The sequence below is a fragment of the Leucopleurus acutus genome, assembly GCF_964270905.1.
Source record: "Leucopleurus acutus genome assembly, chromosome: 17".
NCBI lineage: Eukaryota > Metazoa > Chordata > Mammalia > Artiodactyla > Delphinidae > Leucopleurus > Leucopleurus acutus.
The window spans coordinates 18872527-18944615 of NC_139159.1; the positions used below are offsets into that span (position 1 = coordinate 18872527).

Consider the following 72089-nt stretch of genomic DNA (forward strand, 5'->3'; position numbering starts at 1 on the left):
AGAGTTCGGCACCACCAAACCAGCTTTACAACTAAGGCTAAAGGAACTTTTCTAGCCAAGAAACAAAAGAGAAGGAAAAGACCTACAATAACAAACCCAACACAGTTAAGAAAATGGGAATAGGAACATACATATTGATAATTACCTTAAGTGTAAATGGATTAAATGCTCCCACCAAAAGACACAGACTGGCTGAATGGATACAAAAACAAGACCCATATATACGCTGTCTACAAGAGACCCACTTCAGACCTAGGAACACTTACAGGCTGAAAGTGAGGGGATGGAAAAAGATATTCCATGCAAATGGAAATCAAAAGAAAGCTGGAGTAGCAATTCTCCTATCAGACAAGATAGACTTTAAAATAAAGACTATAAGAGACAAAGAAGGACACTACATAATGATCAAGGGATAGATCCAAGAAGACGATATAACAATTGTAAATATTTATGCACCTAACATAGGAGCACCTCAATACATAAGGCAAATACTAACAGCCATAAAAGGGGAAATCGACAGTAACACAATCATAGTAGAGGACTTTAACACCTCACTTTCACCAATGGACAGATCATCCAAACTGAAAATAAATAAGGAAACACAAGCTTTAAATGATACATTAAACAAGATGGACTTAATTGATATTTATAGGACATTCCATCCAAAAACAACAAAATACACATTTTTCTCAAGTGCTCATGGAACATTCCCCAGCATAGATCATATCTTGGGTCACAAATCAAGCCTTGGTAAATTTAAGAAAATTGAAATCATATGAAGTACCTTTTCCGACCACAACGCTATGAGACTAGACATCAATTACAGGAAAAGATCTGTAAAAAATACAAACACATGGAGGCTAAACAATACAATACTTAGTACCGAAGTGATCACTGAAGAAATCAAAGAGGAAATCAAAAAATACCTAGAAACAAATGACAATGGAGACACGATGAACCAAAACCTATGAGATTCAGGAAAAGAAGTTCTAAGAGGGAAGTTTATAGCATTACAATCCTACCTTAAGAAACAGGAAACATCTCAAATAAACAACCGAACATTGCACCTAAAGAAATTAGAGAAACAAGAACAAAAAAAGCCTAAAGTTAGCAGAAGGAAAGAAATCATAAAGATCAAATCAGAAATAAATGAAAAAGAAATGAAGGAAATGATAGCAAAGATCAATAAAACTAAAAGCTGGTTCTTTCAGAGATCAACTAAATTGATAAACCATTAGCCAGACTCATCAAGAAAAAAAGGGAGAAGACTCAAATCAATAGAATGAGAAATGAAAAAGCAGAAGTAACAACTGACACTGCAGAAATACAAAGGATCATGAGAGATTACTACAAGCAACTCTATGCCAATAAAATGGACAGCCTGGAAGAAATGGACAAATTCTTAGAAATGCACAACCTTCCGAGACTGAACCAGGAAGAAATACAAAATATGAACAGACCAATCACAAGTACTGAAATTGAAACTGTGATTAAAAATCTTCCAACAAACAAAAGCCCAGGACCAGATGGCTTCACAGGTAAATTCTATCAAACATTTAGAGAAGAGCTAACACCTATCCTTCTCAAACTCTTCCAAAATATAGCAGAGGGAGGAACACTCCCAAACTCGTTCTACGAACCCACCATCACCCTGATACCAAAACCAGACAAGGATGTCATAAAGAAAGAAAACTACAGGCCAATATCACTGATGAACATAGATGCAAAAATCCTCAACAAAATACTAGCAAACAGAATCCAACAGCACATTAAAAGGGTCATACACCATGATCAAGTGGGGTTTATTCCATGAATGCAAGTATTCTTCAATATATGCAGATCAATCAACGTGATACACCATATTAACAAATTGAAGGAGAAAAACCATATGGTCATCTCAATAGATGCAGAGAAAGCTTTCAACAAAATTCAACACCTGTTTATGATAAAAACCCTCCAGAAAGTAGGTATAGAGGGAACTTACCTCAACATAATAAAGGCCATATATGACAAGCCCACAGCCAACATCGTCCTCAATGGTGAAAAACTGAAACCATTTCCACTAAGATCAGGAAGAAGACAAGGTTGCCCACTCTCACTACTCTTATTCAACATACTTTTGGACCATTTAGCCACAGCAATCAGAGAAGAAAAAGGAATCCAAATCAGAAAAGAAGAAGTAAAGCTGTCACTGTTTGCAGATGACATGATACTATACATAGAGAATCCTAAACATGCTACCAGAAAACTACTAGAGCTAATCAGTGAATTTGGTAAAGTAGCAGGATACAAAATTAATGCACAGAAATCTCTGGCATTCTTATACACTAATGGTAAAAATTCTGAAATTGAAATTCAGAAATCAATCCCATTTACCAATGCAACAAAAAGAATAAAATATCTAGGAATAAACCTACCTAAGGAGACAAAAGACCTGTATGCAGAAAATTATAAGACACTGATGAAAGAAGTTAAAAATGATACAAATAGATGGGGAGATATACCATGTTCTTGGATTGGAAGAATCAATATTGTGAAAATGACTCTACTACCCAAAGCAATCTACAGATTCAATGCAATCCCTATCAAAATACCACTGGCATTTTTCACAGAACTAGAACAAAAAATTTCACAATTTGTATGGTAACACAAAATACCACGAATAGCCAAAGCAACCTTGAGAAAGAAAAATGGAGCTGGAGGAATCAGGCTCCCTGACTTCAGACTGCAGTAGTCAAGACAGGATCGAACTGGCACAAAAACAGAAATATAGATCAATGGAACAGGATAGAAAGCCCAGAGATAAACCCATGCACATATGGTCACCTTATCTTTGATAAAGGAGACAAGAATATACAGTGGAGAAAAGACAGCCTCTCCAATAAGTGGTGCTGGGAAAACTGGACACGTAAATGTAAAAGTGTGAAATTCGAACACTCCCTAACACCATACACAAAAATAAACTCAAAATGGACTAAAGACCTAAATGTAAGGCCAGACACTATCAAACTCTTAGAGGAAAACATAGGCAGAGCACTCTATGACATAAATCACAGCAAGATCCTTTTTGATCCACCTGCTAGAGAAATGGAAATAAAAACAAAAGTAAACAAATGGGACCTAATGAAACTTAAAAGCTTTTGCACAGCAAAGGAAACCATAAACAAGACCAAAAGACAATCCTCAGAATGGGAGAAAATATTTGCAAATGAAGCAAATGACAAAGGATTAATCTCCAAAATTTACAAGCAGCTCATGCAGCTCAATAACAAAAAACAAACAACCCAATCTAAAAATGGGCAGAAGACCTAAATAGACATTTCTCCAAAGAAGATATACAGATTGCCAGCAAACACATGAAAGAATGCTCAACATCATTAATCATTAGAGAAATGCAAATCAAAACTACAATGAGATATCATCTCACACCAGTCAGAATGGCCATCATCAAAAAATCTAGAAACAATAAATGCTGGAGAGGGTGTGAAGAAAAGGGATCCCTCTTGCACTGTTGGTGGGAATGTAAATTGATACAGCCACTATGGAGAACAGTATGGAGGTTCCTTAAAAACTAAAAATAGAACTACCATATGACCCAGCAATCCCACTACTGGGCATATACCCTGAGAAAACCATAATTCAAAAAGAGTCATGTACCAAAATGTTCATTGCAGCTCTATTTACAATAGCCAGGACATGGAAGCAACCTAAGTGTCCATCAACAGAAGAATGGATAAAGAAGGTGTGGCACATATATACAATGGAGTATTACTCAGCCATAAAAAGAAACAAAATTGAGTTATTTGTAGTGAGGTGGATGCACTTAGAGTCTGTCATACAGAGTGGAGTAAGTCAGAAAGAGAAAAACAAATACCGTATGGTAACACATATATATGGAATCTAAGGAAAAAAAAAAAAGGTCATGAAGTACCTAGGGGTAAGACGGGAATAAAGACACAGACCTACTAGAGCATGGACTTGAGGATATGCGGAGGGAGAAGGGTAAGCTGTGAAAAAGTGAGAGAGTTACATGGACATATATACACTACCAAACGTAAAATAGATAGCTAGTGGGAAGCAGCCGCATAGCACAGGGAGATCAGCTAGGTGGTTTGTGACCAACTAGAGGGGTGGGATATGGAGGGTGGGAGGGAGGGAGATGCAAGAGGGAAGAGATATGGGAACATATGTATATGTATAACGGATTCACTTTGTTATAAAGCAGAAACTAACACGCCTTTGTAAAGCAATTATAATCCAATAAAGATGTAAAAAAAAAAAAAAAGATGAACCCTGGTAATTTCCTCCCCCCAACAGCATATACAAGCAAAAAGAAGTCAGCTGCCCTTTATAGTTATCATTGCTGACAGATTTCCTCTGGTTGCATTTCCAGATGTGCATAACCATAAACCCAACTCCATTTGGCTAAAATGTTATTAGAGGGCACTTCTGACATGATACCTAACCTCAGCCAAAAGAACTGATTTGGGATACTTCCAGGGATTATCATGTTCTTTGAATATTGAGGAAGGAGAAGCTGGGTGACCCAAGACTCTGGAACTTCTTACTATCCTAGAGCTCATGATTTCAGAGCTTTTGGCTCAGAACCTCTGCCAGAGTGAGGTTGTGGTTCTCTGAAAGATGGGGTCATTGTTATTATTCTTCCAGTCTCCAAGGCAAAATACATTGTGTGACCAGCCATGTAGGTAATGCCAAAAACCACCTGGAAAAGACCCATAGTTGTCACAAGTCCACGTTGAAATGTGAATCACTGAAAGTGCTGACCACTACAAAACCATGACAATTTTGTTTTTTACCCTTTGCCAGATGATGGTTAAATAAAAGGACCAAAGAGAAGGCATTTAGAGATAGAATTCAACTTGCTGAAAGTGACATTTATTTTCTTCTGACTTACCATGGCCCACATGATGTTATTCTAACTGACTTATTTAGAAACATTTAAGAGTAATATAACAAGCAGTTGGTGGAGGATTGGCAATTTTCTTAAGCTGGTTCATGCGTCACTCTGCTTTTGTTTGTCCAGCTGCCAGTATAAATTATGATCTGTTGAAGTGGATCTTGCTTGGCACCCTCTAAAGTTGGCCTAAACATTTGGACAGTCACATGTATCTCTTTCTGAACAAGTGCATCATTCAATGGACTCATGTAGCTCAGATGATGCACAGATATTTTGTAAGCACAGAGGCAATCACTATGGTGGGAAAATGGAACAAGGGGAAAATCTGAAAGACATTTGAGTCCTGTTCTAGATGTTACTCAATGTACTAAGACAGTGTGACATCAAGACTTCACTGGTGTGTTCAGTCATCCAGGCTTTTCCCACACATTATAATGAATTGCATCACTGCCTGTTACTACCCCTGTGTCCTACACATCCCTGCTTACTTTATCTCTATTAGTTCCATCTTCACCTTTCCCATCTCAACCTTCTTCAAGATTTGGCACATGCTTCTATGGCAGCTGGTCTGAACACCTCACTCTGAGGCTGAGAATGGCGCTTCTGAACAGCTGTGGGAGATTGCATCCCTCAGTTATTGTTTCCTTTTAACCTTCTTTCTTCTCTCTTTCATTGCATTAAAATCATACTTTATATCTGCACACATTAAATTCAAATTCTAATTCTATTACTCTCTTTATGATTGTCTTCTCAACTCCATACCATTTGAAGAAAATTCAAAAATTGTAAGAAATGATTCCTTTTTCCTTTTATCAACAATTTGGGTATTCTCTTTCCTTTTCTCCCTTGCCTTCTTCACACACACACCCCTGCCCCTAACTCCCACAGTTTTTACCCTCTTCTCAGGGTCTTTGGGCAGAAGCAGAAATGCCCTAAATGTCCTATATAATATATGTATATGTATGTGTATAAAATTGTCTGTTAAATGCTTTCCGTAGGTTTCTTTTCTTAATTCTCACAACAACCCTGTGAGGTACATTATTATCCCTCCTTTAAGGAGAAAAAAGTCTAGTCTTAGGAAAGATTAGGTAATTGGCTGACAATCCTAGAGGTGGGGAGTCGTGGAGCAAGATGTATGTTGGAGTGTGGCTGTGTATTTTCAGAGTACATGCTCGCAGCTGCCCTGCCATATTGTCTCATTTTTCTTCTCACAATATATGGAAAACTTGTGGTAAACGTGAGCCTTGTACTTGTACAAGCGTGAGTTTTTTAGAGCTAGAAAGAGATAAGAAGGAAGAAGCCTTACTGCATGTCTCACCGATCAATTCCCACCATTTTCTGGGAAAGTAAAATACAATTTTCTGTGTTATAGGACTTTTCAGCTTTGGGTACCACTTGTTACTTTTCAGATCTTCGAAAAGTTGGCTTGAAGATATGGCCCTGGGCCAAGAACACAAACTTGGAGGGGTTAAGAGATTACCCAGCTGACGTTAAACTGTAGTGGGAGTATGTACACATCAAAAAAAACTTTAATAAACAATAGAAAATTATAGAAAAGTGGGTATTATGGGATGATTTTCCCACCACAATGTTGGGAAATTGTTCTTTTTGCTTTAGTTACTGTTAGAGATTGCACATAGTTGTTTGTGCAAGACAATTTCAAATATTAAAGGGCAGTCACTTTAAAAAAAAAGGTACCTTTTATTTAAATTTTTAAGGGTTTATATTAATCACAGTTCAAACCTTTTTATATAGTTCTTTCCCACTCATATTATGATCTGTACTTTTCATTAAGGTAAGATATGTTCTTCTTGACTTTTATTTGTCTAAACAGTTCAACACCCAAAAAGTATTTGTTGAATCCATATTAAGTACAAATTATTTTTCTAGGTACTGTGGGGCTACAGATGATATAGTCCTTGTCCACAAGGAAGTTATGATTGTGTGGTAGCTAGAAGACTAATGTACATTAGACACATAAGGAATAATAAAAGATATAATCTAATACAGAATAAAAATGGCATCAGTTATAGGTGAGGTAAGTGTTGGTTTGCACTTCTTCATCTTGTCTCCAAAAGGATTTGAGACAATTTGTTGAAGTATTCTAGAAAGCCTGTAGATAGGATTTGCAGAAGTAATGAGGGAGTGAGTTTATGCCACTGGGGACACATTCTGAGCAAAGCTGCAATGAGCATAGGCATCATCTCATGTGGAGGCAACTGGCTTGACTAGCCTAATACTAATGGTAAATAGGAATAGACAGTATGATGGAGAAAGAAGGATTTACATTTCTGCAGTAAGAGACTTTTGCAATTTTAAATAGGGGAATAATAAGACAGGGGTGTTTATGAAATTAATAATAAAAAATAAGGATGTTTATAAAGTTCTGGTAAATAATGGGTTAGTTATATAAGCATTAGGGAAAACTGAAGTCTAGTAGTTAGTTAAGCATTTATTTGAGCATCCATTTCATGAATGCCTAAGATGGAGTAATCAAAGTTCAAATGGAAAGGTGAATCCGTCTGTTCAGTCCATGTTTGTTATTGTACTGGGTAGTGTGCCAGCCCAGTGGGAGTTCAGAGATGCACCAGAGACAGTCTTCTCCTTACCTCACTACCTTGTGAGGGAAATCAATATGAAATTAACTAGCAACTCTAACTATACAAATACCTACGATCTTCTTCTAAGTCAGTGGTTCTCATGCTTCCCCAACCAGCAGGATCACTATGATCTCAGAATATATTAGAAAAGCAAAGTTTTGAGTCTACTCCAGTCCTACTAAGTCAGAGACTCTGGCCCAGCAATCTGTGGTTTAACGTGACCTCTGGATAATTCTAATAATGCTAAAATTGGAGAGCCTCTGTTCTGAGAGAATTAGGAAGATAAGGTGAATTACAAGCTGGAGTTAGGATGAGGTGGGGTTTGGGATGTGCTTGAGGCAGACCATCTATGCCTTTCAAGGGTTATATAGCAAAATCAACTCATGATATGAGTGTGCTGATTGGAAAAGAGGTAAAAAGTTGCTTTAGATATCATAAATGCATGTTATCATTGGCCTATGGACACATTCACCTTGCAGTTGTTGCCTATTTTGTTAGCAACTCTAGTTTGGGTATTCTTATCAGAGAAAGGCCAGGAGGTTACACCACAGTAGGGAGCGGGGAGATTAAGTGATAAGTAGCCTCGAAATTTCTTCAAAATATATTATAATCAGTCACTATTTGTGCATGGAAATCCAGCCCTACACAATGACATCTTCAGATTAGTCAAGACCTTTATTTTCTATCATATTAGATTGTATAGCTTATATTTACCTATTTTTGTATATTTTTCTGTTTACCATCACTACCTTAAATAGGTAGTATACTTTCAAGGATTTCACTCGGATCTAGAATTTGAAGATTATATTTATTTCTAGTATTATAAGAATATTTTTGAAGGTGTAATGCTCTTTTTTATGATCATAGTCTACTAAGTCTCATGGGACTCAGTCTTTGTTTAGTTCTGCATTCACACACTCTTATCTAACCACCCACCTATAGCTAACAACATATAATAGGGCCTCACACCAGAGACTGTATATCTTGGTTTTGCTTTTTACCCCTAGATTTGTTTCCACTTCTTCTTTTCATTTATGTAGACTTCTCAAATGTATACCTGCTTCCTTGTCTGAACTAAGAAGATATGCTAAGTTACTTATTCACATATTAACTAATTCTCTAGTGTTGACTGGTTTCTGGACAGAACCTGACCTGCAGTATATTCTATGTCCTACTCCCATCTGTCCCAGTGTCATAAATCCTGACAATTAACCAATTCCCAGTACTATGTCTCCAACTCCACAGCTTGATAGTTCCAACTGAATATCATTTCAAACTCAACACTTGCATAGTAAGCTTTTCATTTTACTCCCCAGATGGGATTTTCTTCCCAAATTCTTAGGCAAAGATATTTTCCCCAAGCTTTTAGGCTTAGAACTTTTGAGACATTTAAATTTTATTATTGATCTACTTATTAAACCCTATTCCTTGACTACATCTAATTCCTCTGTCCCACAAATGTGCTATCTTTTATTTTTGTTTCTGTACCTAATTTCTATTTTTTTTTTTATGTGGAAGTCTCTGTCTTTACCTACATCAGTTTATTCTTAGCCACCTTTATATTCAGCCTAATTTTCATCTTTTGATAAGAAATCCACAATTAATACTTGCAGATTTTCCTCCATTTAAAAATTTCCAGATGGCTTTCTTCTACTACTTAGTATATGAATATATTTATTTATAAATTATCTTCTATAAATTTAGATAATTCAATACACATGTCTTATTTCTACAACTAACATATAAGACCCTTAAGAGCATAGGGTAATTGATTTTCTGTGAGTATTTTTTTTTTTTTGGCGTTACGTGGGCCTCTCACTGCTGTGGCGTCTCCCGTTGCGGAGCACAGGCTCCGGACGCGCAGGCCCAGCAGCCATGGCTCACGGGCCCAGCCGCTCCGCGGCATGTGGGATCCTCCCGGACCGGGGCACGAACCCGTGTCCCCTGCATTGGCAGGCGGACTCTCAACCAGTGCGCCACCAGGGAAGCCCTTCTATGAGTATTTCTGTTGTTATCTTCAGTGTTCAATAGAGGATTGAAATTTGAGAAAGTTTCTAATAATTGTTTAATAATTGATAACTTTTTTTATATAAACCTCATTTTGTTCCAAAATGATGGTATACTATAGCGACTAAGAGATCACGCTTTGTCCTCAGAAAATATAGGTTTGTATCCCAGCCTCAGCATTTTCTAGCTTTGTGCTTGAGTAAATTGTCCAATCTAATTAAATCTATTTTCTTTGCAGTAAAATAGAGATGTGTGGAAACTTTCTCACAGGTCATGATTTGTAGTGAGAATTAAATCTTATCTTAGAAAAGTTCCTATCATAGGAAGTCTCAATATATCAAAACTATTATTTTTATCATTATATGTTGTCATTCAAGAATATTGAGTGACATTTGAAAATGATTCAGAACAATATTAAAGGGAAAATAATAATTTAAAATCACGGCCAGCAAAAACGCAAATAGATCAGGAACATAAAATCAGATGAATATGTAGATATGTAAACCTACAGTCTATGTTGGACGCTAAAATTGACTATCTGGGTTCTGTTAACCAAAGCAGAAAAGGAAACACAACCAATTATAAGGTTTGAAATGGTCATAAAGGAAAAACATACAAATTCTGCTAGAGAAATGAAGCTTTTCCTATTAGCTATAGGAAATAAACTTTTCATGCTGAGACTTCTGTTGGAAACACTGAATGATGTGGCTGGCAACACCCTTAACAATATCCCTGGAATTACTGAGCTAGCGCCATTTCCCTTTCCATTAGCACTTCTACATCTGAGGCATAGTACCGATGCACAAGTCAGTGAAAGCACTGTTGTAGCACTAAAAGAAATGTGCTCCAAAAGTGTGGCTCTCTGTTGACATTTAGCTTAATACAGAGATAATACCTAAGCAATCTAGATAGGTCCTCCAAACAATCCTACTTAAACATCTATAGTGTATTAGAAAGTTACACAGCACAATTCAGGATTGCTCCCAAAACATTTTAGCTCTTTTCTTTTCCTTAATCTTCCCCCAAGCCCTCACTCTGCTAGTTGGATTTGGAGGTAAACATATACTTAAATTTGCCAAAAGAGGGAATCGCAACTCAACATCTTCAGTAAATACTCGGTAATTCAGGATTTCTCCTTCATCCTCTTACTCAAGATGACACTAGAGAGTAGAGTAAATCTTGGATAATTTCCTGAGGATAGAGATTTTAAATTCTGTGTCTGTCTTTATCTCCCCTGCATGCTAATTTGCTTTAGTGTCAAAAATCTGTACTGTCTGGTAGTTGGGCATTATGTTAACATCTACTTTCGAAACTGTAGTGCTGAAACTTGAGTCTCTCACTTAGGACACTGAGAATCCAGTGGCCCTCCCTTGTAGACTTGCCCTCACTTCAGCTCTCAATGGCACTGCAGGGTTTCTGAATTTCAATCAGGTTGTTCTTCCCCACTCTTGCTTTGGGCTCTCCAGCTCCATCTGCAGCCTCAGTTAACAAAGTTACTTCACTCTTCATTACAGCCCTCTGTCCCCCAATCCTCTCCACCACTGGAGCATGCTGAAGATTGCTTTCTGTGATACCTGTGATCAGGAAGAGATTTGACATATACTACATCTGCTCTTTGCTCAAATATGCCATGCTGCCAATGCCACCACGCCATTCAGAGGTGGGAATGGCATGTTGGTATTGGGCACCCTGCAATGGTTCTCCTCCTAAAAGCCCCAATTAGATGTAAGTTCAAGCCTTCCTATTTTTGGCTCTCTGCTTTGTATACATGAAGTATCTATCCTTTGTCATCCATGCTTCATTATCCAGGACTGTCACCGAGAATGTTGAGTTACAGTTATTGCATCTATCTTCCTGTTTCTTTTCTTTCCTCTGGAACAAGAAAGGCTTTCTTTTTCTTCCTCTTCTGTCTAGAAGGGACTTGTGCTATGTGATAGCATCCTTATCCTTGAGGTGTCAGTAACCCAATCCTTTCCTTGGGGCCACAGTGGCAGTCAGCCTTTGTGGGAACATGATTAATGGGAAGCATAATAATTATTTCAGTTTATTATTTTCAGAATATTAACCCACTAAGCAAAATTTTACTCAGCAGAATTTTTCATAACTGTTGATTACCAGATGGTCTGAGGTTGCTATATAATGCCTGGAATGGTACACATTCAAGAGATTTTAATGTTCTTTCCATTCCCCTTCACAAGGGCCACATGATTGCACACCTTTAATCATGGTCATTGTGAATGACAAATGATGGACTTTGTGATATATAATCTACCCAATGACTCAAGGCATCCTAATACCACCATCTCCCATGTTCTTTTCTAAATTTTTACTGGGCAGCTAACGAGACTTTCCCACAAAGTTTATCCAGACCTTCTTCACTGTGAAAGGACCAAGCAGAATTGATGACTCTGGCCAGAATGCAGATGGCTTTTGGAGAGTGCAAGTTTTTTCTGGCTGTGTGCTAAGGTCCTGGATTAGAAAAGGGCCATACTGATATAGCATTTGTTTATTTATCAAATTTAACAAACATCTTTTGAATGCCAACTATAGGCAAAGTCTGAAATAATGCCATGAATAAGTGCATTAAAATCTCTCTGTCTACTTGGCCACAGCACAGACCTTTTGGCCTTTATTTTGATACACTCTTGGCACATGGAAAGAAATATCCTACCATTGGGTCACTGTGCTGTTCTTCTTTTCTAGAATCAACTTTATCCTAAAGATTAGGGAGAAAAAATATGTATATATAGCATAGAAGTTTAGGGTTTTTCATCTCCATAAGGTAACATACAATTTCTGGATGATCCTAATATCCAAGTCCCTTTTCCCTTCATTAAGAAACCAATACTCATACTCTAATTCCAACCAACTCCCTCTAACATATGTTTGGCTCTTTGTGTGTTTTACCAGATATAACCAATATTTCATACCAGAATTTACCACTATAACTTTATCTCTTATCTGCTAATCATGAATGTGATTTTTATACCTCCTGAAGCCAGATAATTATAAATTCAGTTACACAATCTTTCAGATGCACTAAAGTGTCTTAGTGGAAAACAATACAGCTCTCCAACTGGCTATTTTTCTTACATCAACACAAACTCATTAGCTGTTTGAAGAGTCCCTTCATGTTTGTCCTCCTTCAGGGCTGGCAAAGTCTAAATTGATGAAGTGTAGCTAAGCTATGAGATTCTTCTTGATTCACCAGACACTTTGGTCTTAAGAGTCTTGAGATTTCTGAAGGATATCTAGAGGAGGTAGAGAAAAGTATGTACTCATTTTAAGGATTAATTAGAAAAGAGAAGGTGTGCCTTCCTTTAATACTGATGCTAAAGAAACCATGACTACAGTGTTCATACACTTTGTTTTAAAGCAACAACGTTTTAAAGTCCCTTAGATCAGAGTTATGGCTACCTCCTCTTTATCCAGGACCATGAAACATCCACAACAGCAACTGCTACATATATGTTCCTTCAGGGCCTCATTTTCTCCATTGAAACACAAAAGGATGAAAGCGTAGCCTCAAACTCAGACAAGGAAGGTAGACAAAGACCTATAGGACAGTTATTCTAGGAGTGAAGCTACTGAATTATTAAGATGAAATGGTCCAGTTAGTTAGAAGCTCCTGTAACATAATCAAATCCAATGAGAGGGACCAGGCAAACTCAGCTGTGGTTTCACTTTGATCTTCATCTCCAGTTTTGTCATCTGTTTATTTGCTCAGTAGACATACATTAATCTGCACTTTTTACCAAATTAATTTGTATTAGTTGATTTTTACTTTAACTAGGTTATAAATGTATATACTTTAAAAAGTCTAATAATTCTATAAAGTTAAAATAAAAAAAATACATTAGTCTCATGTCCCTCACTTCTACTACATTTCTGCTCCCCAGAAACAGCCACTTTCACCTTTTTTATTTTTTTAATTTAATTTTTATTTTATATTGAGGTATAGTTGATTTACAATGTTGTGTTAGTTTCAGGTGTACGGCAAAATGGTTCAGTTATACCTATACATATATCCATTCTTTTTCAGATTCTTTTCCCACATAGGTTATTACAGAATATTGAGTAGAGTTTCCTGTGCTATACAGTAGATCCTTATTGGTTATCTATTTTATATATAGTAGTGTGTATATGTTAAAGCCAACCCCCTAATTTATCCCTCCTCCCCAACTTTCCCCTTTGGTTACCATGAGTTTGTTTTTGAAGTCTGTGAGTCAGTTTCTGTTTTGTAAATAAGTTCATTTGTATCATCTTTTTAGATTCTACATATAAGTGATATCATATGATATTTGCCTTTCTCTGACTTACTTCACTTAGTATGATAATCTCTAGGTCCATCCATGTTGCTAAAAATGGCATTATTTCATTATTTTCTATGGCTGAGTAATATTCCATTGTATATATGAACCACATCTTCTTTACTCATTCCTCTGTCGATGGACATTCAGATTGCTTCCCACTTTCACCTCTTTTAATAGTTTTCCTTGATAGTTTACTCCATATTTTCAACTAATGTACATATGTCTTGATTTTTTAAAAATTAGCTATTTTCCAAAAATTTCCTGTGGTAGCTAGTCTTCAAGACGACCCTCAGTAATTCTCATCTACTGTTTCATGGTATTGTACAGTCTCCTCCCTCCTTGAATAGGTCTGAGTGGCTCATGTAACCAGCAGGATATAGTGGAAATGCTGGTGTGTGAGTTCCATAGGTAGGTCGTAAAACACACTGGATCTTCTACCTTGCTCACTGTTGGATCACTGACTATGGAGGAAGCCAGCTTCAATGCTCTGAGGACACTCAAGCAGCTCTATGGAGAGGTCCATGTGGTAAGGTCCATATGTGTTTGCCTCATGCCAACAACACCAACCTTCCAGGCAAGTGAACGAGCCATCTTGGAAGTTAATCCTCCAGCCCTATTAAAGTCTCCCAGCCACATTTGACTACATTTAGTCCCAAGATTTTGACTGGAACGTTATGAGAAACCTTGAGCCAGAACACCAACTAAGCTACTCACAAATTCCTGACCCACAGAAACTGTGTGAGATAATAAATGTTTACTGTTGTTTTAATCTCTAAGCTTCAGAATAATTTGCTTTGCAGTAGTTGATGTCATATATTTACTATAACAGAAGGTGAGTGTTTCAAAGAAGCTCTCTTTCAAGCCCCCCACCTCCTTCCCTGTTAACATACAAATTCACACTTCTTTCTTCATCCTTCTGACAGAGTAATTTCATCTCTTTGGGTTACAGCACTATTCATTGTTTATATTATGCATATATAATTATTCATGGCAGAATCACATAGTATTCTGTGATTATATTTCCTTTCTCCTACATTATTTCACGAGTATATGCTCAACATGCTTAAAAGTATTATGAAATATATCAATCTCATTCTTCTCCCCTTCAGAAATACTCTATATTGGTGTTCTTTGTGCTGCTATTCCAACCTAGACTGGCTGGCCCCTAGGGTACAAGTTTTGCTTGAGAATTCCCTCCACCATTATCACAGGAATTTCCATCATTGAGGGAATCTCTTATTCTCATGTTGTGGACCTATTTCTTGAATTCCACATCTATCTTCTTCTTGACTTATTTTGTTTTGTTGCAGCAAATTCTTCAATAGCTTTTCAAAAAAAGTACATGAATGATAAGATTTTAAAAGCTTGTATGAATATAAAATAATTTTATTCTACTTTTATATTAAATATTTCATTAAACTAGCATTCTTTATTACTTTGTATTATTTGTTTATTTTAGAAACAAGCTGTGTCAGGGACTTAAAAGGCTGCTTTGGAACCATGCTTTTCAACGGTTTTCAATGAGCTTTCTCATGCTTTTCAATGAGAAAGCTCAAGTTTGGTCACACAAAAGTGTAAATTTTTATGCTTTTTTATTGAAGAATACCTAAAAGTGTTTTTGGCTTTGTTTTTATTTGAGGAAAAATAAACACACAGAAGTTGGAATAATCACACAAATATCATAATGTGATATTTAGTTCCTAATCACTTTTGTAAGAAAGAGAAAAGGAAGAGATAATGGTGAGTTAATGTACAGATACCCTGAATCTGGTTTCATAATACTAGGTAATATAATAAAAGAAATCATAATTATGTGAAGATGGTAGTTCATATGTATCTTACATAATTTCTCAAATATTTCCCCAAATGCTGTATTTTGGTATTACATATCATAAATATATATATATTATATAATGTATAAAATTTATATAAGTATATAATATATAACCTATACATATTATATATTTATATATAGTATTAATTAGACAGAGGGCTAAAATTTGAAAATATTTTGTATGTTTATTCTGCATATTTTCTGAATTCAATAAATTCACAATCCTCTACATTACAAACTGAAATACACATTAGACATCGAAACATTTTACCATTCTAGCACCTTTCATCAAACTATCCCCTATATATGTTATAGTTTGATTAGTAGTTATTAATGGCTAAATATGGGGGAAAATGTTTGCAAAGCTCATTTAAACATCTGTAGATGTTGGGCACTCTACAATGCTATGTGAGACTTGTAATTAAGAAAATAATTTATTAAACAGAGGTCAATTCACAGCTAATGCAGTGCTATCTGTTGGTTAAGCTCTTTTTATAATAACATACATAATTATCTGTCCTAATTATATTATTAAAGGCAAAAAGGCTGCCATCCTACCCAATGAATAAACACACATGGGCTTAACTTACTGAAGCCAACAGAAAAAAAGAGTGGTTAAGTGTAGTGGGGGCATAAAGTGTGGCCAGGGTACAGAAATAGAAACCATTGATTGAAGCAAATAAACCTTAAAAGGTAAATTGATTTATATTCTCAAGACCCTGCTCAGGTAGGTCAAGGCACTTGAACTTGATTCTATGGCAATGGATTTAGTAGTGGTCAGAGACTTTTTAAGATCATTGTATAAACCCTATTTGTTATTTAATACATATTAATTTATCACAAGGTGGTTAAGATATGTGACAGTGTTATTTTTAAATTTTAATATAATTTAATTTTTTATACAGCAGGTTCTTATTAGTCATCAATTTTATACACATCAGTGTATACATATCAACCCCAATCACCCAATTCAGCACACCACCCCCACTACTCCCCCCATGGCGTTCCCCCCATACGTTTGTTCTCTACATCTGTGTCTCAATTTCTGCCCAGCAAACCGGTTCATCTGTACCATTTTTCTAGGTTCCACATATATGCGTTAATATACGATATTTCTTTTTCTCTTTCTGACTTACTTCACTCTGGAAGACAGTCTCTAGATCCATCCACATCTCAACAAATGACCCAATTTCGTTCCTTTCTATGGCTGAGTAATATTCCATTGTATATATGTACCACATCTTTTTAATCCATTTGTCTGTCAATGGGCATTTAGGTTGCTTCCATGACCTGGCTATTGTAAATACTGCTGCAATGAACATTGGGATTCATGTGTTGTTTTGAATAATGGTTTTCTCTGGGTATATGCCCAGTAGTGGGATTGCTGGATTATATCGTAAATCTATTTTTAGTTTTTTAAGGAATGTCCATACTGTTCTCCATAGTGGCTGTATCAATTTACATTCTCACCAACAGTGCAAGAGGGTTCCCTTTTCTCCACACCCTCTCCAGCATTTCTTGTTTGTAGATTTTCTGATGATGCCCATTCTAACTGGTGTGAGGTGATACCTCATTGTCATTTTGATTTGCATTTCTCTAATAATTAGTGATGTTGAGCAGCTTTTCATGTGCTTCTTGGCCATCTGTATGTCTTCTTTGGAGAAGTTTCTATTTAGGTCTTCTGTGCATTTTTGGATTGGGTTGTTTGTTTTTTTAATATTGAGCTGCATGAGCTGTTTATATATATTGGAGATTAATCATTTCTCCATTGATACATTTGCAAATACTTTCTCCCATTTTTAGGGTTGTCTTTTCTTCTTGTTTATGGTTTCCTTTGCTGTGCAAAAGCTTTGAAGTTTCATTAAGTCCCATTTGTTTATTTTTGTTTTTATTTCCATTACTCTAGGAGGTGGATAAAGAAAGATCTTGCTGTGATTTATGTCAAAGAGTGTTCTTCCTGTGTTTTCCTCTAAGAGTTTTATAGTGTCCAGTCTTACATTTAGGTCTCTAATCATTTTGAGTTTGTTTTTGTGTATGGTGTTAGGGAGTGTTCTATTTTCATTCTTTTACATGTAGCTGTCCAGTTTTCCCAGCACCACTTATTGAAGAGGCTGTCTTTTCTCCATTGTATATCCTTGGCTCCTTTGTCATAGATTAGTTGACCATAGGCGTGTGGGTTTACCTCTGGGCTTTCTATCTTGTTCCATTGATCTATGTTTCTGTTTTTGTGCCAGTACCATATTGTTTTGATTACTGTAGCTTTGTAGTATAGTCTGAAGTCACGGAGTCTGATTCCTCCAGCTCCATTTTTTTCCCTCAAGACTGCTTTGGCTATTTGGGGTCTTTTTTGTCTCCATACAAATTTTAAGATGATTTGTCCTAGTTCGGTAAAAAATGCCATTGGTAATTTGATAGGGATTGCACTGAATCTGTAGATTGCTTTGGGTAGTATAGTCATTTTCACAATGTTGATTCTTCCAATGCAAGAACATGCTATATCTTTCCATCTGTTTATAACATCTTTAATTTCTTTCATCAGTGTCTTGCAGTTTTTTGCATACAGGTCTTTTGTCTCCTTAGGTAGGTTTATTCCTACGTATTGTATTCTTTTTTTTTGTTGGAATGGTAAACAGGAGTGTTTCCTTAATTTCTCTATCAGATTTTTCATCATTAGTGTATAGGAATGCAAGAGATTTCTGTGCATTAATTTTGTATCCTGCAACTTTAGCAAATTCATTGATTATCTCTAGTAGTTTTCTGGTGGCATCTTTAGGATTCTCTGTGTAAAGTATCATGTCATCTGCAAACAGTGACAGTATTACTTCTTCTTTACTAATTTGTATTCCTCTTATTTCTTTTTCTTCTCTGACTGCCATGACTAGGACTTCCAAAACTATGTTGAATAATAGTGGTGAGCGTGGATATCCTTGTCTTGTTCCTGATCTTAGAGGAAATGCTTTCAGTTTTTCACCATTGAGAATGATGTTTGCTGTGGGTTTGTCATATATGGCCTTTATTATGTTGAGGTAGGATTCCTCTATGCCTACTTTCTGGAGAGTTTTTATAATAAATGGGTGTTGAATTTTGTCAAAAGCTTTTTCTGCATCGATTGAGATGATCATATGGTTTTTCTTCTTCAATTTGTTAATATGGTGTATCACACAGATTGATTTGGGTAGATTGGACAATCCTTGCATCCCTGGGATAAGTCCCACTTGATCATGGTGTATGATCCTTTTAATGTGTTGTTGGATTCTGTTTGCTAGTATTTTGTTGAGGATTTCTGCATCTATATTCATCAGTGATATTGGTCTGTAATCTGTTTTTGTAGAATCTTTGTCTGGTTTTGGTATCAGGGTGATGGTGGCCTCATAGAACGAGTTTGGGAGTGTTCCTTCCTCTGCAGATTTCTGGAAGAATTTGAGAAGATTGGCTCTCCTCTAAATGTTTGATAGAATTCACCTGTGAAGCCACCTGGTCCTGGAATTTTGTTTGTTGGAAGATTTTTAATCACACTTTCAATTTCATTACTTGTGATTGGTCTGTTCATATTTTCTATTTCTTCCTGGTGCAGTCTTCAAAGGTTATCCCTTTCTAAGAATTTGTCTGTTTCTTCCAGGTTGTCCATTTTATTGGCATAGAGTTGCTTGTAGTAGTCTCATAGGATGCTTTGTATTTGTGGGGTTTCTGTTGTAACTTCTCCTTTTTCATTTCTAATTTTATTGATGAGTCCTCTCCCCCTTTTTCTTGATGAATCTGGCTAATGGTTTATCAATTTTGTTTATCTTCTCAAAGAACCAGCTTTTATTTTTATTGATCTTTGCTAGTGTTTTGTTTGTTTCTATTTCATTTATTTCTGCTCTGATCTTTATGCTTTCTTTCCTTCTACTATGTTTGCGTTTTGTTTGTTCTTCTTTCTCTAGTTCCTTTAGGTGTAAGGTTAGATGGTTTATTTGAGATTTTTCTCGTTTCTTGAGGTAGGCTTGTATAGCTATAAACTTCCCTTTTAGAACTGCTTTTGCTGCATCCCATAGGTTTTGGATCATCGTGTTTTCATTGTCATTTGTCTCTAGGTATTTTTTGATTTCCTCTTTGATTTCTTCAGTGATCTCTTGGTTATTTAGTAACGTATATTTTAGCCTCCGTGTGTTTTTGTTTTTTACGTTTTATTCCCTGTAATTCATTTCTAATCTCAGAGTGTTGTGGTCAGAAAAGATGCTTGGTAAGATTTCAATTTTCTTAAATTTACTGAGGCTTGACTTGTGACCCAAAATGTGATCTATCCTGAAGAATGTTCCGTGTGCACTTGAGAAGAAAGTGTAATCTGCTGGTTTTGGATGGAATGTAGTAAAAATATCAATTAAATCTATCTGGTCTATTGTGTCATTTAAAGCTTCTGTTTCCCTATTTATTTTCACTTTGGATGATCAGTCCATTGGTGTAAGTGAGGTGTTAAATTCCCCACTATTATTGTGTTACTGTCAATTTCCTCTTTTACAGCTGTTAGCAGTTGCCTTATGTATTGAGGTGCTCTATGTTGGGTGCATATATATTTATAATTGTTTTAGCCTCTTCTTGGATTATCCCTTGATCGTTATGTAGTGTCCTTCTTTGTCTCTTGTAACATTCTTTATTTTAAAGTCTATTTTATCTGATATGAGTATTGCTACTCCAGCTTTCTTTTGATTTCCATTTGCATGGAATATCTTTTTCCATCCCCTCACTTTCAGTCTGCATGTGTCCCTAGGTCTGAAGTGGGTCTCTTGTAGACAGCATATATATAGGTCTCGTTTTTGTATCCATTCAGCAAGCCTGTGTCTTTTGGTTGGAGCATTTAATCCATTCATGTTTAAGGTAATTATCAATATGTATGTTCCTATGACCATTTTATTAATTGTTTTGGGTTTGTTTCTGTAGGTCCTTTTCTTCTCTTGTGTTTACCACTTAGAGAAGTTCCTTTAGCATTTGTTGTAGAGCTGGTTTGGTGGTGCTGAATTCTCTTAGCTTTTGCTTGTCTGTAAAGCTTTTGATTTCTCCATCGAATCTGAAGGAGATCTTTGCCGGGTAGAGTAATCTTGGTTGTAGATTCTTCCTTTTCATCACTTTAAGTATATCATGCCACTCCCTTCTGGCTTGTAGAGTTTCTGCTGAGAAATCAGCTGTTAACCTTGTGGGAGTTCCCTTGTATGTTATTTGTTGTTTTTCCCTTGCTGCTTTCAATAATTTTTCTATGTCTTTAATTTTTGCCTATTTGACTACTATGTGTCTCAGCATGTTTCTCCTTTGGTTTATCCTGTATGGGACTCTCTGAGCTTCCTGGACTTCCGTGGCTATTTTCTTTCCCATGATAGGAAAGTTTTCGACTATAATCTCTTCAACTATTTTCTCGGGTCCTTTCTCTCTTCTCTTTCTGGGACCCCTATAACGTGAATGTTGTTGCATTTAATGTTGTCCCAGAGGTCTCTTAGGCTGTCTTCATTTCTTTTCATTTTTTTTCTTTATTCTGTTCCACAGCAGTGAATTCCACCACTCTGTCTTCCAGGTCACTTATCTGTTCTTCTGCCTCAGTTCTTCTGCTATTGATTTCTTCTAGTGTAGTTTTCATTTCAGTTATTGTATTGTTCATCTCTGTTTGTTTGTTCTTGAATTCTTCTAGGTCTTTGTTAAACATTTCTTGCATCTTCTTGATGTTTGCCTCCATTCTTTTTCTGAGGTCCTGGATCATCTTCACTATCATTATTCTGAATTCTTTTTTCTGGAAGGTTGCCTATCTCCACTTCATTTAGTTGTTTTTCTGGGGTTTTATCTTGTTCCTTCATCTGGTACATAGCCCTCTGCCTTTTCATCTTGTCTATCTTTCTGTGAATGTGGTTTTTGCTGAGCTCTTTGTTGGGGCCAATGGCAGACTCTGGGAGGGCTCACGCCAAGGAGTACTTCCCAGAACTTCTGCTGCCTGTGTCCTTGTCCTTACGGTGAGACACAGCCACCCCCGGCTTCTGCAGTAGACTCTCCAACACTAGCAGGTAGGTCTCTCCCATGGGGTCACTGTTCCTTCCTCTGGGTCCCAATGCACACACTACTTTGTGTGTGCCCTCCCAGAGTGGAGTCTCTGTTTCCCCCAGTCCTGTCGAAGTCCTGCAATCAAATACCACTAGGCTTCAAAGTCTGATTCTCTAGCTATTCCTCCTCCCGTTTCCAGACCCACAGGTTGGGAAGCCTGACGTGGGCTCAGAAACTTCACTCCAGTGGGTGGACTTCTGTGGTATAAGTGTTCTCCAGTTTGTGACTCACCCACACAGCAGTTAAGGGATTTGATTTTAGTGTGATTGTGCCCATCCTACCATCTCATTGTGGCTTCTCCTTTGTCTTTGGAGGTTGGGCATCTTTTTTGGTGAGTTCCAGTGTCTTCCTGTTGATGATTGTCCAGCAGATAGTTGTGATTCTGGTGTTCTCACAAGAGGGAGTGAGAGCACACCCTTCTACTCCACCATCTTGGTTCAGGTGGCTGCGTGTGTGTGACAGTGTTTTGTGTTGTGCCATATAAATAGAAATTATAACTTTCTTCTGTCATTTCCAGGACAGAAACCCAAATTATCCATTGCTTATTGTTTCTCACCTTGCTTTGTACATCCACAGCTTGGCCAAACCTGTGGATTTTTATGCCTGAAATGTCTTGCCAATTTCTCCCCCCTTTTAAACATTTTTATGACTGCTTAAAGTTAATTCCACAATCTTTTCCTAGTGTTACTCTAGTGCCTCTCCTGTCATTCATTATCAACATTGCCTTTTGTTACCTTCCTAAAAAGTGAACTGAATCATTTCACTCATTTTCGTGTAACTCTTTCTTTGTTCTCCATTGATTAGAAATGTTTTAGACTAAAACCATATGTGTATCTGTATCCACACACAAACACTCACAGTACCTTTGCTTAAGCAGTTGTGCCATTCTAGGATACATAATATATCTGATTTCAATTTTAAAATCGCAACCATTTTCTCACAGGTTTCAAGGTATACAATAGTTGCTGCCAATTGTTTATATATTTCTTCTTAGTAATATAACTGCATTTCCTTTCTGTCCATGTTGGCAAGCATTCCCCTAAATGTTTCTATACACATCAATGTTCTTTTTCAAGAAGAGATCTCATAAAGAACCACCTCATTGTTAGTTGTTCATTAGTAGTTATTTTACTGACAACTTGGATGTATGCCTCTTAATTTTGCAAGTATTTTAAAATTAAAATGACTTCCAAAGCATTTAAAATACTTCTTCTGGCAATAATGTCTGCTTGGAAGCAGAATTCCTAACTCTCCTCCCACAGGTCTTTTCTTTTATGATTCCATACCCTTGGGGGTTTTCCTAATAGTCTGAAATTCCACACTATAATTCATGTTTGTTGAAAGACATCTGAAATCATTGACATGCCTCAAGGTCTCAGGATTAAGTAACTATCATCTCTGTCCTCATGTAATTGGGCATGCTTAGGTCCATCTCAGAAATTCCTTCTTTCTCTTTTTCCGCCTCCATCCCTCCACTTTCTCATAGAGGAAATCCATTTATCGTTCAGACAAGTTTCTCGAGGGACACATTTTCATCCCTGTGGAAGTACCTCAAGTCAAACTTCAATAGATGAACAATATCTCTTTGTATACATGACAAAGAGGTAACCGTGAAAGCAATGGTTGATTTTTATGAGATTCTAAGCAAGAACTCAGCCACCCTGGAGAAAGAAAGATTCATGTCTGCTGCTTAGGCATTAAAAGTCCTTTAGTCTCCTGTATGCTAGACAGCTATAAGAGATATGTTGAAAAGTATAGGCTAATCAGTGCTGGCACTATTTCTCAAAAGGTCTTGGATCTTTGAGTTGGATGGCCCACAGAGAATATGTCATCTAATCTTCTATTCGGTTCAGGAATCTCTGACACAGCATCCTTGAGATTCATTCAATGTGCCATGAGTCCTTTCTGAAGGGGTGAGACCCTAGCTGGACAGCTCCAGTTGTTGAACATAGGCAGCTGTGAGCAGCCACGTGCATTCCCTGAAGCTGCTCTGATGTTTCATAATACTCATGCTCACCTGTGCTCCTATTAGATGTTCTTGCCTTTTCAATTTAACAGTGTTCATTAATTCCTATTTACAGCTTTCAGTATTGCACCTTGAGCTCTTCTCAAATTACTCGAAATTAGTTAGGAACTTAAGGCTCATGAAAATATAGCAAAACCTGAACTTTGGCACATGTTATCAACATCAAAGAATGCATCTCCACACTGAACTTTGAAATTCAGTGGCACTTTCAGTTTCAAACACTGTCCTGCTCTCATAAGGAATTTGATGAAGAATAGAATACACACCTTTTCCCTCCCATTTTTAGATGCACCAGTGAAGAGCTAAACTATGTGCGTCAGGCCACACATACTGCTAGAGACACGACTGGGAATATAGCCCAGGAAACTTGGCTCCCAGCCTGGTGTGCTTCTTACCACATGATCATCCTTTCTGACAAATATAAATCCACGTAGTACTCCTCCTGCTGAAACATGCAGGAGGCAACACACAATGACCAACTAGACTAGTCGGTGTACGTTACGCAAGTTTAACTGAATAATGTGTAGTTTCTAAGATTCCTGTTGCCACAGACTGGGAATATCCCACATTTTGTTAAAGTTCTCATGACACAGGGTATTTGTGAGGGTCCTTTTGTTACAAATTGCCCTAATAGTCACATTCTTGGCTCTTGTCTTGCCAGACACAGGTTTTGCTCCAATGACATCTTTCTAGGAAGGCACTTCTGACGGTTGACAGCTGCAGCTGCTGCTGTGACATTCTTCATGGCCTCGGAGCTGTGCCCTCCAATATGCTTCCTGAGAGGCTGGGCTACTCTTTGCTTAAAATTTCAACTCTATGCTTCTAAACCTGAAACAGATGTTATCTTGGCTGCTGTCATTTGTCATAAGCTTCTCTATTTGCATTCTATACAAGGCAGGTAAAAGGCAGGTAATTTGCTGCCTCTGTGTAGAGAAAGGAAAAAAAGGAGAGAGAGTGAAACAAGAGAAAGAGATAGAGAGAGACTAAATATAAAAATTAGAGGAATAAAGCCACATGGAGACAGAAAGTGCAACCACTTGAGCATCTATTATCCCAATATCATATGCTATAGTTTGACTACTACTGATTTGCTTGGCATCTCTTTTGAATCATATTTGTGGCCACCCAGATTAACTATGTGAGCTGATCTTTTGAGTTAATATCAGCTTGCTCTTTTCAGCTCCCATGTCATTTACTGTCTTAAAAAAAAAAAATGTACTGCTTGTTACTCAACCTTCTGTGTTTTCAAAAACTCACAGTCCCTTTTTTTTCTCCTTTTTTTGTATGGGAACCAGGAACTAGAAGGCATTAAATGAGGAAAATTAACCAGTCACAGAAAAGGTGGAAGCTCAGAGCAAAAGGGGTTTGTCTTTTATGGTTTGTACTTTGTAAGCTGTGGGTGTGACTCAATTTCCTCACCACCCACATAAAAAGGTTGCCACCCAATCACTGTTTTTTCTATCCAAAACCCCTCCCCTTTGATTTTGGCTAAGAGAGACCCTAAGAAAGACTGCCCTTTCTGGACGTTGCAGACTGTGACATATAAAAGCTGTTAGCTGCTCCTGTAGCCAGCAGCACTCAAACCTTGCAGAGTTTTGCTCTGAGAGTTTGTAATAAGACACACTCCTCTTACAAGAGTTCATGCTACAACCTAGCAAAGAACTTTAAATTTTTGGAAGAATACTATATTCATTTTGGCATTGTGCAGAGGTAAGCTATTTAGCTCAACAAGTTTATTTTGCATGCATTGCTTTTAAAGTAGCTCACATTTTTATTTTTTTTAGAAATGAGATTGGATTATTATAACTTTTTTTTTCTATCTGTTCTATTACTTGGTGTCCATATATGTCTGGGGGACATTATCAGCACATTCTCTGTTATTACCTGTGATGCATTTTTCCTTTTCACTCTCAAGATGAATTTCAATTCCTAAAGATTTCCCTCTGAAAATAAATATGCAGTAATGCATTCTGTGGCTCAGGCGTTTGGGGTAAATGGCTCACATTCATTTTAGGCTTAGTAGCCATGCTGTTTATTTTTCTCTAGCTATAGGAAGTTCCTCTTAGGGGACTGCTTCATAACACCAAGTAAAATGTATAGAGACCACTACAGGTTGTCTTCTAGGCTTGAGTTCAGCATTTGCTTGGATTTTTTGAAGAAAGTCAAGTCAAGCAATGATTTTGTAAATTCATACCCTCTGGCCCTATTTTTTTTTTCCTTTCATAGACCCTAACTCTACCTTTCTGCTTTAAGGCAAACTCTGTGGCCTCTCCCTCTCCACCTCTCAAAATGATAGCAGTCTCTGCCATCAGCAGTGCACTCCTGCTCTCCCTTCTCTGTGAAGCAAGTGCCGTCATCTTACTCAATTCCACTGACTCATCCCCGCCAACCAATAATTTCACTGATATTGAAGCAGCTCTAAAAGCACAACTAGATTCTGCGGACATCCCCAAAGCCAGGCGGAAGCGCTACATTTCGCAGAATGACATGATCGCCATTCTTGATTATCATAACCAAGTTCGGGGCAAAGTGTTCCCACCAGCAGCAAACATGGAATATATGGTAAGAGAACCTTGTTTTCTTTGAATTCTGAGTGAGGACGCTTTACTTAAATTGTACATTAGGAGAATCTAAAGAATTCATATGTTAAGGGATATGGGGTTTTTTACACCTTTTAATTTAGGGAATGTTCTTAAGTGCCTGGTAAACTTAAGTACTGTTCCATCATATAATTAAAAGGGAGGAAAGGGATCTAATATTTTTGTGTGAGTTCCATAACCATTAATGAATCAGGTCTTATATAAGAAAGAGGTAAAGAGTGGGGTGTGATGACTGATCACATTTGGAAGGTCCACTTAAAAAAAAATTCACATGGAACTTTTTCTGTGCTTTGTTTATCTAATAGTCATATTTATCAGCTAAAATATTTTTTGAAAATGATTTTTTTAAATTATAGGTTTCATGTGCATGAATTATTCTCTGGGTAGGTGTCTCTTTCCTTTCTTGGACAAAGCTCTTCCTGACACTAATCTATTTGTATTCTCAGAGAACATGCTGACTTTTTCCTTCTTGTGATTTAATGCTTTGTCGTTCAGATAACAGTGAAGTCAGCACATTTGCACACTGTTCCAACTTGCCATGAACACATTCTTTGCTCTCTCTTAAAAATAAAAAATAGGCTCTCTGTGTTTAAATCATTTTACTTGGAAAGTTTTTTTAAAAAGTTGGTATTAAAAGGATAGATGTCTTTTTAAAGTTTCTTTGTTTTTGGTTTTGAATTTATACAAGGTTATGGTTTAACTTCCAGTACCTTCCAAGAGCACAGCTTGGAGCCTGTTTAAGGCAATGAAGACCACCAGTATGGTATTTCTAAGTTGGGGTGGGTATGGCAGTACCACTAACAACACTCTGTAAGTGCTGACCTAAAATTTGGGGGCTTCTGTCAGATTCTAAATGTATCTATTTTATTTAAATAAGCTTTTAAAGTTTGACTAATTGTAGAAATCAGTGTCACAAGAAAAATACAGACTTGCCAAATGTAAGAGAGTCATGGTTCATAGAAGTACAATTTAGACTCTATGAAAATGCATTTTTCTAGGATTTTTAAATGAAAGTGGAAAAGAAGATGTCATCAGTCCTGGTGTATGAGGGGCAATATAGTCTCATGATTAAGAATATGTAGTCTGGAATCTAAATGTTTGGGTTCAAACCCCAGTCCTGGAATATAAGCTGAGTGAATTCATTAACCTAATTGTGTTTTATTTTCATCATCTCTAATATGAGGATAAAGGTAGTATCTGCCATATGGGGTTGTTATGAGGAATGTATGGAGTTGAGGACTAGAATAATTAGACCAGAGCCTACAGAAAAATAATGTTCAATAAACGTTAGTTTTTATGGGTTTCTGTGAGCTTACTGTGAAAGTGCCCAGTGAAAACCTGTTCAAGATCTAAAAATAGGAACAATTACTCACATTGAACAGGTGTTTCTAGAAGGTGATGCCCAGGTATAGAAAGGAGAGGAAGAAACATGTTTTCAAACATCATGCATTATGAGAGAAATATGCATAAGATTCTATGTGAGCTCAAAAAGGTATGCTATCCAGACTGCAGGTTTAGGGAATACTTTCTGGCGGCAATCACATAGCTATGCAGACTAAGGTAAGGATCAAGACAAATGAACCGGCTTTGGAGAGGACTTCATGTGGGGTGAAATCCTAACTCTGCTGTGTACTTTGTGGCCTTGTGCAAGTTACTTAATATGCATAAAACTCTACTTCCTTCTCTGTGAAATGGGAACAATAATTTGTATGATAACCAATCAATATATAATGCAATTTATTATTTCAATAATATTGAGGGAAGAGGGATCATCATGAATAATATGTGGGGTACAATGCAGTAGAAATATATTTTAAAAAGCCACATTTTTCTAGTTATACTTTTCCCCACTGATCAAGAATTAATTCATTCCACATGCATTTATTAAATTGTTTCTATGTGCCAAGGACTTGGCTAATTGTTTCCACAGATGATCTCATTTGATAGCTCAGTCTCCCTGTGAGGTTAAGATTTCGATCCTCATTTTACCAATGAAATCACTTAGACACAAAGAAGTTAATGACTAGGTGAAGGTGGTTTGGATAATGAACGGTATCATTGGAATTAGAGTTAAGGTCTGTGTAATTTCAAAGCCTATGCTTGTATTGGGGAGCATCTTTTCATTCTCTAGACCGAGCAGATACTACACTGGGGGAAACTGCTGGAGATGTCAGGATATCACTGTTTCCTTCTCTGCAATGCCAGCTGAAATCATATAGTTTTCATATTCTATTTGTCATTCCTTTCTTATTATTTGCTTTTCAAATATGGGAGCTACTACATAATAATTTATTTTGTAAGAACCAGATACAGTGCTTGTTATATAGTAAATGCTTTATAAATCCTTCTTCACTTAGTAAAGTTAACGAGAAACAGTAGTCAGAATATTAAGCTCTATAAAGTAACATTGTCTCAAATTATCATGTAAATACTGCATACACTTCATCACACATGTATCTATTCACTTAATATTTATGGAGCATTTACTATATGTTAGGTACTATTCTAAGCATCTAGGATAAATTCATGAATAAAATAGACAGTCCTTGGCCTCCTGGGTGGGCAATCAGGCAATAAACAAGATAAATAAATTACATAGTATGTTAGAAGGTGATAAGGTTATGAAGAAAAATAAAGCAGGTTGAGGCTGGGACATTTAATAGTGTGGTCAGAGAAGGGCTCCCTGAGATGTCCTGGAGGAAGGTGAGGCAGTAAGCCACACTGATAGATGGGGGAAGACCATTCCAGACAGAGGGAAGAGAGTGGGCAAACTCCCTGAGGTGGGGGGAGAGGAACAGATTACTTCAGTTAGAAAAATGTGCTCAATTTAGTGAAATCCTAAGTCTCTGTGAGTAAACTGACCAACTGAAATAAATTGGATCCCTCATGCAGACTCAGAGAAACTTTGAGAGAAATAAAATCTAACAGGTCAGAGCAAGAATGTCAGTGACTTTAACCTCCAGGCCAGGTGAAAAATACAGATCTCAGTTGAACACTGTTACTTTTATTTTAATTTGTTTAACATTGCTTTGGAACAATTCGAAAGTGAGTTCAATTCCTAACTTCAAATATGGACCTCAAAAGCTTAGGACACTTACCTCAGTATGGCTACCAGCCCTGTGTTCAAACTCCCCATCAGTGGGTGATATCACTATGGGAGCCTCATAGAAGATGGTCTTCAGCTCAGGGCTCTTTCTATTTTTTTTTAATTAATTTTTATTGGAGTATGGTTGCTTTACAATGTTGTGTTAGCCTCCACTGCACAACAAAATGAAGCAGCCATGCACATACAGATATGCCCTCCCTTTTGGACTTCCCTCCCATTTAGGTCACCACAGTGCATTAGGTAGAGTTCCCTGTGCTGTATGGTATGTTCCCATCAGTTGTCTATTTTATACATAGTATCAATAATATATATGTATCAATCCCAGTCTCCCAATTCCTCCCACCCCACCCCTTTCCCCCTTGGTATCAGGGCTGTTTCTAATTGCACCAGCCTGATTTGCAATCCCCTTCATTCACAACTTTACTCTCTGAGCCTTTTCCCATGCCATTTCCTCACCTTCTAATGTCTCCTCCTTAACTTATTCCAATATTTATAATGCTACCCTTCAAGTTTTATGTAAGAATGTTGTGTCCTTCACTGATGTTTCTTACATTCACAGTCATATTTGATTTCTCCTTCTTTTGAACCACTGCAGCCTATTACGTTTATCACACTGCTCTTATTAAAATCAGACTCAATTTACAGTTATTTGTATATTTCTTGCAATCTTCCTAATTTTTAAGCTTTCAGGGTGCTCAGTCTATGTTTATTCACCTTTGTATAACTATTTTCTTGGGAAATTTCTTGTGTATAGACAGTAATCAACCATTATTTGGTGAATTTGAAATCCCTATGAATTGTTACATGTTTATAACTTGAATCAATTTTGATATTATTATTTATATTTAAAGTTCGCTCATCATTTATAATAACATTTTATCCTATGCACCTAAAATATGAAAGAAGTTTTTCAAAATTCTAAAAAACAAAAAGCCCCTTAAAATTAAATGATTTTATCCTCTTTAAGTACTTGGTTATGCTAGCATATGCTTGAGTAAATTAAGTGGACACAATTTGAACACTAGAGTGTTGACATTCATATTTTAGTGTATAATATCTTCTTTGGGTATACTGGCCATGATTTTCCAAACATTGTATCCTTTCAAAAAATAATAATATAGATAGAGCTTAAGATATGCAAGTCAAACTCTTGGCTTCTGTTCTACGATTAGTTTTTTGACAAATTTCCATAGCTCCTTGGACACCAGCTGTTTTTCATTCTTCCTAAGGGCAACTTAAACCGTGACTCTAAACCACAGACCACACTAGTTTCTTAGAATAAGAATCATTCCCTAAAAGAATGAAATTACAAGACTCATACATGGAGTAAAATTTGTAAGATATTTCTTGAATTTAAGGCAATTGAATAAATTAATTTAAAAAATTTGAAGTCCTTCTGTGAGAGGATGAGATCCAAAGATAACAGAAATCTTTGTATTTAAACTGTAAACAAAACAGGAAAAACAAGCAGAAAAAAAAAAAAACCTTAGGCACATAATTCAGTATAAGACGCTGCTGTGTAAGACTGATGTAATAAAAGAGTACAGACCAAAATACCATGGAGAAATAAAAGAAAGAAGAGGTAATCTCTAGTTGGCAAAATCATGAAAGGCTGCTTAGAGGAAGAGTATATGAGATAGATGCTCAGGAAAGGGTAGGATTGGATGTTATAGTAGGTAAAGCAATGAATGAACAAAATTGCCAGGAGAGAAAAAGCATAACACATTCGCCATGTTTTCAAGGATTTTGAGAAAAGATTGAGGATCACTTAATACAAGAGCAATTAGGGAGGCCATGGAGGTTTTAGAGCAGGGTCAGAGGTGCATATGAGAAAGATGGCACTATCAATTGATGGAGTTTAGATCGGCTGTGAAGGTGACCCAAGAGGTGGCAACCACTGAATCAGCAGGGCCATTTTTTTTTTTTTTTTTTTGCCATACGCGGGCCTCTCCCTGTTGTGGCCTCTCCTGTTGCGGAGCACAGGCTCAGCGGCCACGGCTCACGGGCCCAGCCGCTCTGCGGCATGTGGGATCTTCCCGGACCGGGGCATGAACCCGCGTCCCCTGCATCGGCAGGTGGACTCAACCACTGTGCCACCAGGGAAGCCCAACAGGGCCATTCTTTTAGTCAAAGGTTAGGAGGAACTGGACACCTATACCTACCACAGTGACAGGTATGAACAGTTAATGGTAGCCATCTAGGCTACAGGTAGGAGACAGCGTGAAGATAATGATAGATATGAACTGAACAACTTAAAAATGAAAAAAAAAATGTGTAATGTAATTTCAAGAAGCCAAAATAGCTATATTGATAATATGCCCTATTTCATTTGTTTGGTGCCTGCAAATATTATTTGCAGAGCTAAGGGAATCAGTCTCCTATACTCTTCTGGAAAAGAGAAAAATACTAGTTACCAAGTCACAGCAGGTAGTAAAGTTACAGAAAGCATGACTCAAATGAATGAATGGAGAATAGATTAATCCGTCCTCAGAAACAGCCAGTAAAGTATTTGCCTACAGTAATTTATGTCTTGAGAATAAGGAAAAATTTGGATTTTGTTTATTTGGGCTTTGTGTGTAAGAGAATGTAGATAATGTAAAAGACGGTTTTTTTAAATTATTCATAGTTGACAAAACACTTGTGATGTCTATCCTTATCGTTGTTTTAAATGAAACCATATACTGGACCAGATGGCACCTTTCCTCTCATTTGGGAAGGATAACTCAATTTTCTTCTTATGAGAAATTTGATGTGTCTAACTTAAATTTTTTCAATGAATGCTTTTATGACCACTAGAAAGCCTCCTGAGAACACTGCCAGCCAGCAGGGAACTGAGAAAGATTGCTGACAGGAAGGCATTTCTCCAGCTCATTTGGAACTCCACATTCCTGTTCTCCTACATGTAGAACCTTTTAAGTGTCTTGGCTTCAAATGGAGACTGGGCACATTTTGTATGAATTTTCTTCCAAGGTGCATGTTGCGTAGTATTAGTTACTTAGTATTGCTTATATATGAATGTTTAGCTCTCCACTTATGGAGCCAGCTGAAAGTAAGGACATTTTGTTTATGACTGTTTTGAGTACAGGCTCTAAGATGTGCAAATGTAAAAACATTAACATGATATGATTCAGAACCTCACCATCAGTTGGTAGAAGGAAGAGCTTTGAATCATACATAGGCTATATCGACATACATATCGACCATATTTCCTAGTATTCAACACTGCTTTTTTGGTGGCATATTATATTTGACCATATGCAATGGTACAGAAAATTTTATTATATTCCTGCTGACTATTTGTAGAACCTAGCATCATATCTGTCCCACAGAGAACACTCAGTAACAATCTATGGAACAACTGAATGAAGTCTTTTAACCTTTGCTGGGCATTCCATGTAAAGAGCACATGGCTATGGTGCTCAGGTGGGCAGGGGTCACTCAGTATTCAATCACTCATTCCACAGTATTTATTCCTGTGCCTGGCATTGTGCTGAGGGGTTCAGCAGGGAGCAAAAAGACATTTCTTGATAGGAAGTACTGTGAATGGACGAGTAAGTGGGCAAAGCAGTGAGCTGTGTGCTAAAGGTGGGGAAGGGTGTTTTGGGAAGGTGCATGGTACCTTGAAGGCACAGATGAAATTCAGTGTGGCTTGGATGTAGAGGATAAAAGAAAAAGTGATGTTTGATGAGGCTGGGAAGGCAAGCAGAAACTTGTTTGAGTTTTATTCTAAGATTAAGGGAAGTGGTTGAAGGTTTTAAGTTGTGTAATTAATTTGCCTTCAGAAGGGTCATTCTGGCTACAGGTTGAGAAAGGGATTGGAGACAGGCAGAGTAATGGCACAGTCAAGAGACCGTTATAATAGCCTGGGCGAGAGATAATTGAAGCCTCAGTGACATTTAAGGACATAGGGATGTGACAAAATGAATTTGGGGATCAAATCAGTATGTGTAAGTGATTTATATGAAGAAGTGGCATAAGGATTTATATGATGGAGAAGCCAAGGAGGATGCCTCCATCTTTGACTAGGACAATTGGGCTTCCCTGAGTTGGAGAACACAAAATAAAGTGCAGGTTTCTGGTAGTCATTAAGTAGCTGAAGGTTTATCATCCAGGGTACACATCTACAGAGGTTGAAAAAAGTAGCTAGTGTGTGGGAGGGAACATTCTTCCAATACAAAGAATTTTGGTTGGGAATATGCTTTGGTAATCAGAATGGACCACTTTACATAATGGGGGTAGGGTAGTGTCATGGAGACAGCATGGATGCATGATTTTATGTCTGGGAATCTACTCAAGAATTTTTGCAAAAAGTTTCATGTATCTTTTAAGAATATTTTTTTTTTTTTTTTTTTTTTTTTTTTAGAATCAGTGCTGAGACTTAAGTCAACATGACTCCAAATCTATTTCAGGGGCCTAGATAGCACCAGGTCCATCTAGTCTTCTGACACACTCAGGATAAGGTTTTTCTGGAAACTAATCAAAGGACTTCAGAAAAATCGAAGTTGACTAGTCTGGCTGGTGTCCTGAATTTAGTATATCTGAAAACCATTTAATAGTCGGTCAATGGCCATTAAATGGTTATGAACTTGAGATGTTTAATTGTCTATGAGAATTTCTGAAGAATGGCTTGGAAAGAAGGCAGGGAATATAAAGACTAACAGCTTAAAATGGTCAAGAGAAATGTTTGGCATAAAATACATCATGGACTGAGGTTTGGAGGGGTATGATTTGAATGTTCCCAGTCTATGTTACCCATAGAGTCTAAAATCAGGTACCAAGCATTTTTTTGACACAAATATGGAAGAATGCCGCCAAAGTTGTGTGTTTAGACTAAACTTCATGACTCTTAAAATTTCACATCACATACTCCAAACTGAAACAGTCCAGGAATGTTGCTTAAGGGCACAATATTTTTTTACCCTACAAAGTGCATCAAATTCACATTTCATAATTTCATTAAATATGAACATTCTACCAAATCTGTCTCTGCATTCCAGTGAGATCATGTTTTCAGCAAGCAGTAGGTAGGCGGAAAGGCATTTGAATTCTTCTAAGTGGGCAACAGCAAGGTACGGGGTTTGCATGTGTCTCACAAGATAGTTTAACAATCAAGAAGTCAGTTTTTAGCTGATTGTAACACTGAGTTGGTGAAAAAAATTAACCACACATGAAAATGTCTTCCTGGCATATAACTACAGTATTAAATGATAGCTGGTGGGTATTAATTTCCCGGGAAAGGGGAACTGTTGCTAGAATCCATCAACAAATGGTCTTTAAATTTAAAGATAAAACATATGTTAAAGAGGGATTTAAGGAGGGGAATTAATAGGTTTTAAAACTTCTGAAATGTTCTCTAATTTTTATCTTCCACTGTCTAATGTTATGTTGCCAAGAAGCAAGGTCCTTGTTATCTATACACAGTTCTGTTTCTGATTAGTTTGTTGCTTCAGGGTTTATGTTTTCACTTTCTCTGATTGCCTGCTAAGTTGAGATTAAAGCTTGATGTGTCTCAAACTTCAGGCTGCCAGATAAGGTGATCAAAAGTGCACCTCTCATTACCTCTCACTTTAGGCATCTTTCTAGTTCACAGACACCACCACTCTTCCAGTGCCTGATCTTCCAATAATAATAGCGTTTACCATTCTGTACACCCTGCCGTGCTAGAGCTGTGCTAAATTCTCTTCAATCACTATCTTGCCTAACCTTCACAACAGTCTCGTGAGATGGGGACAGTTTTCCTCATTTAGAGACAGGAAATTTGAAGTTTGGAGAGCGTAAGTTGCTTCCCCCAGGTCCCAGAGTAAGTAAATCAAAATGATGAGAAAGCAGTTCTGTATGACAACAGAGCCCATGCTTTGAAAGACTACAATACACACTCCCCTCCATGAGTTCATCTCCTGCTCTTGAGCCCGCTCCACATGCATTTTTATCTGAGGACATCGCTGAATATTAGAAAGTGTTTCTTCATATGGAATCAAATCTTGCTTCCTGTACTCTTTCTAACCTTGGCAACCACATAGGAAAACTCTGTATTATGATAGTGTTTCAAGCCTTTGAAGCCTGTGAGCATCTATGCCTTAAACCTTTGTCCCCCAGTCACCCAGCTCTTTCTAAGCCTCCAGCCCTTTTGTGTGAAATACCTGTACACACCACCTCTTGCAACCAGAGTATGGCCAGCGTAAGGAAGGTGGCACGAAGATATTTGCTTTCTGAAAATCTTGGAAAAGGTAAGAAGTTGTGCCATTAAGGGAATGGAAAATCAAGTCCCTCCCCACCCCCCATGCTACCTCTTACATTACACATACACACAGGAATAAATTCACTATTTATTTGGTAGTGCGTTAATTGCCTGTCTCTTTCCTAAACTGTAAAGCAGAGTCCATGTCAGTCTTGCTGACTGTTGAATTCCCAGTACCCAATACTGTACAGCCCTCCCAATAAGTGGTCAATTACTAGCTGCCTAGATTAACGAATTATCTAGGATTCTATTGGTTGATCTGGAAATTTGCATTTCTTGCATTTTCCATTGTTGATAACAAAACAGCAGTCCCCATCTGGTAAGTTTGGTGTAAGGAGATTTGGGGCCAAGACAGTTCCAGGGTCACTCTTTCTTGCCACCATCCTTGTGTATTAAGATCACACATCTACATAAGCGTAATGGTGACAATGATACCTCCTATCAGAGTTCATAAACTGTAGGCCCATTAACCATTCCAATTAGTAGTCATGTTTAATTTGCTCTGCCAAGTGTTGAACTGTAGAGAATTTTACATTTAAAAGGCTATTTGGCAACATGTAGAAGTGGATACATTTCACATATACATCAGGATTTCTAGATTATCCTGAAAAGTTTTAAGGTTTAGAGACATTGTGCCCACTTCCTACTTGTCAGCAATTGTTTAAAAAGGAAGAGCCTCTTTGGGTGGGGAAAAATTCACTCATTTCCAAGTCTCTCTCTCTCTCTCTCTCTCTCTCTCTCTCTCTCTCTCTCTCTCATATAACTGTCCGGATGTCAAGCAGCAGTTGCATTTTGTCATCTTACACCCAATACTCATTTTCATTACTAGACCAACCCCCAACCCAATCAGTTGAGTTTGATTATATTTAAATAGCACTTTGGTATTTTCAAAGCACTTGACTGAGGTATAGATTGAGCCATGCATAGATTAAAGCACTGAAATTTTTTTTGCCTTTATTTCCTAATCACCAATCCTGTTTAAATAATCTTACCTCAAATTCTGAATATTTTTCTTTTATCCATGCCTTCCTTAATTTATATATTAAGGCTTTATATGTAGGAAACACTCCCTCAGCTAGGAGTCTTTTTCAATAATCCAGATAACAAATGATGGTGGCTTCACTCAAGGTGGTGGTAATAATAGTGATGATCAATGGGTATATTCTGGATAGATAGGATTTTGATGGCAGGATCGACAAGATTTGCTGATAGAGCATATAAAGATTATTAAGCAAAGAAAGAGTAAAGATGGCTATGGACTCTCTGGCTTGAGCAACTACAAAAGCAATTGGTAAACTTTTTCTGTAAAGGACCAGATGGTAAATACGTTTAGCTCTGCAGACCTTGTGGTCCGTGCTGCCACTGTAACACAGAAACAGCTATAGATAACATATAAGTAGGCAATGGGATAGATCTGGTGACCCCTGAACCAGAAGAAAAAGGGTAATGTCATCCACTGATGGGAGGAAGACTGTAGGAGTAGCTGGTTAGAGGGTAGGGAGTGGCGGTAGGGTTGTAAATACTGGAACTCAATTTTGGACTTGTTAAGTAGAGGTTTAAAGTGGATAGGTGGATAAATCAGTCTGGAATTCAGTGGAGAGGTCTATAGATATAATTTGGAAGAGTACCACCAGCTTATAAATAGTATTTCAATGTGTGAGACTGGATGTGGTTACCTAGGCAGTGAATTGATGAAACAGAAGAGAGAGAGAGGGAGAGAGAGAGACAAACAGACAGAGAGACAGACAGAGACATGGCTTCAGTCCTGGGAACCCTCCAGCATGCACAGGTTAGGGAGATGAGGAAGAATCAGCAAACATATGGAGGAAAACAAGGCAGCAGCCAGAGAAAAACAAGGCAAGGGTGGGGTCATGAAACCAGGGGGTGGAAGTGGGTCCAGGAGGAGCAAGTGGTCAGGCATTCTAAAAGCTGCTGATAGAACAAATAACATGGTGACCAGGAAATGACCATTTATGATATTGATGTGAGCAATTTGGGTAGAGTGGAGGTAGCGGGGGGAACCTGCCTGTGGTGGGCTCAAGAGTAGAAGAAGAAAAACTGAAAATTCTCTGTTAAGACAACACTCAAATTTCATTGTAAAAGGAAGAAGAGGAATAGTGCATTGGAAGACGAAGATGAAAAGGGGTCAAGAGAAGTCCTTTTGTGTTTGTTTTTAAGAATTTTATGCTGCTGGCAATGATCCAGTTCAGAATACCTCTAAAAAAAGTATACTTTTACATCTTTTTTTTATAGAAATTTACCTTTTCCACCTACATAAAAGGTAGCACTCATCTTACCTGAGGAAAGTCTTCACTATTTTCATTTAAACATTTAAAAAATGCTTAGGACCCCACGTTGGTCCTATACCACGTTGTGGTATAATGTGGTCCCATATTTATGGCCATTTTTGAGGCTTGAGGGAATTTTTTTTAAATCAAGTTCCTTAACTAGTTCTTTTTAAAAGTATAATTGGTTTAATATCATTTAATTAATCTAATTAGTGCCCCCAATTACCCATGGGAAATCCTTTTCTCTTCCTGTGCCGCACCCCCCCCCCCCCCCCAGTCTTACCAAGGCCCATTCTTCCCTCCTGTCTGGTTTAACACTGGGTCATATATTCAGCTCTCAGTTTCCTTTATTGGCACTTCACAAGCATTTCCACTGAAAGGGAATAAACCCCAATTTCAAAACAAAACCACAACCATGCCCATGAAGTGTTTTTTAAAAGCTTCTGGCAGCCCTCAGGGAAAATAATTTTGTCATCACTTAATATCTTTTTAATGGCTCTTTCTCACTTCTATAAGTCAGCACTGCTTTCCCAATCTAACCCAGAAAAAGAACAAAGAGCCCCAGCTGAGTTATTTTTAAAAGCCAAAAACTTGTCTATCTAAACTGCCTTTACTTTTTATCTAAATATATGAGAAATGACCACATGTCAGTCCAAGAAAATAAGTGTCTATACGACGTGCCATACTGTTTCCAATGTCATTGCTATCAGAGTATCCATGACAATAACCAATTTAGGAATGTGTCTTCAAAAACTCAGTGTGATAATTTTATTTTTTAGTATTTTATGTCTTTGAAGATGGTTTCCACGTGCAGAACAGATTTTTTAAGAGGTCATTTTCAAATTTAATATTTCTTGTTCTCCTCTAATTTGGCTTCATTTACATATATTTTGGTCTATTCAGAAATCTAGCAAGTTTTGGCAATCACATTTGTTTAATGTTTGTTACTACTTACAATTCTAATTAATTTAAATTTTAAGCTGCATTTATAGATTTAACATATTTGACCTTTAGTACTTCAACTGACTTATTGAAAATAATTTCCATATATTTAAATGTCTTAAAAGCCTAAGCAACACAGTGACTCTTAAGTTCTAAATTTTGCAATACTGTTTAAAAATTGTAACAAGATTTTCTTAAAATTTTTAACTTAAAACCACAAATATAAATAATTATTGATATATTTTATGTTGAAATTACAAGGCTAACGTATTGCTTTAATAACCTGTTGCCATATTCTCTGAACCACTATAAATATTAATAACATCAAATATGTACAGGTTCGTTACCTAGAAATATTTATCCTTTTTAATACCTTATATTTAATTCTTTCAAACACGTCTACCTTTAATTCTTATGTTTGGAATTAAAAGATGTTACCCACTTGAAAAAGAACAGTATGTCATATCAAACAATGTTGGGGATATATTCTCAAGTAATTTTCAGGGTTGCCTTTCAGTTGGTCTACATTTCTTATTGTCCAGAGATAGTGTCTGGGGTTTAAGAAGACAGTTTCGGATGTCCCGGTGCCCACTGTGTTGTGGGTAACAAAACTTAAGGAAATGGCTGATAAAACAACCTCATCTTTGGGCTGGATCACATCACTCTCTAATTCTTCAATTTACGGAAGTCAGTGATTTTCTCCCATGCTGAGACATTCTTTGACTCAATTTTGTATTTCTTTGGCTTAACCTCTGAAGACCTCTGGACTTGAGGTCTTTTCATTCTTTTCATATGCCTCCTATCTCTTGGAGCCACACTCTTCTAGCTATTGAAATGACATCAGTTTGAATTGTGGATGCTTCTCATGGCTTAATCAGACTATGTGGTTTCCACAGACAAGGTGCTAAATTTGTTGATAAGCAGAGTAGTTCATGGTAAACATTTTAGTTCAGAGCTAAATCAATCAGTTTACAAGCTGACCAACTAAATGGCTCGTAACAGCAAAGAATGGAAGAAAATCCTGTGGAGCAATAGGGCACATATATAGGCTTCTGCGCGCTCTGACACCGTTTTAAGCCATCTTCACTTTGTGAGTTATCTAATCATAATATCTAACTTCTACTAGCTCCTGTAAATGTTTTTTTGTCTCCATGCATCATTTTCTTAATTTTTGCCTAATTTTTAGAAGGCATGATATTTTAAGTGTTCACAACTCAGTTATCTGTGAAAGTATTTTATCCATTTAGAGGGACAAGAACTAGAAATACAGAATTTGAGGCTAGCTGCATAAAAGCTGAATAAATATAAGGTGTTTAGCTTTTCTAACAAATGATCATAATATGTTGCATATTTGCTAGTCATTCCATAGAATGTTAAGTAAGTATACACCTGTGACCTTTTTTCTTTTGCTGTATTTGTAGGGTATGATGCTAAACTTATTTCAAATAAATATTACAGGTGTTCAGCAAAATTCAGCAGATAGATTATCCACTAAGCATCCAGAAATGTATATATTTGTCAAATGCTTAGGTGATTACAACTTCATTCCCTAAATTTGTATAAGTTGTTAGAATTCTTTCACATGGTTAAACTGGCAACATTCATCACTATTTAGAGCTTCTGGATAAGAAAGAAGCTATCCTTATTTAAATACCACTGTGGATTAAAGGGATACATCACTCACCCATATTCTCCTGGGAGTTGTAACCAGTGGAGAAAGATGGAGACAGCAAATACAGTAGATATGCAATTCCTAAATTTCAGAGCAGAATCTTCCCCTCTTTATAGGATGGGTGTGAGTCCTGCCTGGGGACAAACAGGCAAGAAAGAGCACAGGACTTTCTGACTTCTTCTGCAGTAGGCATCAGAGAGACAGTTGGTATGTCTGCCATGGGAAGGCAAAATGATCCCACTCTCTGTGTGGGACCTGGCCAGTGCTGCCAGGGTCTCCAGCATCTTCCTTCAGGGACAGGCAGAAATCCTTCCCATCAGTTTCCTAAAAGCAAACATGGAGAGATGAAAAAAAGTGGTCATCTCTCCTCCCTCACAACTATCATCTCGAAAATTTTAATTATGGTATCTGTACATAGAAACACCTAAAAACGTAGGCAACGGTAATGCTAAATACATGGTCTTCCTATCAAAATCCTTTATAAGAATTTAAAAATGGTGCTCATGTAAGATATTTTTCAGGCATGAACTCTTTGGTTTATCTCTTTGACATACACAATACGTTTTAAGTATATGAGTAAGCATATAGAATTATATATGCTAAGTTACCTTAAATTTGTTAACTGTCTTAAATACTTTAAATTATTTTGTGAAGAATCTAGGTTTCCTCTCTCTGTGGTGTGGAAAAGGCTAGAACTGAACAAGTCATAGGTCAATATAACAGATCTTCCTGATTCTGATGCTGGAGTTACTCAGGGATACTAAATCATGAAATGCTGAAGAGGAAAGGGACCCTAGAGATGAGTTAACTGGGAGACAGAATAATTGACATGTCCTCAGTCACAGATGATCTTAGCAGTAGGCTTAGGGTTAGAATACAGGATATTTTATTTTCTTTTTCAGTATTATTTGTGCCATGCAGTGCTGATATTTCAGAACAAGACTATAAGAAAGACTGTTTTTAGAAAGATTATATAAAAACACAGAAAAGCCGTGTTTTTAGCAGTTACTGTTCTGAGTGCACACCACTTCAATATGTTAATAATATTTAGATGTATTTTTTTCCCAAAGTGACTACAATTAGCTCAGAGACATAATTTGTTGATGCTATTCCGTCTAAAATTCATTTGTGATCTAATGGTAATATTTTGCATTTTGGTGAACTGAAATCCATATTTTGTAAATCCATATTTCATTAAAAATATCAGAAGAGTAAATACTAGATGAATCCATTATTAGCCAAACAAAATGCTTTTAAAAGTTAATTTCAGTTCTAGAATACTATGATTTTCATTGCAAATTTAGTTTGGTTCACTGATATTTCTGCACAGAATTTTTACAAACAAAAGGAGAGGTTTGAAGTAATAATTCATAAAACATATCAAATGATTATTTTACAGAGCTAAGTGTGAAAGAATAATACAAAGTATTTTTTATAACTGTAAAAAAGCATGATATCAATTCAAAGGAGAAGACAAGTATATAAAGAGACACTAACTTTTAAAATATTATAGAATGAGTATTTTCCATTTATATACTGTATTTAACACTGATTACTTACTTATTAAAAGGGTATTATGTAATGTTTTGCCACATTTAATTAATCCACAAAATGGGCAGATTATATTCTGGATAATTAAGGAAAGTGTATTTTACTATAGCTTTTTGAATGATCTTTCTTTTTACACAGACAGTGGAGATATGGCCACTGTCACCATAGAATTACTCCAGATCCTTTCTTGATAATTCTGATTTCATGTAATTTTGTGAGTGAATTTATTTTAATGTAATTCTAGATAGATTTATGTAAGATGACTTTGTTTTTCTAATTTAAGACAACTTCTAAGCGGCTAACAAATCTTTTTTCAGGGTGGGTGCCATGGCCTTCTAGGGTAAAAATATCTCTGAAGGGTTCATCAATTTTTTTCCTATTTTATTTCAAAGTCACTAAATTAATTTCCTTTCACTTAAATACACTGTTACATTAAGTAAATCTATGTTTATAGCTCATAACAATTAAAAGTTCTAATATTATTATTACTATCAAATATTCAAATGATATAAAATATCATTTATATATTATAATTTAATATAGTTTGACACTTAAAAGTTGGAATAAATGCAAATCAAAACCACAGTGAGACATCATCTCACACCTGTTAGAATGACTATTGTCAAAAAGTCAAGAAATAACAAGTGTTGGTGAGGATGTGGGGAAAAGGGAACCTTGGGCACTGTTGGTGGGAATGTAAATTGGTGCAGCCACTATGGAAAACGGTATAGAGTGTCCTCAAAAAATTAAAACAGAACTACCATATGATATAGCAATTCCACTTCTGGGTATTAGTCTGGAAATTAAAATACTAACTCAAAAAGATACCTTCACCCCAATGTTCATAACAGCACTATTTACAATAGCCAAGATATGGAAGCAGCCTAATTGTCCATCAACAAATAAGTAGATAAATGGAATATTATTCAGCCATAATAAACAAGGAAATCTTGCCATTTGTGACAACATGGATGGAACTTAAGGGCATTATGGTAAGTGAAATAAGTCAGAAAGAGACAAATAACTTATGATCTCATATATGCGTGGAATCTAAAAACAACAACAACAAAAACAATACTGAACTCAGAGATCTAGAAAGCAGATAGGTGGCTGCCAGAGGTTGGGGGGTGGGGTGTGTGAAATATGTGAAGGTGATTAAAAGGTACAGACTTTCAGTTATAAAATAAATCCTGAGGATGTAATATACAGCATGGTGACTGTAGTTAATAATACTGTATTGTACATTTGAGTGCTGCTAAGAGAATACATCTTAAAAGTTCTCTTCACAAGAAAAGAAATTTGTAACTGTGTGTGGTGACGGATGTTAACTAGACTTATTGTGGTGATCATTTCACAATATATATGTACATAAAAATCATTAAGTTGTACACCTGAAACTAATAATGTTATATATCAATTATATCTCAATTAAAAAGTTGGACTATGAGACATTGTTAATTTTGGTACATTGATTTGAATAAATTTGATCTCATTAATTTTTAAGATATATCAATAGCATGGCTCCTTTTTGCTGTGAATAAACTCCAGGGAAATCAATTGACTTTGGTGGATTCAAACTTCAGTGGTCAGTATGAGGTATCTCCAAGTTACATCTGGATACGATATTTTTGTTAACCTATCCTTTACCAAAACTTATGTCTGGACTTTGGGTCTAGATGGCCCTGTAAAAACAATAAAGATTTTTGAGGAATAATAATATTGCACTGTAGAACTTTGAATAACAATGGTCTAAATTTGCTTTCTTCTAGTCAGGAAGCAGAATTGAAAGAACTTTAGGAAATAGTAGTGCCATTTCTTTTCTCTTTTTGTTTGTTACTAGCAAACCCAGTAAAGCTGAAGGTTTTTTTCACTTTCACAGGTCTGGGATGAAAATCTTGCAAAATCTGCAGAGGCTTGGGCAGCTACTTGCATTTGGGACCATGGGCCTTCTTACTTATTGAGATTTTTGGGTCAAAATCTATCTGTACGAACTGGAAGGTAGGAAGTAGTTTCACTGATACTGTTTATCCATGCAACTTTATTGCTTATGGACTCCAAGGGTTAGTGACACCAATTTCAAGTAATATCTGCAAGAGGGCTCACTATGTGTCAGGCACTGATGCTTGGCCTATGACTGTTTTAGATGTCTTCAAGGATTATTTAATTTTTTAAAAGGGCCTAGAAAAACCAGTTTTCCCTTTCACCCTTGGAACACCCTCCCTTAGCCTCTATTCTACCCTTATCTCACAGAATCTTTGAAAGGATCAGGCTGTATCCTGTATCCTTTCTCTTCTACTTCAGAAAAATCCCTTCATGGTGGCAGAAGCCATTATTGTGTATGCAACCTTCCCATGTTTGCATATACCTGTATCTGTGTGTGTTGTACAAATTCAATATATTTACACATATATGTATATATAAATAGGCACACGTATGTATATGCAAGTATATGCAACAATGGATAAAGCTGTTCCCAGTAATAGGATAATTTTTCTACCACTGTGGAATGTCATCATCCAATATTCCAAAGACTCATTCTCTTCCACATAGGGGAGGAAAATCAGGTGGTAAAACAAGATAAAGATGATAATTCCTGAAAGATTTGCATTTCTCTTTTTGAAACAACCAGACACATACTTAGACAAATACAGGATCACTTGCTCCAGTCCTGGGCATTTTCATGCTTGGCTCTACTTGGAGGAATAGAGGATTCTACTAGGTGATGATGGTAATTGTGAGGGGTGGGTATGTTCTTGATTTATCATGAATAATCTGCAAAAGGACCAATTAACTTATAATTTAACGTGAGTCCACTATATATTGCCACTACTGTACTCTAAGTTCTCATTGTGTTTCTTGATATCTAGATATCGCTCTATTCTCCAGTTGGTCAAGCCATGGTATGATGAAGTGAAAGATTATGCTTTTCCGTATCCCCAGGATTGCAATCCCAGATGTCCTATGAGATGTTTTGGCCCCATGTGCACACATTATACACAGGTTATTTTAATTGTTTTGTTCATTTTTGCTTCATACTTTTAAAAAATGCTCTATTTTGGTGAACATGAATTTTCTTCGCTCCAACTTCAATAACAGTATATCCATTTACTTTCTCAGATGGTTTGGGCCACTTCCAATCGAATAGGATGTGCAATTCATACTTGTCAAAACATGAATGTTTGGGGAGCTGTATGGCGCCGTGCAGTTTATTTGGTATGCAACTATGCCCCAAAGTAAGTATCCAGTTGGATTCTACTTCTTGGAATCTTTAATGATGTTAAATATCTTCAGTCTGATAGATACTTTTAACAGGTAAATAATATGAGTAAGACTTAACTAACAAGCACTAATCCTCAAATCTTCCATCTTCTTGTATATCTAAAAAGTTATAAGCTGAAAGGTTTCTTTTCACAAGGATTCTAGATTAAAATTGCAGGCAAGACTATTTGTGATTTGGAGAGTCACTAAATTCTCCTTACCATCTTTCTTTAGGCATGGTAATTATAAAATAAACATACACTTTCAGGCTTTTGATAGCTATATAAAAGGCATCAGGAAAGGATCTTCTAGGGAATTTATCAACACCACAGAATTCTCATCAATCAGTACTAGAATGTTGGCTTAGCTTTTTCACTAGGAAAGCAAAACAAGCCCTTCTTCTTTCTTTTAAGAGTAAAATTACAATCACAGTTTACTTTTTCCATAGATGGTTAAGGAGGCATTCAGAATCAGAAGGGAAAATTTAAATGTTATGACTTCTTTTTAATGAAAGCTTTGCCATGATTTCAATTTCAGTACAAAAAATACTCAGTAATTTCTTCTTATGGCATACATAAAAAGGTATTGTGAAAATTGATCAAAGATTATAAAATAGGCTCACATTTATGAACATTCTTTATAATATGAGGATAAATAAGCATTTGTTAACATCTGATAAAATGCCTTTTTGATAACAATGACTCTTCGGATAAAATGTTCCAGTATTTATACATGAGTCTGTTCTCATTTGGAATAAATACTAAAATGTACAAAGGATTTATGACACTCCTGGTGTCTTCCAAAGTAAGTCCCAAACAAAGATTTTCTCCAGCTTTGCCAGTATGGGGAGGGAATGAGAAAATGTTTCACAAATAACTGCATTACTCATTTATATGGTAGTATGCCAGTGGCAGTGTTTTTGCAAAGTTAGAAAAATAGCAATTTTCCCGATGGTCCCCTCTCCACAGTTATTAGAATAGTAAGATTTGGAAAGTAAAATGTGGCTGCATTATGATAAGCATTAAAACTGTATTTGTTTGATATTTTCAGTTTTATACTGTATATTTTCCTATTAAGACTATAACCCTTCTTTCTGACATAAATAGGCCAAGTAGTACTCAAATAGTGAAAGAGGTTTTTTTATAACATTCATTTAACTATTCTGTTTTTGGCCAATGATTGGAATTTTGTAATACTATTGATGAGATGTCTGATTGTTTTATAAGTCTGAGAGTTTAAGATATTGTGTTAGTATGCTATATTTGCTGTGATAGAGAACCATTCTTTTGAAACCTAGGCAATGAAGAAAGTTTTAAAATCCTGACTGATAGTTGATTATGTTTCTTCCAATCCCAATATGAATTTATCTCAAGTATAACTGTTTTTCAGGGGCAAAATAAAAGAGAAGGAAAGGGGTTGGGGGGGGGAGACAGAGACAGAGACAGAGTTAGAGAGAGAAAGAGAGAGAAATGAGAGAATGAGAATGAATTGAATTAGATGAAATAGAATAAAAATTAGAAGGAAAAATAATATAAGTTTATCAACTGACTGATCTACTACTGAATACAATTATCTTCCATTCGTATAAAAGTTTGTAATATAATATATAATAATTTTTATACAATAAAATTGTATTTCTAAGTTAACATTACCAAAAATATGTGCTGTGTAATTTCTAAAAGCTATGTAGAATAAGTTGAAAAATATGAAATTAAAATACCACAGGCTGGGTTCATATATTTTTATAGGTTTGGGTAAAGATATAGAGGGAAATAAGATTATGAATGTAGAATGGGAGAGATTAGGATAAAGGAGTGAGCTGCACTCTTGAGGGATGGACCTCCTTGAATGTTCATAAGCAAACATGTAACATTACCAAAATTATGCTTGAGGAAGCTTCTCTGGAAGGCAGAGTGTAGAATAAGCTAGATAGAGTGGGCAGCCTTGTAATCTCATCTCATTTTGTAATATGAATAATCAGCATATTTTTCATTTTACAGACAACTTTTCCTTTACAGATATTTTATAGATAAAAACGTGACTTTTCAACTGACTGAATAAGGATATGTTCATGTCTGGTAGATGCACTGTATGGGTCACCTGCTTGGTCTTATTTAGGTCTCAAAGATGAGATCCACTTGTTTCATATTTTAGCCTTTACACTGTTGTCTTATCTTCAACCTTGACTTTTTACTATCTACAACCAAATTTTCTCCTGACCATTCAATTTCCTTCACATCACTGGCTGTATAGTACTGTAGTTACTAATCACCATGCTACTGAGAATACATTCATTGCCTCCTTCCTCACAGCTAAAAGAGCTTAATAACATAAGGCATTGTGGCTGTTTTTAACTATCCTAAATGGTGAATTTGGTGTACCACTATAATCATGGCCATAATTACAGATGAAGAAAAATATTGATAACACATAATAATTCAGTCAAATAGGTTCAGCATTATCAAAAAACTAATAGTATTACTAAAAATTATAACTATGAGTTTACATACGGGAAAATGTTTTGGAATCACCTTTAATGGCTGCTTCTGTGAGCCATTATTCTCTTACTGAGTTTTCCGTTATCTCATCTTATGAATACTGAGAATCTAAACTATTTTTTCAACTTGAGGAAGAAATCCTTTGAACACTTGAAACCTATTTTTTATGCTTGTAACAACTTCTTGCTCATTTCACCATTTCTAAGCATCCCAGAATTACGTGTATATATCTTTATATATATAATGGACATGTATATATCTATATCTGTATATACTTTACTATCTTTATAATAATATTAGCATGAGTTTTTTAAGAAGTAAGTTTAAGTGGACACAGCCCATGTGCTCTAGAAGGCTGCTGCAGGAACGAGGCAGCTGTGGTGAGTGGATAGAGAGCATCAAGCCTGGTGTCGGATGACTAATAATGTCACCATGCATTGTAGTGCCTCACTTCTTATCTGTAAATTAACATAATATTAATTTACTCAGAAAGAAAACATTTTAAAAGTAAGATATACAGAACGAGTTACTGTAGAAATGAGAAATGGTTATAACTTTTAGTGCTTTTCTAAAACGACAGACTTCTAAAAATATCATCACATGTCAACACGTGATCTTGTGCTTAAGGACAATCAGATTTTAAACAATGGGCAAGTAGCACTAATGCTCTCTTTTTCTTTTTTTTTTCAAGGGGCAACTGGATTGGAGAAGCACCATATAAAGTAGGGGTACCATGTTCAGCTTGCCCTCCCAGTTACGGGGGGTCTTGTACTGACAATCTTTGTTTTGCAGGAGTAACGTCAAACTACCTATACTGGTTTAAATAAGCTTGTCTTTTCCTCCAGGAAATATAATGGTTTCTGGGAATCATAGGCATATATATATATTGAGTTTTGCACATATTATACATATTTTACCATAATCTTGTTTTTCCTTTTATTATTCATTGTATAAATTAGTGTTTGTCTATTATGTTTGTTTCATCCTTGGAGGTAAACAAAGCATCCATTTCTGTTTTCTGACCTCTAAGCCTAAATTAAAATATTGTGTATGTAGTATTGACATAGTTGATGCATCCAATTCCAAAACTTGTTTTCCAAAGGAATTATGTGCTTAAGGAATAGAATATATATTTGGCCTATAATGTATGTGTGTGTATATACGCACACATAGCTGATATAACACATAGATAATAATATGATTTTGTACTTAACTTGAGGGAAATTTTAAAAAATCCTATTCTAAAATGTATGTGAGGTGGTGGGCCATCTTCAGCACCCACTTCTATAGTGCCCCAAAAGTGATAATTTGCAAAATAACACTCAGTAATATCTGGATATAATAATTTAATTAAGCAACCACAGATTTCATTCTGGAGATATATTATCTTACTTGGGTTCACCAAAAGATACTCTTGACTTATGTAAGGTTCAAATCATGCCTTTTGCTTAATCTCTTTTATTGAATCTTGTGTTGAGTGGTTACGATGGGCAAGGCACTCTGATAGTTATGTTCTGATCATGCAAAGATAATATGATTCCTGACTTCAAGAAGCTCACAAAAATATTCAGGAAATAATGCCACCTAATTATATTGCTGTAAAATTATTATTTTTAACAGATTTATTTTCCATGTAATTTTGAGGAAGTGAGTGCAACAATGTTCACATGTAGGTGGAATAGGTGATAGGCCACACTGTGTAATATGTAAGGCTTCTGATTAGCATGAAAATGTAGCTATAGCGTCTGGAACTAAATGAGGCAGGGAAAAATTAACAACTGCCTAGGGATTACTGGGTGAGAGTAAATAGTTGTGATTTTGGAAGGCAGAAAGCAAGACCTAAGTAAACTGAGAAGGTCAAAGAGAAATGAGCTTCAGGTATGAAAAGTCACAGGTAAGAAAAGTCGCAGAAATAGGGTTACTGCACACACACACACACACACACACACACAGGTGGAGAGCTTCTGAAGGGCATATACTGAAGGTCTAGTGTAACTTGAAGCCTTTCAGCAGGAGATGAGGGATGTCAGAAAGAAACACTGTAGGTGTCAAGGATACCTCCAGCTCTCCATTGCTTTGTCCATCCTTACTTGGTGAGAATCAATCTAATCACCATGGTCCTTGAGCATCATGTGCAAGTTCCCATGTGCACACCACAGACAGTTATGATTTTGTTAAAGGGGCCTCTTCAGATGATTTTCTAAGGACTAATTACTAAATTTTATTCCCATATCTAAGTAGAAGAATAATTTTCAGTTCTCCATTAAGTTTGGTGGAAATCAAATCAAAGTCACTATGAAAATTTCACTCATGTGACTTTGAAAATGCTTATTTCCAAATCAGGGAATCACTTTCAGAGAGGAGAATTCAACACATGGGTCAAGACACTTAACACGTTACATTTCAAGTGTGCATGCATTTGTGTGTGTGTGTGTGTGTGTGTGTGTGTGTGTGTATTTCAGGTTATGCAATGGTTCAACAGGATCACAGAATAAGTAAACACGGTTAGTTCCAGAGTACAAATAACAGAAGAAAACTACTTGTTTAAAACTCCCTACACGTTTGCAATTTCTTAGGGTAGACGCGCTGAAAGGTGAGGTAGTTAATTAAATCCAATGGTGGAAACATCCACCATCTGAAGTTCAGGTTTACATGATGACAAACAATTGGCCTGATTCCTTTTATGAACTGAATCTGACCAAATGATTTCATATCATACTACTTTGCTTTTGTGGGGACGTATACTTTATTAAAACTAAAAATTTTGGAGACTAAAATGAAAAATAGAAATAACAGTAAGAATCAAGCCCCAATTCAACTTTTAGCTAACATATATATCGGCAGTTGAAGAGAAAGCTCATTAGCGTGATATTCACTTGATTTATCTCGAAAATATTTCCTTCCTTGAGTTTGCTAAACTAGTTCTACAGAAGTAGGAAAAGTACTATTAAACCAGTAAAGGTTACTATCAGTTCCAGTTCTGTTGCTAGTTTACTTGTGTAGCTTCGTTTCTCAAGTCTCAAAAAGTATAATGATATTTTGTCACGTGAAGGTAAGATTACCATAGTAACAGAAATGTATGAATATTAAAATTATCATTCATGTTGTGAGACTTTTATTTGAGATAAAATCATTTGAGCTCCCGTTTGGCAGAAATTCTGTCTTATCTTTGTATTTATACCAGCTTCTTATATAGTGGCTGTAATGTAATAAATGTTTACATGAATGGGTTTTTAGAATTAACTAAAAAGTCCAGAATTGCAAGGATTTAGAGGAACCCCACCTTTCCACGTTTCATTAAGACAAAAATGTCTTAAATACAAAGCTTTGAGTGCATCAACAATCCAGATAAATCATCAAACGTATCAGATTATGACTGTGGTTCACACACTCATAACTTGTACACAACAGTCCTTTCCAAATCACAACTAGAACTGTAAGTTTATTTATAACTTAACAACTCAGCTGAAAATATAACGGGTATATTTGTTATTCTATCTGTACTTTTTAAAGTTAGTAATATGAAGTGGCCATGTGAAATGTTTTATTTTCCAGGCTAAAGCAAATGAAAGTTTGCTAGTATCAACACAGCGTGTCATATTTTTTCACAGCATGCAACAATGGTGCTAGGATAGCTATTTCTCACTGTAATTCCCAGAGCACAAAGGGTGTGGGTATAAGCTATTTCATAAGAGCAGCTTTAAATAGTCATTACTGAGGTTTTCATTTTAATAGGTTTCATTCAAAAGAAATAGTAATTGGCATGCATATTCTACAGCATTGGTTTTATCTTTGGTATAGATTTTTCATGTCATCCTTTATTCAGCAGAAAAGTAAAAAATTTCTGTCTCAATATAGATTTTTTTGGCTTCCATGTCATCAAAAGACTGGAAAAATTACAATTTTCGCTGTTAAACTGATGGCTTTCTTTACAGAATTGTATTTGAGTTGTGTAGGCACACCCTTAATGTTGCTGGTTATGATGGATAAGCATGCTTTTAAGATGTGGCAGAAATAGTTTTTATTGTTATCATGCTTTTGTCTGTTCAGTAGTCTAAGCAGCATCACTTCTGTGGTCCATTAGGGCTTCCCTACCAAATTCAATTGGCAGTGCTGTGGTGTTCATTTGAAACCTTCATGGAAATATTCATTTGAAAGCTCCATGCAGCTTTAGCGAAGAGTTGACCAAACACTAGGGAAAGTTCAACTGATACAATTTACTCAGAATATTTGAACTGAAACAATATATCTTTTTCTCATTAATACATGCTTGTGTTAGATCAACTTATAACATCTACATAAGCAAATCTAAAACACACTTAGGCCAGTTATGTGTTTTGTGTTCATATCCTGCTTAACATAAGTTAAACAGATAATTTGAATGTGTCCAGGAAGGAAAAGTCATGGTTAACCTGGGGTCTGTGTTCTCCCCCGTGTATAACAGCATTCCCTATGTTCTGCAGTAGCATAGGACACAAATCTTGACATGGATGTAGGGAAGCCTTTTCCTGAAGAAGTGTTTAGGTAGAGTGAAATTAGATTTCTATCAATGTCTAATATTATCTTTGTTTTATATATATTTTTTGTATTGTTGTATGTGTGAGGGAAGACATATTTAAACGCATGCAGAATGATTTTTAAAAATTATATCATGGTCTGACTTTGACTTATGAGAGGTCAATCAAAAACTTAGAAAGTTACACAGTTCACTGATTAATGGTGCTGAAAATGCATAACAACCACCGTATGCTTGCTACAATTTTGAAGTTTCTTTGGAATTAAAGTTTTTATTAAGTGTGAACTATCGATATCTATTCTGGTGCTAAATATGTGGTGCTAAATGAATTGTTACTGTTAGGAGCTTAGGGACTCTTTATTCAGAGTTAAAAGTGTTATCCATTCAATTCCTGTTTAGAAACATTAATAAAGTCCTATTAAATTAGTCTTAACCAAAATAAGCCAGTACACTCAATTTTTTAATCTAATAGCCCAACATTCTTTAGGTGTTACAGAATGTAAATATAGTTCTTAGAAGTTTTCAATTTTTTTTAAAGGCATTTTTTAGCACGGCGATGTAAAATTCAAGTAAAGGTTAGATTACACCTACACCAACCATGCTGCAGGCACCGGCGCCCTCTGGTGGTGAAAAGAACAAATTCTTGATGGCTACTTGGCCTGCAACAAAACCATTTCTTCCGTTCAATAAAAATTTAAGCTGAACAGTTTTAAATTCTTGGATACTCTCTAAATCCGAGAGCATTAAAAAGTGCTTGACTCTATTGACATAATTTTCTAGGAAGATAATAGAGATAATATATCTTGACATCCATTTTCCTAAATAATAATATTTTTTAAATGATATTCCAGATCTGAGGTGCTTATTAAAGTGTTCTTTTTGTGAAGTAGGTATTAATAAAATACATTTTTAATTTTGTTTACATCATAAATACAATAAGAGTTAAAATTATCAAACAGAATTATAGTGCATCTCACTTTCAGATGTGATCATTTATTTTTATATATTAAAACAATTCCATATATCAAAGGATTATCTCTCCACTTTTATGTGTTGATCTATAATTTGACAATGTTCTTTGGTCATACTATTGAGCTAATGATAACATTTTATTATTCCATTCAAAGTCTTTCTAGACTTAAAAATGTACAGAAAAACTTAGAATTATATACCCTGTAACCAATGAAGGCAACATTTTTAGATAAACTTTCACTTGAGTTGTGCAACTGACTAAGTGTGATAATCTGTTTTGACAAAGATATTTCTTAAACTGCGTTAGCATAACCAAATGAAATATGCTTTGAAGCAGTTTTCCAAATTAGTATTTTCAACCATTTTAAAGCAATAGAACTCTTTGTATGATCTCAATCCTGCACAAAGCTCTAACATATAATATACATATAATGGACCTACTTATTTCCCAAACCCTCTTCTGTGCCTTGGAAGTTTCTTCTGAGAGCCCTAGGATTCCATTGAACCATTAGAAAAACATTGATCTAAATCATCCAGTTCTCCCCATTTTCTCTAAAATAATCAGCTAATTAAAGACACAAAAAATTGAGACTCAATGTTTTGCAATGGTTATCTTAAATACCCACTTCACTTTGCACATGTTAGAAGCCAAACTGATGGAGCTTCAAATACTGACTTTAACTGGTGCTTGGTTATAGATTACAGCATCTTGTGTTTTGTTATTTGACAAACAGAATTTTGGTACCATAATATTTTGAGAATTAGAGATAATTCTGATGCACGTATGAAAATAAAGTGTTTAAAAATAGCTAAATGTTTCAAATATGTACATAATCCTAAAATATATTGTATCATTTTAGATTTTTTTAAGATTAATTTGATATTTTTTATTCATTACTTAATACTGTGGCAGTAAAAGGTGCCTTTGATATTGTGATATAATGTCATGAATGTGTGCATTTATAAAACCTGTGTAAACATCTACCTTTATAAAGCATAACAAGTGTAGCTTTTTGAGCTCTGCTGTATTTTTTCTTTCAATAAAATATTATAATTAATTGTTTTGTTTTTAGGGTTTTAATTAATAACAATTAATCTAATTGTTTTCTTGCTTTCAGTAGTTTTACAATAGAATTAGAAGTAGATGCCATGATAGTTTTGACAAGGAATGGACTACTTTTCTAAAGCAGAAATGATTATATCTTTGAGCATCACTGAAATACATCAGATCTTCTGTTTTTCTTTTTTTCCATTTCTTTTTTTCCTTCCCTGCCTCTTTCCTTCCTTCTTCCATTTTTTTTTTCTATTTAATTCAAAAAATATTTTGAGGTACCAATATAAAACACGGTTCCATGGAAAAAGAGGAAAAGAACATTATATCAAGAAGTTCTGGCTGAGGAAAACTGCAGCAGTTGAACATAAAAATGTTCATGCTTCCCCATATTAAGGGGAAGAAGAGAAACCATAGGCATTCCTGGGGGAGAAGCACCACCTCTGGTCACTAGTTGGCCCAAGGCTGTTGGTTACAGGGTGGCTCTGCCTTGCAGAGGGTTACTCCCAGGCTAGTTTGCTGAGAAGGACCCAAATCTAGGACTTAATTTAAAATTTAAATTTCTCCTTATTTCACATAAGATAAGAAAGCCTCACTAACTTAAGCCTTTTCAGAATGTCTCCCACCCCCTAGAACTCTGTGGCTCCCTTGCAACTTCTCTTTCTCTTGCTAGTCTTCCCTTTTCACTTTGTTTCCTCCTCTTTTATGCCTCCAGTTTCTCATCCACGTTTGGAAAGTTCTTTCCATCTCTACAGGAGGTGGGGCTTCATTCATTGATATGTGTGTGTGTGTGTGTGTGTGTGTGTGTGTGTGTGTGTGTGTGTGTGTGTATGTTTGTGTGTGTGTGTTGCAGTTTATAGCCCCTCAGACTAGGCCAGATGGATGCAAAAGAAGTCTTGTCCCTGAGTCTTGCACACCTCTGACAGTGAAGAAATGCGGGGCTGGTGGGTGCCTGATGCCATTCAGTCTTCCCCAACAGTGAGAGCGATAACTGACCACCTCATGAGAAGCAGGCTCACCCTGATAAGGCAAACATCAGCTTTCCCAGAAACAGCTGAGTATGCTCTTGGGAGCAAAGCCTATTCCCACTGCCAGTGACTCTGACCCAGTTCCTTCTGAGACAGTAACCTTAGCATTGCAGTACCAAGGGCGCCAACTTCTTCCTGACCTGTGCTTGCACTGTTAAGCCAACACTGCAGGAGTGACTGGCTTTGTCTTAGCAAACTGGAGAGGTGGCACCAACCTTAGTTGAATCTCTCTGGCTCCAAATGTCTCCCTTGATGAAAGAGGAGTGAGGTCTTGACATGTTTCCTTTATTGATAGCCTATTGATTGAAGTTAATGTGACCACTTATCCAGGGGCACTTTTGTTTTACCAAACGTGAGTGTAGACAGGGATTTGTTCTGTGAGTTTTCACATAATAAATGGAGCAATGTCCTTAATTATCTCTTCAGAAATGATATTTTTCTAACATAAAAAGTGAATTCTAAAATAATTAAATGGTACATGAAAATTCTACAAGCCTTACAATCCGCCATTTTCTCCAAAAATTGTGTATGCATTTACCCTTTGACCCAGCAATTCTTATTCTGCAAATCCATTCCAGAGATACACTGGCAATATAATGAAATGACATGTGTACAACATAAATCATTATCGCATTATTCTAGTAAAAGGCCAGGCACAACTCAAAGGTCCATCATAAGGGGATTGGCATAAGAGAATACTATGCAAATGAACGTGGAATGAGAAAAATCTCTAAATTGATAGAGTGGTCTGCCAGGATGTGAGTACAACTGAAAAGCAGGATATGTAAGAGTGTAACTAGCATGTTAACCTTGTAAGAAAGATAAGAGGGAGTGATACATATATACACACAGGAAATAATAGATATTTGTTTTTAATTGGTGAAAATAAAGCTGGAACAGTAAATTTAAAACAAATAAAGATGATTACTTCCAGGAATACGAAAGAAACAGTATGGAGGGGACAAAAATTTTTCAAATGATTTTGAAAGACAGTGTTTTGAGGGTACAACCTCAGTGGAGTACATTGCAAATACAGAGCTACAAAGATACAAAACTTTATCAGTAGTCTGTCAGTAATAGTATTAGTGGGAGAAGGAAGAGCAAGAATAATGCAAGTATATAACTAGGTTACTCTTTTTAATTGTTTAATTAATTACTGTTGTACAGTCACTTCCCTTTTTATTGCCTTACTTTGTTAGAGAGCCATAAACTCTAAATAATCTTGTAATTTATTACAAAAGTTGGCCATCTGCAAATGTTGAGATTAATAATCTACTCCAAAATTAACCCATAAAATTAAACAGATTTAGATTTGGATGAGGTTTTAGAAATTTATCTATGACATTTTCTCAGATTTATTGCAGCCAATATAGTTACTTTAGTGACATGTTTTACCTTTGTGAAAATTTCTATATATTATTTATATGAATATTGTTGGCAGTTAAAAATCCAAGAGCCAAATTTATGACCTGTTCCTTCCCAAGTGAATAATAATAGTTAATAAAAAATAATTAGGACGGCTCTTTCTGAAGCCATGGATGGCTCTGGGGTGGACACCACTGCCTCCTTCCATGGCTCAGATGCCGGCCTCTGATCCACCTTGCAATTCCCTCAGAACCTCAGAATAGCCCAGGGAGCCATGTGGATGACAGGGTCTTGGTGCTCTGGCCAGGTGTCAGGCCTGAACCTCTGAGGTGGGAGAGCTGAGTTCAGGACAGTGGTCCACCAGAGACCTCCTGGCCCCATATAATACAAAACGGAGAAAGCTCTCCCACAGATCTCCATCTCAACGCTAAGACCCAGCTCCACTCAATGACCAACAAGCTACAGTGCTGGACACCCCATGACAAAAAACTAGCAAGACAGAAACACACCCCCACCCATTAGCAGAGAGGCTGCCTAAAATCATAATAAGTTCACAGACACCCAAAAACACACTACTGGATGTGGTCCTGCCCATGAGAAAGGCAAGATCCAGCCTCATCCACCAGAACACAGGCACCAGTCCCCTCCACCAGGAAGCCTACACAACCCACTGAACCAACCTTACCCACTGATAAGGTTTACCAAAAACAATGGGAATTACCAACCTGCAGCCTGTGAAAAGGAGACCCCAAACACAGTAAGTTAAGCAAAATGAGAAGACAGAGAAACACACAGCAGATGAAGGAGCAAAGTAAAAACCCACTAAACGAAACAAATGAAGAGGAAATAGTCTGTCTACCTAAAAAAGAATTCAGACTAATGACAGTAAAAACCATTCAAAATCTTGGGAACAGAATGAAGAAAATACAAGAAACATTTAACAAGGACCTACAAAAACTAAAGAGCAAACAAACAATGAAGAACAACACAATAAATGAAATTAAAATTCTCTAAAAGGAATCAATAGCAGAATAACTGAGGCAGAAGAACAGATAAGTGACTTGGAAGATAAAATAGCAGAAATAACTACTGCAGAGCAGAATAAAGAAAAAAGAATTGAGGACAATCTCAGAGACCTCTGGGACAACATTTAACACACAAACATTTGAATCATAAGGGTCCCAGAAGAAGAAGAGAAAAAGAAAGGAACTGAGAAAATATTTGAAGAGATTATAGTTGAAAACTTCCCTAATATGTGAAAGGAAATAGTCAGTCAAACCCAGGAAGCACAGAGAGTCCCATAAGGATAAATCCAAGGAGAAACATGCCAAGACAAATATTAATCAAACTATCAAAAATTAAATACAAAGAAAAATATTAAAAGCAGTAAGGGAAAAACAACAAATAACATACAAGGGAATCCCCATAAGGTTAACAGCTGATCTTTCAGCAGAAACTCGGCAAGCCAGAAGGGAGTGGCAGGACATATTTAAAGTGATGAAAGGCAAAAACCTACAACCAAGATTACTCTACCCAGCAAGGATCTCATTCAGATTCGACAGAGAAATTAAAACCTTTACAGACAAGCAAAAGTTCAGAGAATTCAGCACCACCAAACCAGCAAATGATAAAGGAACAAATGATAAAGGAACAACAAATGATAAACGAACTTCTCTAGGCAGGAAACACAAGAGAAGGAAAAGACCTACAAAACCCAATCCCAAACAATTAAGAAAATGTTAATAGGATCATACATATTGATAATTACCTTAAAAGTAAATGTAAATGGATTAAATACTCCAACCAAAATACATAGACTGGTTGAATGGATACAAAAACATGACCTGTATATATGCTGTCTACAGGAGACCCACTTCAGACCTAAGGACACATACAGACTGAAAGTGAGGGGATGGAAAAAGATATTCCATGCAAATGTAAATCAAAAGAAAGCTGTAGTAGCAATTCTCATATCAGAAAAAATAGACTTTAAAATACAGGCTATTACAGAGAAATAGGACACTACATGATGATCAAGGGATAGATCCAAGAAGAAAATATAACAATTGTAAATATTTATACACCCAACATAGGAGGACCTCAATACATAAGGCAAATGCTAACAGCCATAAAAGGGGAAATTGACATTAACAAGATCAGAGTCAGGGACTTTAACACCCCACTTTCACCAATGGACAGATCACCCAAAATGAAAATAAATAAGGAAATACAAGCTTTAAATGACACATTAAACAAGATGGACTTAATTGATATTTATAGGACATTCCATCCAAAAACAACAGAATACACTTTCTTCTCAAGTGTTTATGGAACATTCTGCAGAACAGATCATATCTTGGGTCACAAATCAAGGCTTGGGAAATTTAAGAAAATTGAACTTGTATCAAGAATCATTTCCGACCACAACAGTACAACACTAGATATCAGTTACAGGAAAAAAAACTGTAAAAAATCAAAACATATGGAGGCTAAACAATACAGTACTAAATAAACAAGACGTCACTGAAGAAATCAAAGAGGAAATAAAAAAATACCTAGAAACAAATGACAATGAAAACATGATGACCCAAACCCTATGGGATGCAGCAAAAGCAGTTCTAAGAGGAAGTTTATAGCAATACAATCCTACGTCAAGAAACAAGAAACATCTCAAATAAACAACCTAACTTTATACCTAAAGCAATTAGAGAAAGAAGAACAAGAAACAAAAAAACAAAAAAAACCCCCAAAGTTAGCAGAAGGAAAGAAATCATAAAGATCAGATTAGAAATAAATGAAAAAGAAATGAAGGAAACAATAGCAAAGATCAATAAAACTAAAAGCTGGGTCTTTGAGAAGGTAAATAAAATTGATCAACCATTAGCCAGACTCACCAAGAAAAAGAGGGAAAAGACTCAAATCAATAGAATTAGAAGTGAAAAGGAGAAGTAACAACTGACACTGCAGAAATACAAAGGGTATGAGAGATTACTACAAGCAACTATACGCCAGTAAAATGGACAACCTGGAAAAAATGGACACATTCCTAGAAAAGCACAACCTTCCAAGACTGAACCAGGAAGAAACAGAAAATATAAACAGACCAATCACAAGCATTGAAATTGAGACTGTGATTTAAAATCTTCCAAAAAACAAGCCCAGGACCAGATGGCTTCACAGGCGAATTCTATCAAACATTTAGAGAAGAGCTAACACCTATCCTTCTCAAACTCTTCCAAAATATAGCAGAGGGAGGAAGACTCCTAACCTCATTCTACAAGGCCACCATCACCCTGATACCAAAACCAGATAAAGATGCCACAAAAAAGAAAACTGTAGGCCAATATCATTGATTAACATAGATGCAAAAATCCTCAACAAAATACTAGCAAACAGAATCCAGCAGCACATTAAAAGGATCATACACCATGATCAAGTGGGGTTTATCCCAGGAATGCAAGGATTCTTCAATATGCAAATCAATCAATGTGATACACCATACTAAAAAATTGAAGGAGATAAACCATATGATCATCTCAGTAGCTGCAGAAAAAGTTTTTAACAAAATTCAACACCAATTTATGATTTTAAAAAACCCTTCAGAAAGTAGGAAGAGAGGGAACTTACCTCCACATAATAAAGGCCATATATGACAAACCCAGAACCAACATCATTCTCAATGGTGAAAAACTGAAACAATTTCCACTAAGATCAGGAACAAGACAAGGTTGCCCACTCTCACTACTATTATTCAACATAGTCTTTCTTGGAAGTTTTAGCCACAGCAATCAGAGAAGAAAAAGGAATCCAAATTGGAAAAGAAGTAAAACTGTCACTGTTTGCAGATGACATGATACTATACATAGAGAATCCTAAAGATGCTAACAGAAAACTACTAGAGCTAATCAATGAATTTGGTAAAGTAGCAGAATACAAAATTAGTGCACAGAAATCTCTTGCATTCCTATACACTAATGATGAAAAATCTGAAAGAGAAATTAAGGAAACACTCCCATTTACCACTGCAACAAAAAGAATAAAATACGTAGGAATAAACCTACCTAAGGAGACAAAAGACCTGTATGCAGAAAAATATAAGACACTGATGAAACAAATTAAAGTTGATACAAACAGATGGAGAGATATACCATGTTCTTGGATTGGAAGAATCAACATTCTGAAAATGACTATACTACCCAAAGCAATCTACAGATTTAATGCAATCCCAATCAAACTACCCATGGCATTTTTCACAGAACTAGAACAAAAAATTTCACAATTTGTATGGAAACACAAAAGACCCTGAATAGTCAAAGCAATCTTGAGAAAGAAAAACAGAGCTAGAGGAAACAGGCTCCCTAACTTCAGACTATACTACAAAGCTACAGTAGTTAAGAGAGTATGGTACTGGCACAAAAACAGAAATATAGATCAATGGAACAGGATAGAAACCCAGAGATACACCCACGCATATATGTTCACCTTATTTTTGATAAAGGAGGCAAGAATATACAATGGAGAAAAGACAGCCTCTTCAATAAGTGGTGCTGGGAAAACAGGACAGCTACATGTAAAAGAATGAAATTAGAACTCTAATACCATACACAAAAATAAACTCAAAATGGATTATGGACCTAAATGTAAGGCCAGACACTATAAAACTCTTAGAGGAAAACACAGGCAGAACACTCCATGACATAAATCACAGCAAGACCCTTTTTGACCCACCTCCTAGAAAAATGGAAATAAAAACAAAAATTAACAAATGGTACCTAATGAAACTTTAAAGCTTTTGCACAGCAAAGGAACCACAGACAAGACGAAAAGACAACCCTCAGAATGGGAGAAAATATTTGCTAATGAAGCAAGTGACAAAGGATTAATCTCCAAATTAACATGCAGCTCATGCAGCTCAATATCAGAAAAACAAGCAACCCAATCCAAAAATGGGCAGAAGACCTATACAAACATTTCTCCAAAGAAGATACACAGATTGCCAACAAATACATGAAAGGATGTTCAACATCACTAATCATTAGAGAAATGCAAATCAAAACTACAATGAGGTATAACCTCACACCAGTCAGAATGGCCATCATCAAAAAATCTACACACAATAAATGCTGGAGAGGGCATGGAGTAAAGGGAACCCTCTTGCACTGTTGGCTGGAATGTTAATTGATTCAGCCACTATGGAGAGCAGTATGGAGGTTCCTTAAAAAACTAAAAATAGAACTACCATACAACCCAGCAATCCCACTACTGGGCATATACCCTGAGAAAACCATAATTCAGAAATAGTCATGTACCACAATGGTCATGGTGGCTCTATTTACAATAGCCAGGACATGGAAGCAACCCAAGTGTCCATCATTGGATGAATAGATAAAGAAGATATGGCACATATATACAATGGAATATTACTCAGCCATAAAAAGAAACAAAATTGAGTTATTTGTAGAGAGCTGGATGGACACAGAGTCTGTCATACAGAGTGGAGTCAGAAAGAGAAAAACAAATACTTCTTGCTAATGCATATATATGGAATCTAAAAAAAAAAATGTTTCTGAAGAACCTAGGGGTAGCACAGGAATAAAGATGAAGACATAGAGAATGGACTTGAGGATATGGGGAGTGGGAAGGGTAAGGTGGGATGAAGAGAGTGTCATAGACATATATACATTACCAAATGTAAAACAGATAGCTAGTGGGAAGCAGCCGCAGAGCACAGGGAGATCAGCTTGGTGCTTTGTGACCAGCTAGAGGGGTGGGGTAGGGAGGGTGCGAGGGAGATGCAAGAGGGAGGAGATATGGGGATATATGTATATGTATATGTATAGCTGATTCACTTTGTTATAAAGCAGAAACTAACACACCATTGTAAAGCAATTACACTCCAATAAAGATATTAAAAAAAAAAGAATTTGAGAAACTGGCATAGAATTGTAAATATTAAAAGATGATTCAATGCTGTACTTTATATTTACTGAAAAGTATTTTCAAAGCTGAATTAACTACAGGTAATTTGTATGTAGTAAACATTTAGAAACAGATTACAATGTAAGGGTTGATCCTCTTAAGTAACTTTAATGAGTTTTGGCCAAATATAACTTTATTATATAAATAATTAGTTTATATTCAACTCTACTATTTAAATACTATTCAGGGCATTTTAAATCACCTATTCTATTTTCTAGGTTTTTAAATTTTTTAAACAAGCAAAATACACGAAAAATGATCTAACAAAAACTTAATGCCATAATAAAATCATTTTATTAACATTTTTATATGCTTCACATACATACACATTTGTAAATATTGAAAAAAAGTGTCCATATTATTTGCATTCTGCTCATTTCAGTAGTGAAAAAGATAGCTACAATGTAGTATGAAATTTGCTCTAATGCTATGTCCCAAGGAGAGCACCTAAGGGAGACCTGGGGGTTGTGAGTGGGTGTGGGCGCTTAAGAGGTTTTCTGAAGGAGATAACTGAACTAATTCCCCTCTCCCCATAACCCTTTTAATCTATAGTCATAACCCAACTTATACATGCCTCTGAGTTATTGAGATTTTTCCCAAAGTGATTTGCCAAACAGATTTTAAAAGCTCTACACTCCCAATCATGACATATAAAAAGAAAATCACACTTAAGCCCATCATAGTCAAATTGCTAAAAGTCAAAGACAATGAAAGATCTTAAAGGTAACTAGAAATAGAGGTCCCTTGTCATTAAGCGAGCAATAATAAGACTGATGGATGACTTTTCAATGGAAACTCTATTAGATGGAATGCAAGGGAATAATGTCCTTAAGATATTAAAAGGAGAAAAACTTCAGGACAGAATTCAACACCCATAGAAACCATCCTTCAAAAATGAAGAAGAAATAAACATACTTGTGGATTACAAGAAAATAAATTTAAGAGAATTGTTGCCCAAATATCTGTATTGTGAGAGGTACTGTCAGGAGTTCTTCAGCTATACTGAAGGGGATCCTAGCTGGAAAAATGAAGTTACAGGAGGCAATGAAGAACACCAGAAAGGTGAATATGAGAGTAAGTATAAATAAATATTAACTGCTTAAAATGACGATAATCATGATGCTGTGTGGATTTTAAAATGTATATACAATAGTATATGTGATAACAATGATACAAAGGAGGATAAATGGAATTAAACTGTTATAAGATTCTTGCATTGATTAAGAAATGGTAGCAGTATTAATTTAAGTATTAATTTAAGAAATCATATTGTAATTTCTAGAGCAGATAAATAATGTAAAAATAAAAACCTAATAGATCAGGAAAATAGAAAGGAATTGATTAATTGAAAGAAGTCAAGAAAGGAGGAACTTAGAAACAAAGAAGAGATGAGACAAAGGGAAGATAAATGTCTGGATGTTAGTTTAAAATCCAACTAAATCAACTATACATTAAAGACTCATATTTATCTTGATCCACAGGAAGATATAAGAAGTATCAATATTATGCACAAAATAACATAGCTTCAATATCAAGAAATGACAACTAAAAAAAATAGGTCATTCAACAATTTAGAGGGTGGGTGCGTTTAACACATGTCTTAGTAAGTTATAGAATTATCAGACAAAAATATCAGGAAGGACATAGAAGATCTGATCAACCAATATAAATTATTTGATACATATATAGACATAGCAAAGAGTTCATCCAACAACAGAATAATGTTCTATATGTGTGTTAATGGACCATTTATCAAATTGGACCATATGCTGAGCCAGAAAGCAGCAAATTTCAAAAGACTGAAATCACACAGTGTACGTTCTTTGATCATAATGAAATTAAACTAGAAAAAAAAAGATAAATACAAATAAAACAATCCCAACTGTTTGAAAATTAAGTAATTTATCCATTGGTCAAAGATGAAATCACAAGGATTTTATAAATATCTTTAACTGAACGATAATGAAAAAGTTACCAAAACATTTGGGTAATACAACTAAAGCACTGTTCAGTATAGAGTCATAGTTTTAAATGCATACAGTAGAAAGGAAAAAAGTTAAAAATTAATGATTTAAACTTCTATCACAAGAATCTCACAAAGAAATAATGAAATAAATTCTAAGATTATAGAAGAAAAAAGAATAAGAGAAAAAATAGATGAAAGAAATCAGGTAATGATAGAGAACGCAGACAAATCAAAAAGGTTCTTATGTGAAAAGATTAATAGAAGTGATACCCCCTTAACAAGATATATCAAGAATGAAAAACTGGAACCCACTATGATCTTGCGAATATTAAAATATAATAAATATATTATAAATAGCTTTATGCCAATGCATTTGAAAATTCTGATAAAATAAGCAAAACAGTTGAGAAAACTTAACAAAACTTCCACAGGAAAAAATGAAAAAGTTTAATAAAACATATCTACTAAATGAATTGAATAGGTAATTAAAAACATTCCTTCACTACTGTGTAGCACAGGGAACTATATTCAATATCCTTTTATAAACCATAATGGAAAAGAATATCTATCTATGTATCTATCTGAATCACTTTGCTGTACACCAGAAACTAACACAACATTGTAAATCAACTATACTTCAATTAAAAAAAAAAACTTAGAAAAAAAATTTCCTTCAAAGAACACTTCAGGACCAGATGATTTCCCAAGTGAATTATCCAAGAATTTGAGAAAATGTAATAGTAAAATTCCATAGACTCTTACAAAAAGTAGTAAAATGAAGGATACTTTCCAATTTGTTTTATGTGGCCAGTATAACATTGATATATCAACCTGTCAAAGACATTACAAGAAAAAAATAATTACAGGCCAATACCTCTCAAAAAATACATGTTAGAAAAAAAGGTTAAAGAAAAACGTTTAGGTGATACAAAGAAAATTTATTTAACATTTCATGAAGTGGACCATCTGCTTTCAGAGAACTACCAAATGGGGCAGAAGGCAAGAAGCTTTTATAGGATAAAGAATAAAGAACAAGGAAGAGACAAATAGAAAATGCCTGATTGCTGGGGCCACATAGTTAACCTTGTTTTGGGTAAGAAGCCCCAGGTTGGCTTGGTGTTTGGGGATTGGCTGACTGAATATACTGTGTTTCTGGTCAAGGGGAGCATTTACAGGAAAACACTAAATGCAAATGTTATCTAAGTTTCTTTTCAGCTTGCTGATTTGTTGCCCCCATCAGTACTTGCTCCATCTTGGGCCTAGAAAGTTATTTCAACCCAAGACACTAAAATACTAAATAAAATATTCAAATAGAACCCAGTAAAATATATATATATATATATATATATATATATGATAGCATATTATGTTTATTATGATGAATATTTATTCTACTAGTTTAAAGTTTATTTACCATTCAGAAATCAATGTAATTATCATCATTATTAGAATAAAGAAGAAAATTCATATATCATCTGAATAAAATCAGAAAGATCATTTGATAAAAATTAGCACACTAACAAAAAAAAAAGTAATTTCTCATTGGTTTGGAAAAGAAGAGAACTTCCTTAACCTGATAAAAGCTATTGACAACTGTCTTACTGCTGCCATCCTACTTAATCTGGTTAAACACCAAGCACAATGTTCTACTGAGGTAAGAATAAAACAGTGATGTACACTATCATCACTTCTATTCAATATTTCTACTTCAGCCTTAGTCACTGTAATATGAAAAGGGGAAAAATATATAAAATATAGAAAAGACAAATTTAAAACTGTCATTATTAGTGCAAGGCATGATTGCATACATAGAAAATCCAAAAGAATTTACAAACAATTAGAACTAATAAGTAAATGAACAAGGTCACTGCCCATTATAGATATCATATATAAATGCCAGTTTGAATTTCTTCTTACTAGCAAGTAAAACTAAATGAACATTTAAAAATTCACTTATAATTGTACCAAAGTACTACATAGTTATATATTTAATGAATTATATGTACAACCTTTACCTTAAAAAACCCCAAAAAAACAAATGCTGAGAGAAGTTTGATTCAATTGTTGATTGAAATGTACATATCTTTTTCATGCATTGGAAAACTCAATATTTTAAAGATGCCAATACCCTCCAAATTGATCTACAAATTCAATACAATCCCTATTAAAGTTCCAGTGTGTTTTTGTGTGTATGTGAAAATCAGTCAGGTGAATTGAAAATTTATATGAAAAAGCAGAAAACCTAGACTACCCAAGAAAATCTTGAATTTCAGGAGCAAAGAAATGGAGGAAGTACATTACCAGATCTCAGAACTAATTTTACAACTACTGTAAAGTCAGGGTAGTATTGGCACAAAGATAGACAAATCAAAATGAGTAGACCCCTACATATACAGTTCCTGATTTATGACACAGGCACCACTGCAGTTCATTAGGAAAGGTTGATATTTTCTATAAATGGTTCCTTATCAATCTGATATCCATTTGAAAAAAATACTAAGCACTACCTCACACAATACACAAAAATTAATTTGAGATAGACTCATAGATATACAAGTGAAAAGTATAAAAATCAAGTTTCTAGAAGGAAACCTAAGAGAAGAACTTCATAACTTTGGGGTAGACAAACATTCTCAAACAAGACACAATAAACTTTAAACCTAAAAGGATAGATTAATAAACTGAACTTCATTAAAATTAAGACCTTCTGCTTATCAAAAAATGGCATCAAGAGAATGAAAAGGTAAAACATGAAGACAGTCTCTTCAATAAGTTGTGTTAGGAAAACTGGACAGTTACACGTAAAAGAATGAAATTAGAACATTTCCTCACACCATATTAAAAAAACCTCAAAATTGATTAAAGACCTAAATCTAAGAACTGAAACCATAAAGAATCACTATTGAATCACTATTCTCCGTCCTAGAAGAGAACATAGGCAGAACACTCTGACATAAATCACAGCAATATTTTTTTAGATCTGTCTCCTAAGGCAAAAGAAATAAAAGTAAAACTAAACAAGTGGGACCTAGTTAAACTCAAAAGCTTTTGCACAGAAATGGAAACCACTGACAGAATGAAAAGAGAACTTACCAAATGGGAGAAAATATTTGTAAATGATATGACTGATAAGGGGTTAATATCTAAAATATACAAACAGCTCATACAACTCCATATCAAAAAACAAACAAACCACCCAATTAAAAAATGGGCAAAACACCTGAATAGACATTTTTTTCCAAAGAATACATACAGATTGCTAAAAGGCACATGAAAAGGTGTTCAACATGGCTAACGATTAGAGAAATGCAAGTCAAAACCACAAGATATCACTTCACAGCTCTCAGAATGACTATCATCAAAGTCTACAAATAACAAGTATTGGCAAGGATGTGGAGAAAAGGGAACACTTGCAGACTATTGGTGAGAATGTAACTTGGTGCAGCCACTATGGAAAACAGTGTGGAGGTTCCTCAGAAAGCTAAAAATAGAACTACCATATGATCCAGCAATTTCACTCCTGGGTATATATCTGAAAAAAACAAAAACACTAATTTGAAAAGATACATGCACCCCAACGTTCATAGTAGCATTATTTGCAATAGCCAAGATATGGAAACAACCCAAGGGTCCATCAATAAATGAATGGATAAAGAAATTATTATATGTGTGTGTATATATACACACACACACACACACACACACACACACACCCACACACACATATGCACACAATGGAATACTACTTGCCCATAAAGAAGAATGAAATTTTGCCATTTGCAACAACATGGAAGGCCCTGGAGGGTATTATGCTTAGTGAAGTAAGTCAGATAGAGGAAGACAAATACTGTATGTTATCATTTATATGTGGAATCTGAAAAATAAAACAAACATATATATAACAAAACAGAAACAGACTCATTGATATAGAGAACAACTAGTGGTTACCAGTGGGGAGAGGTAAGTGGGGAGGGGCAAGAGAGTGGTAGGTGAGTAAGGGGTACAAACTACTAGATATAAAATATATAACCTACAGGATATATTGTATAGCACAGGGAAATAGAGCTATTATATTGCAAAAAGTTTAACTGGAGTATAATCTATAAAATATTGAATCACTATGCTTTACACCTGAAACTAATATACTGCTATAAATCAACTTCAATTATAAAAAAAAAGCAAAGCATGAACTGGCAGAAACACTTTATAATGCACTTCTGGAAGTTTTTATATCCAGAATTATTGAATAAATCAATTAGAAAAAGACAGACATAATTCTAAAAAATGACAACACATTTGAGTTTTTATTTTCAAAGATCTAACTGGCTTTTATTCAAAATTGCTTGGTCATTATTTATACCATCTTATTCCCTTTATATATTTATAGGCTTCTTTTATTCCTGAAGAAATTAAATATAGTTATTTTATACTGTGTATCTGCTAATTCAAATATCTGAATTTCTTGCTGGTTTGTTTTTGTTGTGATTTTGACAATGCCCCGTTTCCCTTCCCGCCACCTCACACAACCAGGAAGGTTATCTGTAGATTATCTGAGGCCTGGGTTGAAGCCCCGTTGCTCTAAGATGAGCTTCCTTTGCTGCAGTTAGTCCCAAAGGGACGCTACCAATCTGGAACTACTTTAAATTAAGTTCCTTGATTCAGATTTTTAAGACCGCAAAAAGGGTGGATTTAGACTGGAAACATCTGTCGTGTAAGGGCTAGGTTGTGGTTACAAATTCTCAAGGACGATTTTATTATCTTACCACCTAGTGCCAAGATCAAGTCAGGCAAGTTTTCCAGCTGTCCCCTCCTGTGTAGTGGGTTTATTTCTCACCCTCTCTTACACTGACTGAAGGGGTCCAGCTTTATATGAAGTCCCCTATGAGGCTACCCACCTGCTTCCTCTTCTATTATAACGTTCCTCAGATTCCTTCCTTCTGTGTCAGCTCAGAAATGAATTAAAGCAAATAAATATTCTATGCAGAATTTTAATAATTTCAAGTGTGAGGGGTTTTCAAAGTATTTCTTTTACCACACTACTAAAAACAGAGTTGTATTTTACATAATCTGAATAGGGTTTGAACCATAAGCAAGGGTATCTTCAGCTAGTAAGTGGCAGAGCCAGGATTTGAACGCAGACAAATTATCTCCAGACTGTGTTCTTAACCACTACTCAATTTTGTATGTAGATTTCTTGACATGGTTACTAGAGAATTAATGGAAATTTGATAAATATTGAATAATGGCATTGTTCCTAATTAAAGACCAAATAACTGGTTATAAATAATAACAATAACTATTGTTATCATAAGTAATAACACTCAAGTGATTATAGAAGTGAAAGTAGTTGAGTGAAGAAAATCAAGGAACCATGTCTTAGATGGATTCTCCATATGTTGCTATGTTCACCCAAAATTGCAACAGGAGAAATGATCTTGGATTTGGATCCACCATCTGACAGTAAATCATCAAACACGCATTAATATCTTTTTGATCCTTCCCTGAAGTTAGGCACTTTGTTGTGTATAATTTAACTTCTTATAAACTCATATTATTTGTAGAATAAAATGTTTTACATTTTGACTTTCCTCCTCCTAAATCAAAATAAATCTTTCATTTTTGCAATTTGAATTTTGTAAAACATTTATGAAACTACCATAATTTGATTACATTCTCCATTGAAATTTTGGTATGTAATTCTGCTGTTTAAACTTTTCCCTTTCAGAGATCTCATCAAGTTTCTTGTCAAGCAGAGATTTTTCCCCATAAGTTTAAAAGAGTACTATATGTTCCAGTAATTTGAGCTTTCATGGATAGATGGTTGAGAAAAAAATTCCAATATATAATATTTTAATATGATAATGAAAGTGCATTCATATTCATGTATAGTTTAAAAACCTTTAGCATGTAATTAAAACTTGGTTTTAGTTGTTTTGAATACATTTTTTTATTCTAAAATTTTTAAAGAGTAGAAATAGTCGCCCAAACCACAACTCTAGATGCTGAAACTAACCAGACTCCAATATGAATATAGAAATGGAAATAATATGTAATTTAAGTACAATGACATAAAATTTAGGTGGCTTTAGATTTTTTTGGCTAAATGCTATATTGTTATTCCAAAAGACTAATCGGATGTCTGGCGTTGGGCAAAGAGTAGACTGAGAGTTGGGGAACATTAACTAGAAGTCACAAAATGTGCAAGGTAACATTTTTATAGTAAAAAAATCTAATGTTAACTCTCTTCCACCAAAGAGGTTAACATTTTCTCTAGAATACTTTTTTGTTGTTGTTTCATCATAAAATATAATTTTTCTACTGGTTATCTCAGGCTCACAGTTATCTAAAGAAAGAGATGAATTTGAGGCTTGCCTTAGAGACACTACATTTTATATCGATGAATAATTCAAATAAATGCTTTGGTAAAGCAAATAGTTTGAGAAACAATGAAAGGAAAGAATGCAAGTTACCTTATTGCTATCATTTCAAGTTATAAAACATTAATTCACTAAAAAAAAAAAAAGTGGATATAATTTTCACTACACTTTCACTTACGGTTTTCACTGACAAAAAAAGAAAGTCCAAGAGGTTTCCATAGAGGATCGAGAGGGCTTCAGATAAAAATTAAAATTCCTGCTTAAAACATATAAGCATATCTTGGTTAAAACATATAACCAAGAGATTGTACCCACTGGACGACAGAGGAGACTATTAAACTAGAAAAACAGGAAGCACCTTGCTCAATATGAGCAATAGGTTAGAAAGTCTGTCTTTCTAGTTCTAATACATAGTATCTCTTTTTTTCCCACCTGGATTTGCCAAATGGGGAAAAACATGGCATTTTTGGACATGGATTATAAATGGACACATATCTACACTGATATTTCCCCTACAACGTAAGCCAGCCTGTTCACTAGGAAGATCACATCAGTACCCGGAAGAGATGTTCTTGAGCAGAGCTTGGTCGCTGAAAGTAGCCATGCTTATGTAGAGTTCTCTCCCTTGTTTTATAATGGGATCGTTCTTCCACTGGAAGCCAAAGGAGCCCAGTATTAGCTGACGGGCTTTCATTTGAAACAGTTATCTTTGAAGTATTCCCCCAACGAATTCTTTTGCTGCGATCAGTTAACCTGAGGTTAAGAGAAGAAATAATTCCAATAAACAACTGCCGATCGAGCACAATTATACACTGCGATGGCAGCAACTCTAGACCATAAAAGAATTTCCAATGTTTGAAATCAAAATATGAGTATGAAGATTATTTTCCATTCAGTCATTATTATCTTCTTTGGATTAAAAGT

At 35.6% G+C, this 72089-nt stretch overlaps 1 protein-coding gene across 1 annotated transcript; it reads left to right on the plus strand.

The window, feature by feature from the left end:
• Nucleotides 1-26047: 26047 nt before the first annotated feature.
• Nucleotides 26048-48973, plus strand: PI15 (peptidase inhibitor 15; the record flags this gene model as incomplete). Its single annotated transcript, XM_082858368.1, has 5 exons — nucleotides 26048-26320; nucleotides 44035-44153; nucleotides 45023-45155; nucleotides 45273-45388; nucleotides 48603-48973. 5 exons carry the CDS (start codon nucleotides 26048-26050, stop codon nucleotides 48736-48738), a joined length of 777 nt encoding a protein of 258 aa, XP_082714494.1. The 3' UTR covers nucleotides 48739-48973.
• Nucleotides 48974-72089: the final 23116 nt, after the last annotated feature.